Source organism: Dioscorea cayenensis, chromosome 4, assembly GCF_009730915.1.
Source record: "Dioscorea cayenensis subsp. rotundata cultivar TDr96_F1 chromosome 4, TDr96_F1_v2_PseudoChromosome.rev07_lg8_w22 25.fasta, whole genome shotgun sequence".
Lineage (NCBI taxonomy): Eukaryota > Viridiplantae > Streptophyta > Magnoliopsida > Dioscoreales > Dioscoreaceae > Dioscorea > Dioscorea cayenensis.
In genome coordinates this window covers 15,672,572-15,744,660 of record NC_052474.1, presented here as the reverse complement: position 1 = coordinate 15,744,660, position 72,089 = coordinate 15,672,572, and the positions used below count along the sequence as shown (strand labels likewise).

General features: G+C 43.1%; 3 non-coding genes across 3 annotated transcripts; 1 reads left to right on the top strand and 2 right to left on the bottom strand.

Annotated features, from left to right (window-relative positions):
• Nucleotides 1-14,253: 14,253 nt before the first annotated feature.
• On the bottom strand, nucleotides 14,254-14,360 carry LOC120259634. Its single transcript, XR_005536191.1, has one exon. It is a non-coding gene; the product is annotated as a small nucleolar RNA R71 (small nucleolar RNA).
• A 16,151-nt stretch (nucleotides 14,361-30,511) lies between these two features.
• On the bottom strand, nucleotides 30,512-30,618 carry LOC120259658. Its single transcript, XR_005536215.1, has one exon. It is a non-coding gene; the product is annotated as a small nucleolar RNA R71 (small nucleolar RNA).
• A 26,409-nt stretch (nucleotides 30,619-57,027) lies between these two features.
• On the top strand, nucleotides 57,028-57,134 carry LOC120259670. Its single transcript, XR_005536227.1, has one exon. It is a non-coding gene; the product is annotated as a small nucleolar RNA R71 (small nucleolar RNA).
• The last annotated feature ends 14,955 nt before the right edge of the window (nucleotides 57,135-72,089 follow it).

The following is a 72,089-nucleotide window of genomic DNA, read 5'->3' as shown; positions in this document are numbered from 1 at the left end:
ACCATTAAATTGAACTGAATTCTCAATCATGCCAATTGTGCTTGTTTTTATTTCAAAATTATTTGTGGCAATAGTTGGTGCTTGAACACTGAATTCTTCTCCCGTGAACTGTGGCCTTTCATATTCAGATAAGGTGTGTATTTCCTCGGCCATGATTATAGATTCTCTTTCCTTAATTTTAATGTTTCATTCACTTGAGCCTTCATCCACTTCTCTTAGTCTTCGATGCAAGGTCCTTTCGATTTCACTGTCCAATGCAATTAAGTTTGATGGATTTGCTCGTGTCATGCACATCACCTTTCAAAATCAAGAAAGATATAGAGAGTTAAGATCAAAAGAAATAAGAAAAAATAAAAGAGAAATAAAATAAAATAAAAATAGTTAGAGCAATAAGTTAGAAGTTTCCTAGAGTTCCTTAAGATCGCTAGCAACGGCGCCAAAAACTTGATTGCTTCCACGCAAGTGTACAGGATCACCAAGTAATACCTTGTGCAAGAACGCAAGGATCGTATTCCATGGGCTAAGGAGCTCCCATTACTCCATCACCTATTATCTAACCTCACAATCAAAGCATGGTGAATTACTCTAATTGATACAAGAAAGTAAACAAAATACAAGCATAAGACTTATAGAATATGATAAGTGATTTCAAGAGCAACAATGATATGCAAAGGTCTATGGATGTGAATCCCCTTAAAGGGTCATCATGATATATGGATGCACAATAAAGCATAGCAAGGGTGATTTAGGTCGAGGAATATCAAAGTTAGACAAATCCCAAATTCTCGATGATTGAGCCCTAATCCCATACAAATGTTGATAAGAATCTCTCTCTAACCAACATCCCTACGATTGCATTTAGAAAAAGAAGATGCAGAATAAGGACAAACTTAGACTAAGTTTATCTTTATCGTCGGAGGGCTCCCGACATCTAATTTCTCAGTATGTTGGTACAAGCAAACCCCTTTTAGCTCATTAATGATCTAATACATTGGAGTAGGTCACATCTACGTGTATAACTCAATAAAGAACTACGGATCTCTCCATTTAATAGTTCTAGGCATGAAGAATAATGAGCTAAACCATAAATCAACCCAAGCATCTCAATTAAATAAAAAGCATCCAAAGTACATGATGAACCCTCCAAGGTTCACCTACATCTGGTAGCCTTGGGGGTCTAGTGTGTCATCATACAAATAAGATCAACAAAATCAATAAAAGCAAAGAATGAGTTCATAAGTGACACTTCCTAGTTGTAATGATGAACAAGAAGAAGGAGGTTGGCTGAATAATTCTTCCTCTAGCCGAATGAAAGCCAAATGACCCTTGATCCTTCCTCCCTTGGTGGTGAACCTCTCCCCTTCATGGTCAAGCTCTTAATCTCTTCTCTAGCCTCAAGAATGTCTTCCTCAACAATGTCTTCATTCTCCTCTATCCTTTACCAAGTGATGGCTACCAAGAAGTCCATTTTGATGCCCTAAGAATGTGCTTTTATGCCTTCCTCGTATACGGGCCATATGGGGGGTCGTATAGAGGTCAAATTGGACACAAAAACCTCAAAGTTTGAGCCATCCCAGGGTCTATCTTGGGTCAATCCCAAGTCAATGAGGCCCTCATTGAGGCCGTATGATCTTGGCCAAATCCCTTGCTTCCATTACTACAGTGTCAATCCCAAGGTCAATACCGAGTTGTATTGAGGCCGTATGACCTAGATCAATTTCTGGCCCGAAAAGCATCCATGTGCTACAGTGTTGCTACATTGTATATGTTGAAGTACTCCAGATACAGTAATCTGCTATAGTAAATGCGCTACAGTACCGTAACCTGGTTTTCTTCTATTTTTCACCCAAATAATATCCTCATGTTCTCCATGGCTCCTCTATCCCTTGCGAAGAAAATGATACTTGATTAAGCATAAAATGGACATCAATTCTTATAAAAATACATGTTGGGTGTATAAAATACAAGTACTAAAATATTTATATTTAGACACTTATCATTGGTCACATAAATGAGTATCTCAAGATATTATAGGGATAACGTTCTTGGCTCATTTGATTTTGATTCATTTGAGACATGTGAATCTTGTCTCCATGGAAAAATGACTAAAAGACCCTTTAACAAATAAGGTGAAAGGGCAAGAGATTTATTGGGACTAATACATTTTGATGTATGTGGACCATTGAGCACATATGCAAGAGGTGGCTTTGCGTACTTTGTTACTTTCACGGATTACTTTAGTAGATATGGCTATGTTAATCTTATGAAGCACAAATCCGAGACTTTTGAAAGATTCAAAGAGTTTAAGAATAAAGTGCAAAGCCAACTTGGCAAAAGTATTAAAGCCATTGATTGGATCGAGGTGGTGAATACTTAAGTTGAGAGTTTGACCATTATTTAAAAGAGTGCAGAATAGTTTCACAACTCACTCCTCTTGGAACACTTCAGTGAAATGGTGTGTTGGAAAAAAGAATCAGACTTTATTAGATATGGTTCGATCAATGATGATTTAACCTGGTTTTCCAATGTCCTTTTGGGAATATGCCCTTGAGAATACTGCATTCTTGATAAAGAGAACTCCAACAAAGGTAATTGAAAAGACACCATATGAGATGAGGACTAGGCGAAAGCCTAATATGACTTTTCTAAAGATTTGGGGTTGTCAGTCACATTTTAAAAGGTTAACATCGCACAAGCTCGCATCCAAGACTGACAAGTGCCTATTTGTGGGGTATCGCAAGGAAACTAAGGGATACTATTTCTACAACCCTAATGAGATTAAAGTGTTTGTCGCTCGGAATGCTATTTTCTTGGAGAAGGATTTTTTTCTCAACAAGAAAAGTGGGAAGTGGATTACAATTTAAGGAGGTTCAAGTACCACAAATTCCTGTAGAGGATAGTTTAGAAATGGAAACAAATTCAAAAAGAGTTGTGGAACCTGAACCCATTACATAAGAACCAAGAAAGTTTGGTAGGATTCGTCACTAGGCTGAGAGATATAGTTTTCTCAATGCTGATGATCAAAGCTTAGAGCTAGAGGATCAAGATGAGCCCACCACCTATCGAGAGGAAATTGAGAGTTCTGATTTGGATAAATGGCTTGGTGCTTTGAAATCTGGAATGTAATCGATGTATGATAACCAAGTATGGACTTTGGTTTATACACTGGAAGGTGCTAAGATCATTGAGTGCAAATCGATTTTAAAATGTAAGGCTGATAACACCTTCAAAGGTAGACTAGTGGTGAAAGGATTCAGAAAGATTTATGGTATTGACTATGATGAAACCTTTTCACCGGTAGTCATACTCAAATCCATTAGGATTCTTCTCGCCATAGCAGCATATTATAACTATTAGATATGGAAAATGGATGTCAAAACATCTTTCCTTATTGGAAACTTCCTTGAGAATGTATACCTGACACATCCTGAGGGTTTTGTCCATCAGAAGAACCTAACATGGTATGCAAACTGCTGAGGTCTGTTTATACACTCAAGTAAGCATCCCAAAGTTAGTTCCTCCATTTTGAGGAGGTAGTTAAAGGGTTTGGCTTTCTTAAAAATGAGGATGAGCCTTGCGTGTACAAAAAGGATAGTGGGAGCATAGTCATTTTCCTTATGTTATATGTTGATGACATCTTGCTTGTTGGAAATGACATCTTGACATTATTAAATTTTAAGCAATGGTTGGGGAAGTGTTTCTCAATAAAGGACTTAGGTGAAGCGGAGATTATAAAGATCTATAGGGATAGATCACAACGACTTTTGGGACTAAGTCAAGAAAAATACATAGATACGATATTAAAATGGTTCAGTATGTCAAACTCCAAGAAAGGGTTTTTACCCATTTCTCAGGGAGTTGTTCTAATTAAAGGGGATTATCCTCACATTGAAGAACAAAGGGAACACATGAATAAGATCCCATACACATCTGTTATTGGATCTATCATGTATACCATGCTATGTACTAGGTCAGATGCCACATATATACTAAGCATGACTTGTAGATTACTTTTTAGTATAAGGTGGTGAGATTCTTAAGTACTTACAAAGGACTAAAGATTACTTTTTAGTATAAGGTGGTGAGAATGAGCTCCTTGAAATGGGTTACACTAATGTTGCATTTAAAACCAATGCTGATGTCAATAAATCACAATCTGGTTATGTGTTTTGCTTGAATGGAGGTGCAATAAGTTGGAAGAACTCAAAATAGGTCACCGTTACTGATTCTATCACAAAGTCTGAGTATATAGCTGCATTCGATGTTGCTAAGGAAGTTGTTTGGCTTAAGAGGTTCCTTATTGGGTTAGTGATAAGTGCTTGTGTACTAGTAATATGAAGTATTCTTTTCTTACATTGAGCATTACGTTTCTCAGATTTTATCACTCATATATGTGCATTTGTGTTCTTTTATGCATATAGGATTATAGAGACAATAGTGGAAGAAACGAGCAAAAAGTAGATCGTGGATGCACCTTGTTGATGAAATCTTGGAGTGAACAAACACAAAGACACAATTTGTGCACAATGACACATGAATGTGTGCCAACCCCCATTATGCTCAAACAAATACATGGTTTGGAGGGGCACAAAGTCAGTCACATTCATGTGTTCAGACTTGTGCAAGGCTAGCAAGATTTTTGTCAATGGGATTGTTATTGAAGACGCAACATGATCTACTGCATTGATGTGTGCCCATTCATGTGGCCTCGATGAAAAGTGTGGATCCGGAAGCATTTTGGTGAAGTACTGTAGCAATTTATTATAGCAAATCACTGTAGTAGCTTCTGTTCATAGATCGCTGAAAACGCTTTTCCTGGAGATTCACACAGGCATGTGAAAATTCCACACACCCATGTGGATGCTCAATTCCAACCCTATTTAAGTCACGATTTCAGCCATTTTGATGGATCTTTTGCGCATCTTTTCGCTATCTTTGGAGGTGCTCGCGGCTAGGGTTTAAAGTAGCTTTGGCAAGGTTTTAGGAGTGGTTTTACGGCCTTCAACATTGCGTTGCTTCAGAAGGTAGTTGTTGATGGGGCTTTCATTGGCATCAATTTGGAGAGGTGTGCCCTATGCTTGATGAGGGAACCTTTGGAGAAGATAAGGCTACTCTATGATAAGTGCTTGTGTGATAAGAATGCAAAGTGTTCTTTCCTTATTATGAGCATTACTTTTATCAGGTTTTAGCGCTAATATATGTGCATTTATATTACTTTCATGCATATAGGGTTATGAAGCCGAATATTAGAGAAAGAAGCCAATGTAGGTCGTGAATGCACCATTTGGAGAAAATCTTGAAAAGGATTAAACGCGAAGACATAAGTCGGGTTCAAGATGCGAGAATATGTGCCAACCTCCTCATATTCAAGTCAGCATAATGATTTGGAGGGACACAAAGACAGTCATATTCAAGTATTCCTGCTCGTGCATGTATAGCAAGATCTCCACCAATGTAGCCATTTATCAAAGAAGCAAGCGATCTACGACGTAAATGTGTGCCCATTTACATTACCTCAATGAGAACATAGATTCGGGAGTATTTTGGGCCAATACTATCATAGGGCACTGCAGCAAAACAATACAACAATCACTGTAGCAGTTACTGTTCACAGCCGGCCGAGAAAAGTGATTTCCAGAGAATCCACATAGGCGTATGGAAATTCCACACGCCCGTGCATTAATTCAATAGGCCCGTGTGGTGAATCCACAGGGGCGTGTGGATTCCCGATTCCAACCCTATTTAAGGCCGATTCCAGCCCCTATTTCAGCATTTTTTTCTCCATTTTTTCCCCAACTTGAGAGAAGGCGGCGGCTAGGGTTTTGAGATGTATTAGCTAGCGATTGGTAGAGGTTCTACGGCTCTAACATCATGCTCCATTTGGAAGAAGGTTAGTGGCAGAACTTTCATCAGCACCGATCCGGTGAGGTGTATCCTAGGCCTGACAAAGGGACCCTTGGATGAGTAGAGGCTTCTCCATAAGACCATCGTCATGACTATCGAGGGGGTTTTCTATGGATTACTTGTTTTTACATTCTATTTCATTGATTGTAACTAGCTCCATGGAGAGCTAAACCCCCTAGTGGCCACTTGGATTTGTGAACCCTAGGATGTATTTGTTTCATTAAACCTTGTTATTATACTTTCATTAGTTGATGTTTTATTTGAGTTCCAATCTTGAATGCTTGATTGATTGAATGCTTCTTTAGAGTGACACTAGGGTTGAGAGTTCACCTTGGTAACCCTTGGGAGTAAGTGACACACCATGAGAGTTAGACAAAGCTAGATTGGAGAGGGTTGAGAGGGTGAGTCGAGAGGGAGTGGAGCATCCCCTTTCCCCTTCAGTGTGATTTACCCTACCTCTATTTACTCGAGTTCTTTGCAGTCATAGTAGAGTGAATGGGATAAGGGATGACCTTCCGCTGGGGCTTAGTTACAGAGGCAACGGAGTGAAGCATTGAAGTGATTTTAGCATGTAGGGCTTAATTTTGACTAGGGACCTTCCACCTGGACCAAAGGGTTAGATCTACATTTAGGAAGAGAATTTATCTCTTGCAATCCCTAGAACTCATTGCGATTTTATACGAGTATGAGGTCGAGAGATTGTTCAATTTCTCCTTCAGGACATGTATAGAGTTAGGCATGATTGACCTTAGATTTGGTACCATGTATTAAAGGATCTTCACAACTCATTAATGCATTAGTTAGAAAGCATAATAGAGGGTTTTGCACTGGAAATGATTGTCCTGGGCGAAACAATATCCGGGTACCCTATTTATATCGATTGCCTTACCTCTCCTTTACTTGTGCTTTTTTTCTTGTCTCTTTTACTTTTGTTACATTACATCTTATCACACAACTATTATTCACTTTTCACTTAGTTAAGAAACAATTTAAGTTTTTTTATTCCCTACTCCCTGAAGATACAATACCTACTCATCTTGGATTTATTACTTCGACAAACCCGTGCACTTGCATACGCAAGGGGCGTTGTCACTCCATAAGCACATCGATACGGATTATAAGGGGGTTTTGTTTATGGATTGCATGTTTTTACATTTGATTTCATTATTGATTGTATCTTGTTCATTGGAGAGCTAAACCCCTAGTGCGTGCCTGGACTTGTAACCCTAGGATGATATTTTTTTATTGGCCTTTTATTATGTTCCTTTAAATGATGTTTTTAATTGAGTTCCAATTTTGAATGCTTGTTGAATTAATTTTCCCTTAGAGTGACACTAGGGTTGAGAATCTACATTGGTAATCTTTGTGAGCGAGTGACACACCGTGAGGATTAGACAAAGCAAGATTGGAGAGGATTGAGAGGGTGAGTCGAGAGGTAGAGGAAAGTCCCTTTTTCCTTCCGGTGTGATTTATCCTACCTCTGTGTTCCAAGAGTTCTTTGTAGTCACACTAGAGTGAAGTACTAAGAGAGAAACTCCGTTGTGGCTTAGTTGTGTAAGCAACATAGTAAAGCGTTGAAGTAATGACACGTCCGTATATGTGTGTAAACCGCAAGTGCACAGGTGTCGAAGTAATAATCCCAGATGAGTGAGTATCGTATCCACAAAGAGTAGGGAATAAAGACACTTAAGTTATTTCTTAACTAATGTGGAAGATGAATAGTGATAATTGTGACAAAATATGAAATAACGAAGATAAAAGCAGCAAGATAGAGAGCACAGGTAAAGGAGAAGGTAAGGCAATCAATAAATATGGGGCACCCGGATATTGATCCCCCTAGGACAATTGTTTCTAGTGCAAGAACCCTCTATTATACTTCCTAATTGATGCAACAATGAGTCATGGAAATCCTTAATTACATGATCCCAAATCTAAGGTCAACCATGCCTAACTGTTATAACCAGGGTTTACTATAGATTCTTTTAGCCCATTTCTATAGATTTTTCAGCTCAAAACCCAGTAGTGCACTGATCCTCGAGAGGGCATCGGGTTCTCAGAGCAACCTGCTCTCGTAGAAGCTCTGGTTTGGTAGAGGTCTGCTATCGTAGCAGCTCGCTATCGTAGCAGCCCGAAAAATTTTCCCTTAAAACATTTCTTCTTCTTCTTTTCTTCTTCTCTTCTTCTTTCCTTGTCTTGGCCGAACCTTCCCATTTTCTTATTTTTTTTTCCGGCGAAGTTTTCCGGCGAACCAAGCATCCTATCTCTTCCTCCTTCACCATTGAGCTTGGTAAGCATAGATTTATGGTTTTATACCGTATTTATTCTTGTATTTTCCTTGTTTTAGTTTTCTTTTTAAAACCTAGAAATTCTCCTTGGATTTGCATGTTTATAGGTTTAAATTGAAGCCTTTGACTTGATTGATCTTGTGTGAGAGTGCTTGTGATGAAATTTCTTGAATTGGTGTTGTAAATTTGGAGAAAATCTTAGTTTTAAGGTCGGGTTTACTGTAGCAATTCCGAGGTTACTGTAGCACCGGCAATCTTTAGTTGTTTCTTTGATTTCTTTGGATTAGATTGAAGCTAAAACCCCTAGAAACTCATTGGGAACCTTTAAACCTAGTTTTGAGCCAACCCTAGGATCGAATTAGGGTTGTTTGTTAGAAAACTTAGGGTTTTTCTTGTTTGTTTTGTTTTTGTTAAATTTTGTTGTATTTTGTTATGCTTTGGCAAGGAGAAGAAGGCTTGGATCGAGGCAAAGGCTTAGCCGAGGAGTAGCTTGCGAGGAAGACAAATTGCCGATCCTGTGAGTGGAATTATTTAGCATAGCTTTATTAGAAGAATGCCAATAGCTATATATATATATATATATATGCATTTCATGTTTTAAGTAAGTTTTATTGATTTATACTTGTTTGGTATTTTGGTGAATGATAATTGTTGTTGAGGCAAATCTTGGATGTCTCTTTTGGCTTTTGTTTTGTTATCGTGGAAATTGTGATTGATATATGTATCCATGAGTTTGTGAAATCTTTATTTTGTTTGAAACTTGAGTTTTGTTATGGAAATCTTTGATTTGGTGAAATCCTAGGCTTGAAACAAATTTTGGATTGTTGAAAGGAAAAGGATTTCCATGTTGTTGCTTGTGTTGGGACTTGCAAATTATTTTGTGTTAAAAGTTTGGGCTTTGCTTATGTGTTATCTTGTCCTCGTGCAAATGGCCGAGGTATTCTTGATTTATGATCATGGATGGATATTGTACTCCGAGTGGAGTTGTATTTTATTGTGGTGATTGTTTTGGTGATATCCTACTGCAGTAGGCGGTCTCCACGGCCAGCCTGTTGAGGTGGCGTGTTGACCGGCTGATTACTACGAGGGCCAGTTCAGGTGGGAGTGTAGAGCCCTGACTGGATATTCATCGGGTAGCCGGAGTCACCAACCGGTGAACTGATGGGTCAACGTCAAGGGCATGAGTACCTTGGCGGCTCGAACTCAGCCATGGCCACAGCGAAGGTTTAGAGAGTTTTCTAGACCATGTTATGTTGGGTGAGTGTTGGGTATTGTGTTTATTTATTTCAAACCCATGATATTTTGTTGTTTTACTTGTATTTAAAACCATGTTTTATGATTTTTGTGTTGTAAACCCTAGTTGGGGTAAAAAGGGTTTTCTTGGTATTGTTATGCTGTTTTACTCATTTTAAAGACTTCTATTATGCATGTTAAAGTTTCTAAACTAGTATTATTTTTGGTAAAGCATGTATTTTGATGATTTGTTATTATTCTTACTATTGGTGTATTTTTCTGCTAAAGTTGTGCTAATCTCCCCTCACTGAGTAACTTGAGTTACTCATCCCTCTTTCTTCCTCCCAGTCTGTTGCAGGTAGTAGGTGTGACTGTGTGGCAGCGTACTGGGCATTTACTACTATTCTATCATCTGTTGTATTTCCTTCAGTTCATGTATGTTGTTGTTGTCATGGAACATGTTATAAGACCTATGGATCCACTAGTGTGTAGAAAACTTGTTACATGGTTTAGTATTTAAATACTCTTAAACTTCTGTGTATTACCATTTCCTACTGTTGTTAGGGTTGTTTCCCTGTGTATCTTGTGAACCTATGTATTTTCTGTATCCTATTGTTGTTGTTATTGTTGTTGTTGTTGTTGTTAATGTCGTTGTGTAACATTGTTTCTTTCTGTTCTATATCTGCGATATGTATATTGTTGAATTCCAGGTGTGTTGATTAGCCTTGCGGCATCCTGAGGGTTGAGTGGCGGGGTATCCCTCCTCGGGATTGCTGTGGCGATTGTCGCGTCCTGTGGGCCCGCGGGTCGGGGCGTGACACTAACTCTATACATATCCCGGAGGAGAGATTGAATAACCTCTCAACCTCGCACTCGCATAGAATTGAAATGAGCTCTAGGGATTCCAAGTGATAAACCCTATTCCTATGTATAAACCTAACCTTTTGGTCCAGGTGGAAGATCCCTTGCCACAATTAAGCTCTCGGTGCTAAAATCACTTCAACGCTTCACTCCGTTGCACTCGCAACTAAGCCATAGCGGAAGGTCATCCCTTAGCCAATTCACTCTACTATGGCTGTAAAGAACTCTAGGAATGTGGAGGTAGGATAGATCATAACGGAGGGGAAAGGGGACGCTCCGCTACCTCTTGACTCACCCTCTCAACCCTCTCCAATCTAGCTTCGTCTAACTCTCATGGTGTGTCACTCACTCACAAGAGTTACCAACAAGAACTCTCAACCCTAGTGTCACTCTAGGGGAGTATTCATACAATCAAGTCTCCAATATTAGAACTCACAATAAATATCAATTAATTGAAAGCATAATAAAGAGATTCAATGAAACAAATACATCCTAGGGTTCACAAATACCGAAGTACCCACTAGGGGTTTAGCTCTCCATGGAGCTAGATATAATCAATGAAATCGAATATAAAAACAAAGCATCCATAGAAAACCCCTTCATTAGTCATGGCGATGGTCTTGTGGAGAGTCCTCTACTCGTCGTAAGGGTCCCTTTGTCAGGCCTAGGATACACTTCACCAGATCGGTGCCGACGAAAGCTATCCCACTAACCTTCTTCCAAACACCATGCAATGTCGGAGTTGTAGAATCTCTCAAAAGACCTAGCCAATACCTCTCAAAACCCTAGCCACAGCCCTCTCTCAAGTTGGGGAAAAGATGGAGAAAAGAATGCTTAAATCGGGGCTGAAATCGGCTTTTAAAGGGATGCTACAGTTTCTTTGCTACAGTGTTTTCAACACTACCCTGCTACAAGCACTTATCAAACTCCCCCACACTTAAGCTTTTGCTTGTCCTCAAGCAAAAATTAAAAAATTATGTGCATGGATGAAGGAAATATTGCAAGTGCTTGGCCTTATGTTCACCAAAGAATACAAAGAGGGCATTCTACAAGTAAGGGAAATTTCAATACTAAATATGAAAAATCAATGCTCTAGCTAAAAACTTGAATCAAAAATGACATGAAACCAGAAATTGTGTAAGTGTGTGAACTCACTCAAGTTAACCCAAAGTATACTCCTCAAAGTTCTACGTACAAGGGACTTATTTATCTACAAAAGGTAACAAAAATTCAAAATGGATAGTAGCTTCACACATCCTCTAAGGTAGCCCTTTCCAAAGCAGCCGCTAAGGTGGCTTTCACACTTTCGAGGTGGTAGCTCTTTCTATCGGGGTGGTAGCTTTCACACATCCCATGAGATAGCTCTTTCTCTCATTAGGACATAACTAGTATCTGACTTATGAGAGTAGCTTCATACATAATAGGTGGTAGCTCTTTCCACCTGATAAGTGCTTGTGCGATATGAATGCGAAACATTCTTTCCTAATGTTAATTATTACCTTTCTCGGGTTTTTACACTAACATGTGTGTTTTTATGTTACTTTTATGAAGGTAGGGTTGTGAGGTAGATTATGAAGGAAATAAGCCAATGTGGATCATAATGCACCGATTTTGGAGGAGATCTTGCTAAGGTTCAAACGCGAAGACATAGGTCGGGTGTGAGATGCTAGAGTGTGGGCCAACCTCCTCGTATTTGAGTTGGCACAACCATTTGGAGGGGCACAAGGGCAGTCCTACTCAAGCTTTCTGATTTATGCATATAGAACAAGATCTCTACCAACTTTTCCGTCATTGAAGAAGCAAAGCGATCCACGACGTGAACGTGTGCCCGTTTGTGTTACCTCGATGAAAGTATGGATTCGGGAAGTATTTCATGCCGGATACTATAAAAGAGCATTGTAGCAACACTATAGCAAAGTACTATAGAAGCACTGTTCACAACTGACCGAGAAAACTGCAGAACAGAGAATCCACACGGGCGTGTGGAATTTCCACATGCCCGTGTGAAAAATCCACAGGGGTGTCCATATGGGCGTGTGGATCCCCGATTCCAGCCTTATTTAAAGCCGATTCAGCCCCGATTTCAGTATTTTTTTCTCGATCTTTTCCCCAACTTGAAAGAGGGCTTCGGCTAGGGTTTTGGAGAGGTTCTATGGCTCTGACATCGCGCGTCATTTGGAAGAAGGTTATTGGGAGAGCTTTCGTCGGCACCGATCTGGCGAGGTATATCCTAGGCCGGACAAAGGACCCTTTGCGACGAGCAGAGGACTCTACACAATATCATCGACACGACTATCGAGGGGGTTTTCTATGGACTCATTGCTTTTACATTCTATTTCTTTGATTGTAATTAGCTCCATGGGGAGCTAACCCCCTAGTGGGTACTTGGGTATTTGTGAACCCTAGGATGTATTCGTTTCATTGAATCTCTTTATTATGCTTTCAATTAATTGATGTTTATTGTGAGTTCCGACCTTAAATGCTTGATTGTTTGAATAATACCGTAGAGTGACACTAGTGTTGAGAATTCTTGTTGGTAACCTTGTGAGTGAGTGACACACCACGAGTGTTAGACAAAGTTAGGTTGGAGAGGGTTGAGATGGAGAGTCGAGAGATACAGGAGCGTCCCCTTTCCCCTCCGATGTGTTAGATTCTACCTCCGTTCCTCGAGTTCTTTGCGGCCATAATAGAGTGAATGGTCTAAGGGAGTACCTTCTGCTGGGGCTTAGTTGCGAGTGCAATGGAGTGAAGCGTAGAAGTGATCTTAGTATCTAGGGCTTAATTGTGGTTAGGGATCTTCCACCTGGACCAAAGGGTTAGGTCTATAATTAGGAAGAGATTTATCACTTGGAATCCCTAGAGCTCATTGCAATTCTATGCAAGTGCGAGATTGAGAGGTTATCCAATCTCTCCTCTGGGACATGTATAGAGTTAGGCATGGTTGACCTTAGATTTAGGACTATGTAATTAAGGATTTGCATGACTCACTATTGCATTAATTAGGAAGCATAATAGAGGGTTCTTGCACTTGAAAAAATTGTCCTAGGTGGAGCAATATCCGGGTACCCCATCTTTATCGATTGTCTTACCTTCTCCTTTACTTGTGCTCTCATACTTGTTGTTTTTAGTTTTGAGAATTGAGTCATTGTCACATATATCACCATTCATTTTTCATATAGTTACGAAGCGAATTAAGTATTTTTATTCCCTACTCCCTGTGGATATGATACCCTCTCATCCGGGATTATTACTTCGATAAACCCGTGCACTTGCGGGATATAAGCAAAGGTATCTTGTCAAGTTTTTGGTGCCATTGACGGGAGTAGGCATTTAGAGATACTTTGCACCTTATTTTCTTAGCTATTTCACCATACATTCGATTTCATATGTTTTTATTCTATCATCATTCTGATTTCTTTTTCTTTCTTTTTGAGTGTAGCTCCAGGTTATGACCCGAGGGAACCCCTCAATATTGATTGAAGGAGATCCCGAGCTTGAATGTACACTTAGAAGAAATGGGAAAGAGCCTGTGCAAGAATAGTCTAATCTAGCTGATTTAGAAGTGGAAGAATCTGAAAACATGGCAAAACAGAATGAGCAACAGCGAACATTATCCGATTATGCCAGACCTTCATTGTTTGGGACAAAATCAAGTATTGTGCGTCCCCCGATTACAGCTCAGAACTTCGAGCTGAAGCTAGCATTCATTCACATGTTACAGCAATCCGCATAGTTCAATGGTTTTGCCGATGACGATCCAAACAGTCATATAGAGTGTTTTCTTGAGGTGTGTGATATGCTGAAGACAAACGGGGTGACGGATGATACCATCAAGTTGCGAGCCTTCCCATTTTCCCTAAAGGGGAGAGCGAAGTAGTGGCTACACTCATTACCAAAAGCATCAATTACCACATGGGAGGAGATGGTAGAAGCTTTTCTTGCCCGTTATTTCCCTACCAAAAAATCTGCGAAGCTTAGAAATGAGGTCTCATCCTTTGTTTAGTTGGAATTGGAGTCTCTATTTGAGACATGGGAAAGGTTCAAGGAGCTCCTGAGAAAGTGCCCGTAACACAGATTTCTAGAGTGGATAATTGTTCAGACCTTTTACAACTGTTTGAACCCGAGTACAAGGCAACTCTTGGATGCGGCAGCAGGAGGTACCTTAGGTAGCAAGACCCCCGATGAGGCCCATCAGTTAATTGAAGAAATGGGGTTAAACAACTACCAATGGATTACTAGGGAGGAGAAAAAGATGGCCGGTTGACAAGTTCCCCTTGCGTATATCCCGCAAGTGCACGGGTTTGTCGAAGTAATAATCCCGGGTGAGCGGGTATCGAATCCACAGGGAGTAGTGAATAAAAATACTTAATTCGATTCTTAGCTATGTGAAAGATCAATGATAATGATTCAATTCTCAACAATAAAAGCAACAAGAAAGAGAGCAAAAGTAAAGAAGGGGGGGTAAGGCAATCGATAGAGATGGGGTACCCGGATAATGCTTTGCCTAAGATAATTGTTTCAAGTACAAGAACCCTCTATTATGCCTCCTAATCAATGCAATGGTGAGTCGTGGAAATCCTTAATTACATAGTCCCAAATCTAAGGTCAACTATGCCTAACTATATACATGTCCCGGAGGAGAAATCGAACAATCTCAACACCTCGCACTCGCATAGAGTTGCAATGAGCTCTAGGGATTCCAAGTGATAAATCTCTTCCTAATTATAGACCTAACCCTTTGGTCTAGGTGAAAGGTCCCTAACTACAATTGAGCCCTAGATACTAAGATCACCTCAACGCTTCACTCCGTTGCACGCGCACCTAAGCCCCAGCGGAAGTTCATCCCTTAGACCATTCACTCTATTATGGCCGCAAAGAACTCGAGGAACGGAGGTAGAATCTATCACACCGGAGGGGAAAAGGGACGTTCCTGTACTTCTCGACTCACCCTCTCAACCCTCTCCAACCTAGCTTTGTCTAACGCTTGTGGTGTGTCACTCACTCACAAGGTTACCAACAAGAACTCTCAACCCTAGTGTCACTCTAGGGGAAATGTTCATACAATGAAGTATTCAAGGTTTGAACTCACAATAAACATCAATTTATTGAAAGCATAATAAAGAGGTTCAAAGAAACAAATACATCCTAGGGTTCACAATACCCGAGTACCCAATAGGGGTTTAGCTCTCCATGGAGCTAATTACAATTAAAGAAATAGAATGTAAAAGCAATGAATCCATAAAGAAACCCCCTTGATGGTCGTGTCGATGGTCTTGTGGAGAGTCCTCTACTCATCACATGGGATACTTTGTCCGGCCTAGGATACACCTCGCCGGATCGGTGCCGACGAAAGCTCTCCCAATAACCTTCTTCCAAATGACGCACGATGTCGGAGCCGTAGAACCTCTCCAAAAACCTAGCCAATACCCCTAGAAACCCTAGCCGAAGCCCTCTCGCAAGTCCACCTGTGAACAGTGCTGCTATAGTACATACTCCAATATTGCTACAGTGCTCTACTATAGTATTCGACCTGAATAGCTTCCCAATTCCATACTTTCATCAGGATAACGCAAACGGGCACACGTTCACGTCGTGGATCACTTGCTTCTTCAATGGTGTACACGTTGGTGAAACTCTTGTTCTATGTGCATAAGTCGGAATTATCTAGTGTGACTGCCTTTGTGACCCTCCAAATGGATGTGCCAACTCGAATACGAGGAGGTTGGCACGCACTCTAGCATCTCACATCGACCTATGTCTTCGCGTTTGAACCTTAGCAAGATTTTCTCAAAGATCGGTGCATTATGATCCACATTGGCCTATTTCCTTCATACTCGGCCTCACAACCCTACCTGCATAAAAGTAACATAAAAACACACATATTAGTGTAAAAACCCGAGAAAAGTAATGCTCAACATAAGGAAAGAATGCTTCGCATTCATATCACACAAGCACTTATCACCGGTCTCTATGAGATAGATGCTGTAACTTCATTGGCGGCCCAATTGGAAAATTTGAGTAAGAAGTTAGATCGTCTAACTTCAAATAGAGTAGCGGCCGTGACTAGTTGCACTAGGTGTGGCGGAGGAGATGCTCCCTCTGATTGCCCGATCTCTATTGGTGATGTATCTTCGGTAGAGAACGTAGATTTTGTAGGTAATGGCATGAGACATCAAGGAAACCCATATAGCAATACCTACAATCCGGGTTTGAAGAATCATCCCAATTTCTCATGGAGCAATCAGGGTCCACCAAAGGCCCGCATGTGGAAAACAGAGTCTCAGGTTTGGAAAGCCGAATGACTGAACTAGAGAAGCACTTGGCTAAATTTGTGCAATCTGTAAATACAAGGTTTGAATTAGTTGAGGCTACACTTCGCAACACCACCGCCTCTTTGCATAACCTTGAAAATCAGATCGGGCAAATTGCGAAGTCTCTCTCTGAAAGGCCACATGGAAGCTTGCCGAGCAATACAGAGACCAATCCTAGAGGGCACGTGAAGGCGATCACTTTGAGAAGTGGTCATGAGGTTGAAGGTAGGCTTCCGAGTGAGAAGTCAAAAGAACACGCACCTGAGGTTATAGAGGTAGAAGAGGGAACAAGCAAAGAGAAAGAGGTGGCACCCCCATCTTTCAAGCCAAGAATCCCTTATCCCTCTAGATTGAAAAATGACCAATGGGATGAACAGTACAAGAAGTTCCTGAGTTTGTTTAAGCAACTCCACATCAATATTATTGAGGCATTGGCCCAAATGCCTAAGTATGCGAAGTTCTTGAAAAACTTATTGACCAACAAGAGGAAGTTGGAGGAGAGTGCTTCGGTGAGCATTACTTTTCTCAGGTTTTTACATTAATATGTGTGTTTTTATGTTACTTTTACGCAGGTAGGGCTGTGAAGCCGAGTATGAAGGAAATAGGCCAATGTGGATCATAATGCACTTATTTTGGAGGAGATCTTGCTAAAGTTCAAACGCGAAGACATAGGACAGGTGTGAGATGATAGAGTGTGTGCCAACCTCCTCGCATTCGAGTGAGCACATCCATTTGGAGGGGCACAAAGGCAGTCACACTCGAGCATTCCATCTTATGCATACAAGATAGGAGCTCCACCAACATATATATCATTGAAGAAGCAAGTGATTTACGACGTGAATGTGTGCCCATTTGCGTTACCCCGATAAAAGTATGGAATTGGGAAGTTATTCAGATCGAGAACAGTAGCAGAGAAATGTAGCGACACTGTAGCAAGTATTGTAGCAGCACTGTTCACAGCCGGCCGAGAAACCAGAGAAACAGAGAATCCACATGGACGTGTGGAAATTATCCACGCCCTTGTGGAAATTCCGCACGGGAGCCTGTATCGTCCACGCCCGTGGAGTTGCCCGATTCCAGCCCTATTTAAAGCCGATTCAGCCCTGATTTTGGTATTCTTTTCTCCATCTTTTCCCCAACATGCGAGAGGGCTTCGGCTAGGGTTTCAAGGGGTATTGGGCAAGGTTTTGGAGAGGTTCTATGGCTCCAACATTGTGATTCCATTAGGAATAAGGTTGGTAGGGGAGCTTCGATCGAGGCGTATCCTATACCACACGAAGGAATCCTTGGACAACGAGTAGAGGACTTTCCATAAGACCATCGACACGACCATAGAGGGGGTTTCTTTATGGATTCATTGCTTTTACATTCTATTTCTTTGATTGTACTTAGCTCCATGGAGAGCTAAACCCCTAGTGGGTACTTAGGTGATTGTGAACCCTAGGATGTATTCGTTTCTTTGAACTTCTTTATTATGCTTTCAATAAATTGATATTTATTATGAGTTCCAACCTTGAATGCTTGATTGTATGAACATTTCCCCTAGAGTGACACTAGTGTTGAGAGTTCTTGTTGGTAACCTTGTGAGTGAGTGACACACCACGAGCGTTAGACAAAGCTAGGGTGGAGAGGGTTGAGAGGGGGAGTCGAGAGGTACAGGAGTGTCCCCTTTCCCCTCCGACGTGATAGATTCTATCACCGTTCCTCGAGTTCTTTGCGGCCATAATAGAGTGAATGGTCTAAGGGATGAACCTCCGCTGGGGCCTAGTTGCGCGTGCAATGGAGTGAAGCGTTGAGGTGATCTTAGTATCTAGGGCTTAATTGTGGCTAGGGACCTTCCGCCTGGACTAAAGTGTTAGGTCTAAATCTAGGAAGAGATTTATCACTTGGAATCCACAGAGGTCATTGCAACTCTATGCGAGTGCGAGGTGTTGAGATTGTTCGATTTCTCCTCCGGGACATGTATAGAGTTAGGCATAGTTTATCTTAGATTTGGGACTATGTATGTAAGGATTTCCACGACTCAGTATAGGATTGATTAGGAAGCATAATAGAGAGTTCTTGCACTTGAAACAATTATCCTAGGTGAAGCATCATCCGAGTATCCCATCTTTATCGATTGCCTTGCCTCCTCCTTACTTTTGCTCTCTTACTTGTTGCTTTTAATTTCTGAGAATTGAATCATTACCACACTTATCATTGTTGATACTCCACATAGCTAAGAATTGAATGACGTGTCTTTACTCCCTACTCCATGTGGATTTGACCCCGCTCATCCGAGATTATTACTTCTACAAACCCGTGCACTTGTGGGATATAAGCAAGGGAATCTTGTCAGACAGACTCAGGGGAAAGCATCAACGTCATGCCACACACCTTCTTTCAAAAGTTAGGCTTGGGTGAGCCTAGGCCCATTCGGATGACTTTGCAATTGGCAGACCGAACGGTGAGACATCTGATGGGTATCATCAAAGATGTACTTGTCAATGTGGACAAGTACATATTTCTTGTAGACTTTGTGGTGCTGGATGTAGATGAGGATGCGGATGTACCTTTGATACTTGGGAGGCCGTTCTTGCGGACTTCCAAGGCATTGATTGACATGGACGTTGGAGAGCTAACTTTGAGAGTTGGAGATGTCAAGCTCACATGCCGCCTTGCTGAAGCCATGCGGCATTCTCTTGATTTCGATGATGCTTTATACTTTCTAGACACTACTGATGAGATTGTTGATGAATACATGCAGGAAATGTTCAATCTGGACCTTTACGAGGGTTTGTTCGACCAAGAGGAGGATTGTGAAGGAGTAGTAATGCTTGGTTCGACGGAAGAAGTACCATCTACCTCGAGGATCTTGAAGAAGGTGCTCCGGAAAATGAAGAGGGCTAGGAGACGCCACCGGAAACGCTCCAAGGCTGTTGGAGACATACGTGAACCGAAGAAGTTGGATGACCCATTGCTAGGTGGCCCGAAGCTCGATAATACACCCTCTACCTTTAAAAGATTGTGCTCATCATGCTTCCAAGTCATTGGTAAGAGGGCAACATTCATCTATGAGCCCCCGTGAGGTAAGACAAGGTACGTGAAGCTTAGTGACGTTAAACAAGCTCTTCTTGGGAAGCAACCCAAGTGTTTCATGTTTTTCTTAGTCGAATAATGTAATATTTTGCATGAATAAATTGTTGAGTGTTGGTGTCTTGATTTTTAGATGATTGTGTTGCGATTTTATTTTAGGATTTGAGGATTCATCGTGTGTTTTCATTTGGATTTGGCGAAGTTGGGTCGTTTGAGTTTTATTTCATGTTTTTCACTGGTAAAACTTGCATAATAGGGCAGGCTGTGAGTGTGAAAACATGTTCAGAAATTTTCTGCAGAGCCTGTAGGTTTTTCTAAGGCATCCAGGGAAAACGCACGGGCGTGTGGTATTTTCGCACGCCCGTGGATTTACACTGCGAGCTCATCCTGAGAAGGCACAGGGGTGTGCGACTGTCCCTGTGAATGACCATGAGAATATCGCACGCCCGTGGGTAATTTCTGCACGGGTGTGTGATTTCCTGCAGACTTTGGCAGATTATCCCGAGAGCCCACAGGGGCGTGAACTCGTCCTTGTGGGCGACCTTGTGAACTTCGCACGGGTGTGGAGAATTTCCGCACGCCCGTGAGAATATCTGTAGAGGAGCTCTCTCCATCCCGAGAAGGCACAGGGGCGTGCACTTGTCCCTGTAAATTGGACCTGTAAATGTCCACGCCCGTACGGCATTTTCGCACAGGTGTGCGGAACACTTAGAATTTTCTCGGATATGTAGAGACGCCACAGGGGCGTGCAGCTGCCCCTGTGGGTCGGGCGCACGGGCGTGGGTATTTTCCACACGCCTGTGCGAGAATATTTAGAGTCAGTGGATGTTTTCCCCGAGAGCGCACAGGGGCATGCACCTGCCCCTGTGAGGCTTTTTTATGGAGGTGCACGGGCGTGGGTAATTTTCGCACGCCAGTGCGGATTTATAGAACACCAAAAGACGCGATGTCTTTTTAAAGAATAGCCATTTCTCTTCTTCTTCACATCCTCCACTCTTCTGAGAGAACTTGCACATCATTCTTTGACCTCTTATCGCCGATTTGGTAGGATTTTCACGAGGTTTTCTGGCCGAATCTAAATTCTCTCATCTCAACTCGTCGGTAAGCCTTATTCTTGATTCTCTTCATCAATTCATGATTTTCATCGATGAATCTAGTTAATAATGTTTCGTTTATTCAATTAGAATGATTATTTATGTTTAGAACATAGTTAGAGGTAATTGTACGTTGTATTTTTGGATTTTTTGAGACGCGGCCATGCGGGTTTCAACTTGTGGATTTCTGCAGAAATTCCGCACAACCGTGTGGATTTCTGCAGCATTAGTTAATCAACTTGTTTGGTCGATCTCCTTTCAAATTTTGCAGATTATGGCCCCTCGGTCGAAGAAGCAAGCTGATAAGCGGCCGTGTGAGTCACCGTCCTAGCCTGAGAGCGTGAGTTTTACTATTCCAGAGCACCAGGCTCGTTTTGAGCGTTTGTCGAGACTGTGGTTTGGTTAGACTCGATTCCTTGATACGAGTATATTGAGAGATCTATAGCAGGGAGATGAGATTACAGACGAGGTCGAGGATCTCGTATTAGTAGGTGGTTGGAGGCAGTTATCGACAACTAGAGAGCCAGCCATCCGAGAGCTTGCATTGGAGGTTCTGGCATCGTTCTAGTTCGAGAGATCTTACGTGAGTTTCAACAGCATCGATGCCATTCAGTTCAGGGCACTTGGACACCACCATAGTTTCAGCATCACTCAGTTTTCAGTTTTGCTTGACTTATATGAGGAGGCGTTCACACAAACTAAGGAGTATTCTCAGTGACCGACATATTATCCTGGAGCTTTGACCACGCAGAGAGCTTATCGAGCACTATGTGGTCAGGGCCAGTATGAGCCAGGAGTGTCCAAGGCCACGTGCCTTTTTCGACCTGTATACCGATATCTACATGCCCTCATGAGCAGGTCTATGAATGGCCTGGTGATAGCACGGATGTGCTGAGCCGGCAGGAGCTTCTGTACCTACACTCGATGGTGCAGCGTGTGCCGATTCACCAAGGACACATCATCACTGAGTATATTAGACACCAGGGGCACTACGCTAGATTGGTAGTGATCTTCTTGGGCCCCTACATTACGAGATTAGTGCTGGGTATGGGTCTATTGGACACAGTTCGTGGGGTCGAGAAGATGAGTATACCCGCTCCCTTAAGCCTAGAGACGATGAGATTGATGGGCATGATCCGTAGGGTTCGGAAAGGGGTTTATGCTTTGGTGCTACCACCTCCTGAGACAGCTGAGGATGAGGGAGATGATCCTGAGGCTTCTCAGCCTGCCCTCGAGGATCAACCACCACCGATGGAGACCAAGGCACCTCCAGTGGCAGAGGACGTACCCCCGTACATATGTTTTCACCATCTAGAGCCCATGATTACTTTGAGAGGCTCAAGAGTGCTTTGGGGGTGATACGGACAGAGTTAGCTGAGGCTCGTATAGGGATTGCTGAGATTAGGGCTGCGCAGGTTGCTCAGTACACAGAGTTCATGGCACGTTTCGATACACTACAACAGATCTTAGAGCGAGACATAGCCTCATCATTTATCTTGCGACCGAGGTCTCCTCAGGCCCTCTCAGCTCCTCCAGCATCTTCCTCATCACCTATACCAGCACAGGTGGACCCACCATATACTTCCTCACCACCAGCAGCAGAAGAGGACCCAAAGCACGACACCGACATTTGATTTTATTTCCATTTCCTTACTTTTATTCACTTTATTTGGACTTGTTCACTCAAGAAAGAACTCTCCTTCTGAGTTTATTTTCATTTTGCATCTCGAGTTGTATTCATTGTTCTATCTTTTATATACTTGAGTTATTTTGTTTTTATTGAGCTTCAGTGAACCCCCTCGTGTATGCATGCAGATGGTCTTGTCATCTTGGGAATTGAGACTTTGTCATGGGCACGGCCAAAGTGCTTTGGCACTTGGCCGTGTGAGCTTCACAACCCGTTGGAACACTACTCCCAAGGTTTTAGCTTCATCAAACGCAACACTAGGAGTCAGGGGAGTATTGTTTTGATTACTTCTCCCACAAATATTCCTGATTAATATACATCTTGAGTGAGCTTCCATGTGTTCATTGGGGACAATTTACAACTTAAGTGTGGGGGGGAGTTTCATAGTGCACACATCTTTTCTATTGTTCTTGATTGATATACATGCTCACATAGCCAATGGCGGTTCACCTGAGTAGCATTAATTGCATTCTTGAGTTTTGAAGAATTTTCAACATTGAATGTCTTCATGCTCTAGTTTTATTTGAATTTCTAGGAGTTTTTACCCGATTTACATTCGTTGCACTACTCACTCTTTAATCTCTTTTGAAAACTCATGTTCGATGTTAAAGGGACTAGTTATAGTTGTTTCTTGTGTTAAATTCTAAAAAAAAATGAATGAAAATGAAAAGAAGGAACAAAATAGTTTTCTTGTTTATTTTGCATTTTGGGTGGAAAGGGCTTCCACCTATAAAGTATGAAGCTACTCTCATAAGTCGGACACTAGTTATGCCCTAATGAGAGAAAGAGCTATCTCATAGGATGAGTGAAAGCTACCACTCCGGTAGAAAGAGCTACCACCTCGATAGTGTGAAAACCATCTTAGCGGCCGCTTGAGAAAGGGCTACCTTAGAGAATACGTGAAGCTACTACTGTCTTTGAAATTGGTGTTGCTTTCTTGTTGTAGATAAATAAGTCCCTTGTACTTAGAGCTTTGAGGAGTATACTTTTGGTTAACTTGAGTGAGTCCACACGCTTTCACGATTTTGTGTTTGTTGTCCTTTTTTATTCAAGTTTTTAGCTAGAGCTTCGATTTTTTATGTTTAGTGTTGAAATTTCCCTTACTAGTAGAATGCTCTCTTTATATACTTTTGTGAACCTAAGGCCAAGCACTTCCAATATTTCCTTCATCTATGCACAGAATGTTTAATTTTTGCTTGAGGACAAGCAAAAGCTTAAGTGTGGGGGAGTTTGATAAGTGCTTATGCGATATGAATGCGAAGCATTCTTTCCTTATGTTAAGTATTACCTTTCTCAGGTTTTTACACTAATATGTTTGTTTTTATGTTACTTTTTTGCAGGTAGGGTTGTGAGGCCGATTATGAAGGAAATAAGCCAATGTGCATCATAATGCACCGATTTTGGAGGAGATCTTGCTAAGGTTCAAACACGAAGACATAGGTTGGGTGTGAGATGCTAGAGTGTGTGCCAACCTCCTTGTATTTGAGTTAGCACAACCATTTGGAGGGGCACAAGGGCAGTCATACTCAAGCTTTCTGATTTGTGCATATAGAACAAGATCACCACCGAGTTTTCCATCATTGAAGAAGCAAAGCGATCCACAACGTGAACGTGTTCCTGTTTGCGTACCTCAATGAAAGTATGGATTCGAGAAGTATTTCGAGCTGGATATTATAGCAGAGCATTGTAGCAACAATGTAGTAAAGTACTATAGAAGCACTGTTCACATCCGGCCGAGAAAACTGCAGAATAGAGAATCCACAGGGGCGTGTGGAATTTCCACACGCCCGTGTAAAAAATCCGCAGGGGCGTCCACATGGGCGTGTGGATCCCCGATTCCAGCCCTATTTAAAGCCGATTCAGCCCCGATTTCAGTATTTTTTTCAAGATCTTTTCCCCAACTTGAGAGAGGTCTTTGGCTAGGGTTTAGAGAGGTATTGGCTAGGGTTTTGGAGAGGTTCTATGGCTTCGACATCGCGTGTTGTTTAGAAGAAGGTTATTGTTAGAGTTTTCTATGGATTCATTGCTTTTACGAGCAGAGGACTCTCCATAAGACCATCGACACTATCGAGGGGGTTTTCTATGGATTCATTGCTTTTACATTCTATTTCTTTGACTGTAATTAGCTCCATAGATAGCTAAACCCCTAGTGGGTACTTTCGTATTTGTGAACCCTGGGACGTATTAGTTTCATTGAATCTCTTTATTATGCTTTTAATTAAATGATGTTTATTGTGAGTTCCAACCTTGAATGCTTGATTGTTTGAATACTCCCCTAGAGTGACACTAGGGTTGAGAGTTCTTGTTGGTAACGTTGTGAGTGAGTGACACCCCACGAGTTTTAGACAAAGCTAGGTCGGAGAGGGTTGAGATGGTGAGTCGAGAGGTACCGGAGCGTCCCCTTTCCCCTCTGATGTGTTAGATTCTACCTCCGTTCCTCGAGTTCTTTGCAGCCATAATAGAGTGACTGGTCCAAGGGATGACCTTCCGCTTAGGCTTAGTTGCGGGTGCAATGGAGTGAAGCGTAGAAGTGATCTAAGTATCTAGGGCTTAATTGTGGTTAGGGACCTTCCACCTGGACCAAAGGGTTAGGTCTATAATTAGGAAGAGATTTATCACTTGGACCTAGAGCTCATTGCAATTCTATGTGAGTGCGAGTTTGAGAGGTTATCCAATCTCTCCTCTGGGACATGTATAGAGTTAGGCATGGTTGACCTTAGATTTGGGACTATGTAATTAAGGATTTCCATGACACACTATTGCATTAATTAGGAAGCATAATAGAGGGTTCTTGCACTTAAAACCATTGTCCTAGGTTGAGCAATATCTGGGTACAACATCTTTATCGATTGCCTTACCTTCTCCTTTACTTGTGCTCTCTTACTTGTTATTTTTACTTTTGAGAATTGAATCATTGTCACATATATCACTATTCACTTTTCACATAGTTAAGAAGCGAATTAAGTATTTTTATTCCCTACTCCATGTGGATACGATACCCACTCATAAGGGATTATTACTTCGACAAACCCGTGCACTTGCGGTATATAAGCTAGGGGACCTTGTCAGTACTACTCACTCTTTAAACTCTTTTGGAAACTCATATTCGATGTTAAAGGGACTAGTTATAGTTGTTTCTTGTGTTGAATTCTGAAAAAAAATGAATGAAAATTAAAAGAAGGAACAAAATAGTTTTCTTGTTTATTTTGCATTTTGGGTGGAAAGTGCTACCACCTATGAAGTATAAAGCTACTCTCATAAGTCGGATACTAGTTATGCCCTAATGATAGAAAGAGCTATCTCATAGGATGAGTGAAAGCTACCAGTCCGGTAGAAAGAGCTACCACCTCGAAAGTGTGAAAGCCACCTTAGCGGCTGCTTGGGAAAGGGCTACCTTAGAGAATGTGTGAAGCTACTACCGTCTTTGAAATTGGTGTTGCTTTCTTGTTGTAGATAAATAACTCCCTTATACTTAGAGCTTTGAGGAGTATACTTTGGGTTGACTTGAGTGAGTCCACACACTTTCAAGATTTAGGGTTTGTTGCCCTTTTTGATTCAAGTTCGTAGCTAGAGCTTCGATTTTTCATGTTTAGTGATAAAATTTCCCTTACTTGTAGAATGCTCTCTTTGTATACTTTTAAAATGCTAGAGTGTGTGCCAACCTCACCGTATTTGAGTTAGCACAATCATTTGGAGGGGCACAAGGGCAGTCACACTCAAGGAGTTACTGTTCACAACCGGCCGAAAATGACAGTTTCAGAGAATCCGCATGGGCGTGTGAAAATTACCCACGCCCCTGCGGAAATTCCATAGGGGCGCCCATAGGGGCGTGTGGATTCCCGATTCCAGCACTATTTGAAGCCGATTTAGCCCCGATTTCAGGATTCTTTTCTCCATCTTTTCCCCAACTTGAGAGAGATATTGGCTAGGGTTTTGGAGAGGTTCTTCGGCTCCAACACTGTTATTCCTTTGGAAGAAGGTTGGTAGGGGAGCTTCCATCGAGGCATATCCTATACCGGACAAGGGAATTCTTGGACGACGAGTAGAGGGCTTTTCACAAGACCATCGACACAACTATCGAGGTGGTTTCTCTATGGATTCATTGCTTTTACATTCTATTTCTTTGATTGTACTTAGCTCCATGGAGAGCTAAACCCCTAGTGGGTACTTGGGTATTTGTGAACCCTAGGATGTATTCGTTTCATTGAATCTCTTTATTATGCTTTCAATTAATTGATGTTTATTGTGAGTTCCAACCTTGAATCATTGATTGTATGAACATTTCCCCTAGAGTGGCACTAGGGTTGAGAGTTCTCGTCGGTAACCTGGTGAGTGAGTGACACACTACGAGCGTTAGACAAATCTAGGTTGGAGAGGATTAAGAGGGTGAGTCGAGAGGTACAGGAGTATCCCCATTCCCCTCTGACGTGATAGATTCTAAGGGATGAACTTCCGCTGGGGCTTAGTTGCGCGTACAACGGAGTGAAGCGTTAAGGTGATCTTAGTATCTAGGTCTTAATCGTGGTTAGGGACCTTCCACCTGGACCAAAGGGTTAGGTCTATAATTAGGAAGAGATTTATCACTTGGAATCCCTAGAGCTCATTGCAACTCTATGCGAGTGCGAGGTTGAGAGGTTATCTAATCTCTCCTCCGGGACATGTATAGAGTTAGGCATAGTTGACCTTAGATTTGGGACTATGTATTTAAGGATTTCCACGACTCACCATTACATTGATTAGGAAGCATAATAGAGGGTTCTTACACTTGAATCGATTGTCCTAGGCGGAAAATTATCCGAGTACCCCATCTTTATTGATTGCCTTACCTCCTCCTTTACTCGTGCTCTCTTACTTGTTGTTTTTTCTTTTGAGAATTGAATTATTGTCACACTTATCACTACTAATATTTCACATAGCTAAGAAGCGGACTAAGTGTTTTTATTCCCTACTCCCTGTGGATTCGATACCCGCTCATCCAGGATTATTACTTCGACAAACCCGTGCACTTGCAGGATATAGGCAAGAGGACCTTATCAGTTACTTTGATGTGAGAGAGGTCTCCATTAGAGTTAGAACTTCAATGTTAAAGAGGGTTGAGATGGTGAGTCATGAGATAGTGGAGTGTCCACCTTTCCCTTCCGATTGAGTGGTTCCTATCTCCGTATTCCCTAAACACTATACAACCATATTGGGTGTGAGGCATGAGATTGAGAGATTTCTCCACCGGGACCTTGTAGTGGGTTAGAGATCCTTCACCGGGAATTAGGGTTTGTTCTATCTTTAGGAATCGGTTTCACTCTTAGGTGTCCCTAGAGCGTATTGCGGTCATATGGTGTGTGAGGTGTTGAGATTGAGCGATTTCTCCGCCGGGACCTTGTAGGGGACTAGTACCGGTGGCTTGGAGGCAAGGGCCGGTTGTTCTTCGATTACCTCGACTCATTAGACTCGGTTTAGAAGCATTTAGTGAATCATGAGCTTCATGCTAGATCCTAGGGGGAGCATTGTCCGGGTACTTCATCTTTATTGATTTAGATCCTAGGGGGAGCATTGTCCGGGTGGTTGTGCGATATGAATGCGAAGCGTTCATTCCTTATGTTGAGCATTACTTTTCTCGGGTTTTTATACTAATATGTGTGTTTCTTTGTTACTTTCGTGCAGGTAGGGTTGTGAGGCCGAGTATGAAGGAAAGAAGCCAATGTGGAGCACAATGCACTGATTTTGGAGAAAATCTTGCTAAGGTTCAAACGCGAAGACAAAGGTCGGGTGTGAGATGCTACAGTGTGTGCCAACCTCCTCGTATTCTAGTTGGCACATCCATTTGGAGGGGCACAAAGGCAGTCACACTCGAGCATTCCGACTTATGCACATAGAACAAGAGCTCCACCAACTTGCCTATCATTGAAGAAGCAAGTGATCAATGACGTGAACGTGTGCCCATTTGCGTTACTCCGATGAAAGTATGGATTCGGGAAGCTATTCATGCCGGATACTATAGCAGGGCACTGCAGTAGCACGGTAGCAAGTACTGTAGCAGCACTGTTCATAGCCGGCCGAGAAAACAGAAGTTCAGAGAATCCTTATGGCGTGTGGAAATTATCAACGCCCTTGTGGAAATTCTGCACGGGCGCGTGAAGCATCCACGCCCGTGTAGTCGCCCGATTCCAGCCCTATTTAAAGCTGAATGAACCCCGATTTTAGTATTCTTTTCTCCATCTTTTCCCAACTAGAGAGAGGGCTTTGGCTAGGGTTTTGAGGGGTATTGTCCAAGGTTTTGGAGAGGTTCTATGGCTCTGACAACGTCATTCCTTAGCAAGAAAGTTGGTAGGGGAGCTTCCGTCGAGGCGTATCTTATACCGGACGAGGGAATCCTTGGACGACGAGTAGAGGACTTTCCACAAGACCATCGACATGACTATCGAGGGGGTTTCTTTATGGATTCATTGCTGTTACATTCTATTTCTTTGATTGTACTTAGCTCCATGGAGAGCTAAACCCCTAGTGGGTACTTGGGTATTTGTGAACCCTAGGGTATATTCGTTTCATTGAATCTCTTTATTATGCTTTCAATAAATTGATGTTTATTGTGAGTTCCAACCTTGAATCATTGATTGTATGAACATTTCCCCAAGAGTGACACTAGGGTTGAGAGTTCTCATTGGTAACCTTGTGAGTGAGTGACACACTACGAGCATTAGATAAAGCTAGGTTGGAGAGGGTTGAGAGGGTGAGTCGAGAGGTACAGGAGTGTCCCCTTTCCCCTCCGACGTGATAGATTCTATCTCCGTTCCTCGAGTTCTTTGCGGCCATAATAGAGTTAATGGTCTAAGGGATGAACTTCTGCTTGGGCTTAGTTGAACGTTCAACGGAGTGAAGCGTTAAGGTGATCTTAGTATCTAGGTCTTAATCGTGGTTAGGGACCTTCCACCTGGACCAAAGGGTTAGGTTTATAATTAGGAAGAGATTTATCACTTGGAATCCCTAGAGCTCATTGTAACTCTATGCGAGTGCGAGGTTGAGAGGTTATCTAATCTCTCCTCCGGGACATGTATAGAGTTAGGCATAGTTGACCTTGGATTTGGGACTATGTAATTAAGGATTTCCACGACTCACCGTTGCATTGATTAGGAAGCATAATAGAGGGTTCTTGCACTTGAAACAATTATCCTAGGTGGAGCATTATCCGGGTAGCCCATCTTTATCGATTGCCTTACCCCCTTCTCTACTTTTGCTCTCTTACTTGTTGTTTTCATTGTTGAGAATCGAATCATTGTCACACTTATCATCATTGATCTTTCACATAGCTAAGAATAGAATTAAGTATTTTTATTCCCTATTCCTTGTGGATTCAATACCCGCTCATCCGGGATATACGCAAGGGCAACATGTCAAGTTTTTGGCGCCGTTGCCGGGGAATAGCCGTTTAGAGATACTTTGCACTTTGTTTTCTTAGCTATTTCACCATACATTCTATTTCCTATTTTCTTATTCTATCATTGTTCTGATTTCTTTTTCCTTCTTTTTTGGGTGCAGCTTCAGGTTATGACCTGAGGGAATCCCTCAACATTGATTGAAGGAGATCCTGAGCTTGAACGTACACTTAGAAGAAAAGGGAAAGAGCCTGTACAAATGCAGTCTAATCCAGCTGATTTGGAAGGAGAAGAATCTGAAAACATGGCAGAACAAAATGAGCAACAGCGAATATTATCCGATTATGCCAGACCTTCAGTGTTGGGGACACAATCGAGTATTGTGCGTCCCCCGATTACAGCTCAGAACTTTAAGTTGAAGCCGGCATTCATCCACATGTTGCAGCAATCCGCACAATTCAATGGTTTGGCCGATGAGGATCCAAACAGTCACATAGAGAGCTTTCTCGAGGTGTGTGATATGCGGAAGATAAATGGGATGACGGATGATGCCATGAAATTGAGAGCCTTCCCATTTTCCCTAAAGGGGAGAGCGAAGCAGTGTCTACACTCGTTAGCTAGAGCGTCAATTACCACGTGGGAGGAGATGGTGGAAGCTTTTCTAGCTCGTTATTTTCTGCCTGGAAAATCAGCAAAGCATAGGAACAAGATCTCATCCTTTGTTCAGTTGGAATTAGAGTCTCTATTCGAGACATGGGAAAGGTTCAAGGAGCTCCTGAGAAAGTGCCCGCAACACGGATTCCTGGAGTGGATGATTGTTCAAACCTTTTACAATGGTTTGAACCCGAGTACAAGGCAACTCTTGGATGCGGCAGCAGGAAGTACCTTAGGTATCAAGACCCCCGATGAGGCCCATCTGTTGATTGAAGAAATGGGGTTAAACAGCTACCAATGGAATGCTAGGGAGAAGAAAAAGGTGGCCGGTCTCCATGAGATAGATGCGGTAACTTCATTGGCGGCCCAAGTGGAAAATTTCAGTAAGAAGTTAGATCTTCTAACTTCAAATAGAGTGGCGGCCGTGACTAATTACACCGGGTGTGGTGGAGGACATTCTCCCTCCAATTGCTCGATCTCTATTGGTGATGTTTCTTCGGTGGAGAATGTTGATTTTGTAGGTAATGGCAGAGACCTCAAGGAAACCCATATAGCAATACCTACAATCTGTGTTTGAAGAATCGTCTCAGTTTCTCATGGAGTAATCAAGGTCCACAAAAGGCCATGGGGCCACCGGGTTTCCAACCACAACAACAAGCCCCTCAGGTGGAAAACAAAGTCTCAGGTTTGGAAACCCGAATGACTGACCTAGAGAAGCACTTGGCTAGATTTGTGCAATCTGCAAATACAAATTTTGAATCAGTCGAGGCTACACTTCGCAACCACACCGCCTTTTTGTATAACCTTGAAAATCAGGTGGGGCAAATTATGAAGTCTCTCTCGGAAAGGCCACATGGAAGCTTGCCGAGCAATACAGAGACCAATCCTAGAGAGCACGTGAAGGTGATTACTTTGAGAAGTAGTCGTGAGGTTGAAGGTGGGCTTCTGAGTGAGAAGTCAAAAGAATACGCACCCGAGGTTATAGAGGTAGAAGAGGGAACAAGCAAAGAGAAAGAGGTGGCACCCCCACCTTTCAAGCCAAGAATCCCTTATCCCTCTAGATTGAAAAATGACCAAGGGGATGAACAGTACAAGAAGTTCCTGAGTTTGTTCAAGCAACTCCACATCAATATTCCTTTTGTTGAGGCATTGGCCCAAATGCCTAAGTATGCGAAGTTCTTGAAAGACTTGTTAACTAACAAGAGGAAGTTGGAGGAAAGTGCTTCAGTGATTTTAGATGGTTCGTGCTCGGCGGTATTGCAAAAGAACACGCCGAACAAGAAGAAAGACCCAGGAAGCTTCATCATTCTGTGTAATATTGGCAATCTAAGTGAAGAAATGGCATTGCCGAACTAAGGGGCAAGTATCAATGTAATGTCATACACCTTCTTTCAAAATCTGGCTTGGGCGAGCCTAGGCCTACTCGGATGATTTTGCAACTAGCGGACCAAATAGTGCGACATCCGAGAGGCATCATTGAAGACGTGCTTGTCAAGGTGGACAAGTACATTTTTCCGGTTGACTTTGTAGTGCTAGATGTCGATGAGGATGCGGATGTACCCTTGATACTTGGGAGACCATTCTTGCGGGCTTCCAAAGCATTGATTGACATGGACGGCGGAGAGCTCACATTGAGAGTTGGAGATGACAAGCTCACATACCGCCTTGCTGAAGCCATGCGGCATTCTATTGACTTCGATGATACTTTATACTTTCTAGACACTACTGATGAGATTATTGATGATTACATGGAGGAAATGTTCAATCCGGATCCATATGAAGGTTTGTTTGACCAAGAGGAGGGCAATGAAAAAGTAATGATGCTTGGATCGACGGAAGAAGTACCATCTACCCCGGGGATCTTGAAGAAGGTGCTCCGGAAAATGAAGAGGGCTAGGAGACGCCACCGGAAACACTCCAAGGCTGTTGGAGACATCCGTGAACCAAAGAAGTTGGGTGAACCATTACTAGGCGGTCCCAAGCCCGATAATACACCCTCTGCCCTCAAGAGACTCTACACATCATGCTTTCAAGCCATGGGTAAGAGGGTAACCTTCATCTATGAATCCCTGTGAGGTAAGACAAGGTACGTCAAGCTTAGTGACGTAAAACAAGCGCTTCTTGGGAGGCAACCCAAATGTTTACTATTTTCTTATTTTTAGATAGGTTATTTGTATGAATAAATTGTTAAGTGTTGGTTTCTTGATTTTTATGATGCTTGTGCTGCGATTTTATTGTGGGTTTTTAAAGTCATTGTGTGTTTTCAAGTGGAATTAGCGAAGTATGGTCGTTTGAGCTCTATTTCATGTTTTTCACTGGTAAAATTTGAATAATAGAGTAGGCTCTGAGTGTGTACACATGTTCAGAAATTTTCTGCAGAGCTTGCAGATTTTTCCTATGTCATCCAGAGAAAATACACGAGCGTGTGGAATTTTCGCATGCCCGTGGAGCTGCACTGCGAGCTCAGCCAGAGAAGGCACAGGGGCGTGCGGCTGCCCCTGTGAACGACCATGCGACTGTCACACGCCCGTTGGTAATTTCAGCATGGGCGTGTGAACTCCTGCAGGGTTCGGCGGATTATCCCGAGAGCACACAGGGGCGTGGACTCGCCCCTGTGGGTGACCTTGTGAAACACGCATGGGCATGGGTAATTTCCACACGCCCGTGCAAAACTTTGCATAGGAGTTCTCCCCATCCTGAGAAGACACAGGGGCTGCCCCTGTAAGTTGGGCATGCGAAGGTCCACGCCCGTGCGGAATTTCAACACCGGCATGTGGAACACTTGGTATTTTCCTTGGATGTCCAAAGAAGCCACAGCAGCGTGTGGCTGCCCTGTGGATTGGACGTACGGGCGTGGGTATTTTTCGCACGCCCGTGTGAGATCGTTCAAAGTTAGTGAATGTTTTTCCCAAGAGCGCCCAGGGGAGTGCACCTGCCCCTATGAAGCTCTCCTATGGGGCGCACGGGCGTGGGTAATTACCGCACGCCCGTGTGGATGCACAGAACATCAAGGGTCGCGAGTTCTTTTTAAAGAAGATTAGTTTCTCTCCCTCTTCACGACCTCTATTCATCTGGAAACACTATCACATCATTCTCCGATTTCATAGCGCTAATTTGGTAGAATTTCTGCAAGGTTTTCAGCCGGTTCTTCATTTTCTCATCCCATCTCGTCAATGAGCCCTATTCATCATTTTCTTCGCCAATTTATGGTTTCCATCGATTAAGCTATATTTTTGGATTTTTGAAGCGCGGCCATGCGGTTTTCACACCCCGTGGATCCACACAGGCGTGTGGAAATTCCACACGACCGTGTGGATTTCTGCAACATTATTTTATTAACTTGTTTGATCGATTTCGTTTCAAATTTTACAGATTATGACACCTTGATTGATGAAGAAAGCTGATAAGAGACCACGTGAGTCATCACCTTAGACTGAGGGCATGAGGTTTGCGATTCTAGAGCATCAGGTTCGCTATGAGCGCTTGCCGAAACTCCGTGTCGGGCAGACTCGATTCCTGGACACGACTATACTGCGAGATCTACAGCAGGGAGATGAGCTCGCTGATGAGGTAGAGGATCTCATTTCAGCAGGTGGTTTGTGGTAGTTATTGATGATTAGATAGCCAGCCATCCGAGAGTTTGCACTGGAGGTGCTTTCATCATTCGAATTTGAAAGATCGTACGGGAGCTTCGGAAGTTTGAACTACATTCAATTCAAAGTATTTAGACACCACCATAGCTTGAGCGTTACTCAATTTTCAGTACTACTTGGCTTGTATGTGGAGGCATTCACAGATACGGAGAAGTACGCTCAGTTACCGACTGATTATCCTGGAACCTTGACCCTGTAGAGAGCTTACAGAGTACTATATGGTCAGGGTCAGTACGAGCCGCGGGTGTCCAAGGCCAAGTGCCTTTCCCGACCTGCATACAAATATTTACATGCCATTATGAGTAGGTCAATGAATGGTTGTGGTGATAGCACTGGTGTTCTGAGCCGTCAGGAACTACTGTACTTATACTCGATGATGCAGCGTGTACCGATTCACTTAGGGCACATCATGGCAGACTACATCAGACATCAGGGACACTATGCTAGACTCTGAGCGATCTTCTTGGGCCCCTACATTACAAGATTAGTGCTGGGCATGGGTCTCTTAGATTCGATTCGTGGGGCTGAGAAGATGAGTATACCTGCCCCTTTGAGTCTAGAGACAATGAGATTGATGGGTATGATCCGCAGGATTCGAACAGGAGTTTTTGCTTTAGTGCTACCAACTCCAGAGATAGCCGAGGATGGGGGTGATGAAGCCGGGGCATCTCAGCCCGCTCCCGAGCCTCAACCAGCACCGAGAGCGAATTGGGGGTGGTACCGATTGAGGTAGCGGAGGCTCGAGCCGAGATTGCAGAGATTAGGGCTACACAGGCCACTCAGTACACAGAGTTCATGGCACGTTTTGACGTATTACAACAGATCTTAGAGCGAGATGTCGCCTCATTATTTGTCATGCGGCCGAGGACTCCTCAAGCCCCCTCAGTTCCTCCGGCACCCTCATCCCCTACCCCGGCACTGGTGGACCCACCATGTGCATCTTCACCAACAGCAGCAGCAGCACCTGAGCTCGAGGGTGACACTGACATTTTATTTTAAGTTCTTTTTCTTTAATGCATTTTATTTTAGACTTGTTCACTCAGAAAGGATTCTCCTTCTGAGTTTATTTTCATTTTGCATCTCGAGGTGTATTCATTGTCTATCTTTTATATATACTCGAGATATTTTGTTTTTATTGAGCTTCACTAAACCCCCTCATGTATGCGTGCAGATAGTCTTGTCTTCTTTGGAATTGAGACTTAGTCATGGGCACGGCCAATGTGCTTAGGCACTTAACCGTGTGAGCTTCAGAACCCTTCGGAACACTACCCCCATGGAATTAGCTTCATCAAACGCAACACAAGGAGTCAGGGGAGTATTGTTTTGATTGCTTCTCCCACATTTGCTTTTGAACGATATATATTTTGAGTGAGCTTGCATGTCTACATTGGGGACAATGTACAACTTAGGTGTGGGGGGGGGGGGAGTTTCATAGTGCACACATTCTTTTCTATTGTTCTTGATTGTTATATGCTCACATAGCCAATGGCGGTTCACCTTAGTTGCAAGGATGGTATTCTTGAGTTTAGGAGAATTTTTAACAGTAAATGTTTTCATGCTCTAGTTCTTGCTTGAATTTCTAGGAATTTTTGCCCGATTTACACTTAGTGCACTACTCACTCTTTAAACTCTTTTCAAAACTCAAGTTTGATGTTAAAGGGAATAGTTATAGTTGTTTTTTGTGTTAAATTCTGAAAAAAAAAGTTTTATTGTGTTCTTGTGCTTGTTGGGTGGAAAGAGCTACCACCTATGAAGTATGAAGCTACTCTCATAAGTCGGATACTAGTTATGCCCTAATGAGAGAAAGAGCTATCTCATAGGATAAGTGAAAGCTACCACTCTAGTAGAAAGAGCTACCACCTCGAAAGTGTGAAAGCCACCTTAGCGGCCGCTTTGGAAAGGGCTACCTCAGAGGATGTGTGAAGCTACTACCATCTTTGAAATTGTTGTCACTTTTGTAGATCAATAAGTCCCTTGTACTTAGAACTTTGAGGAGTATACTTTTGGTTGACTTGAGTGAGTTCACACATGTACACGATTTCAGGTTTGTCTTCCTTTTTGATTCAAGTTTTTAGCTAGAGCATTGATTTTTGTATTTAATGTTGAAATTTCCCTTAGTTGTAGAATGCTCTCTTTGTATACTTTGGTGAACCTAAGGCAAAGCACTTTCAATATTTTCTTTATTGATGCACAGAATGTTTAATTTTTTGCTTGAGGACAAGCAAAATCTTAAGTGTGGGGGAGTTTGATAAGTGCTTGTGCGATATGAATGCGAAGCGTTCATTCCTTATGTTGAGCATTACTTTTCTTGGGTTTTTACACTAATATATGTGTTTTCATGTTACTTTCATGCAGTTAGGGTTGTGAGGCCGAGTATGAAGGAAAGAAGCCAATGTGGAGCACAATGCACTGATTTTGGAGAAAATCTTGCTAAGGTTCAAACGCGAAGACAAAGGTCGGGTGTGAGATGCTACAGTGTGTGCCAACCTCCTCGTATTCTAGTTGGCACATCCATTTGGAGGGGCACAAAGGCAGTCACACTCGAGCATTCCGACTTATGCACATAGAACAAGAGCTCCACCAACTTGCCTATCATTGAAGAAGCAAGTGATCAATGACGTGAAAACAGAAGTTTAGAGAATCCACACCCGTAGCAACACGGTAGCAAGTACTGTAGCAGCTGTTCACAGCCGGCCGAGAAAACAGAAGTTTAGAGAATCCACACCCGTGTAGTCGCCCAATTCCAGCCCTATTTAAAGCCGAATCAGCCACGATTTTAGTATTCTTTTCTCCATCTTTTCCCCAACTTGAGAGAGGGCTTCGGGTAGGGTTTTTAGGGGCATTGGCCAAGGTTTTGGAGAGGTTCTACGGCTCCAACATCGTCATTCCTTAGGAAGAAGGTTGGTAGGGGAGCTTTCGTCGAGGTGTATCCTATACCGGACGAGGGAATCCTTGGACGACGAGTAGAGGACTTTCCACAAGACCATCGACACGACTATCGAGGGGGTTTCTTTATGGATTCATTGCTGTTACATTCTATTTCTTTGATTGTACTTAGCTCCATGGAGAGCTAAACCCCTAGTGGGTACTTAGGTATTTGTGAACCCTCGGATGTATTTGTTTCATTGAATCTCTTTATTATGCTTTCAATTAATTGATGTTTATTGTGAGTTCCAACCTTGAATGCTTGATTGTATAAACATTTCGCCTAGAGTGACATTAGGGTTGAGAGTTCTCGTTGTTAACCTTGTGAGTGAGTGACACAACACGCGCGTTATACAAAGCTAGGTTGGAGAGGGTTGAGAGGGTGAGTCGAGAGGTACAGGAGTGTCCCCTTTCCCCTCCGACGTGATAGATTCTACGTCCGTTCCTCGAGTTCTTTGCGTCCATAATAGAGTCAATGGTCTAAGGGATGAACTTCCGCTGGGGCTTAGTTGTGCATGCAACGGAGTGAAAAGTTGAGGTGATCTTAGTATCTAGGGCTTAATTGTGGTTAGGGACCTTCGACCTTGACCAAAGGGTTAGGTCTATAATTAGGAAGAGATTTATCACTTGGAATCCCTAGAGCTTCTTGCAACTCTATGCGAGTGCGAGGTTGAGAGGTTATCTAATTTCTCCTCCGGGACATGTATAGAGTTAGGCATAGTTGACCTTAGATTTGGGACTATGTAATTAAAGATTTCCACGACTCACCATTGCATTGATTAGGAAGCATAATAGAGGGTTCTTGCAATTGAAACAATTATCCTAGGCAGAGCATTATCTGGGTACCCCATCTTTATCGATTGCCTTACCCTCTTCTTTACTTTTGCTCTCTTACTTGTTGTTTTTATTGTTGAGAATTGAATCATTGTAACACTTATCATCATTGATCTTTCACATAGCTAAGAAGCGAATTAAGTATTTTTATTCCCTATTCCCTGTGGATTCGATACCCGCTCATCCGGGATTATTACTTTGACAAACCCGTGCACTTGCGGGACATACGCAAGGGGATCTTGTCAATCTCCTTTACTTGTTTTCTTGCTTGTTTGATTGCTTATTAATTCTCTTGCAATTAGTTCATTTCATCACGTCCATTAATTTGGACTAGATAACTAAGAAGTGGTTAATACTAATACTTCCGTTCCCTGTGGATTCAACTACCCACTCACCGGGGTAATTATTACTTCGACATTCGTGCACTTGCGGTTTACATGCATATTTAGATGTGTCAGCATCTCATCTCTCCTTTAAATGTTACCAACACTTTAACACTTATCGCAATGTTGAACAAATTTCTGTGCATCTTGAAGCATATAGGGCCAATAGAATCTTGCATCCAGAATTTTCCTGGTTGTCTGATGGGCATTGTAATGCCCCCAATGGGACCAGCATGACAATGCTCCAAAATAGAATACCCTTCCAAAAGAGATATGCACCTCCTCACCACCTTATCAACGCAAGTTCTTAACAAATAGGGATCCTCCCAAAAGTAATATTTCAAACCAGAGTAGAACTTCTTCCTTTATTAATAAGTTAACCTGTTAAGACGTGTCCATGTAGTAAGATAGTTTGCAAAATCAGTGAACCACTGAGTTTCGTCTTCTCTCAACACCCGAATGCTATACAACTATTTAACAGGAAAGCCATCATTTAAATACTTCCTATCTACGGTGTTCTCTAATGTGTTCACAAGGCATGATAGGTGGTCTGCGGCTAGGCTCTCGGTCCCTCATTTGTCTTTTATTTCAAAGTCAAACTACTAAAGCAAAAGTACCCACTCGATCAGACGAGGTTTTACATCTTGTTTCCTCAAAAGATATTTGAGAGCGGAATGGTCGGTAAACACGATCACCTTCGACAACACCAGATATGAATGAAACTTATCAAATCAAAACCTACAGTAAGAATTTCTTTCTCGGTAGTGGTATAGTTTTCCTGGATACCGTTTAGTGTTTTGCTTGCATCACATGAATGGAACTTATCAAATGCAAAAACTACAGCAAGTATATAGGGTGAAAATGGTCCCCTCGACATTACCCAAGAACTGCCCCCACTACGAAATCGCTAGCATCACACATGAGTTCAAAAGGTAAATTCCAATGGGGGACATGATAATCGGAGCTTTAATGAGTTTTTTCTTGAGGGTTAGGAAAGAAGTCATGCACTCATCACTAAACTCAAATGGTGTGCCCTTCTCTAGAAGTTTTGTCATCAGTCAGCCGATTAATGAAAAATCCTTGATAAATCTTCTGTAGAAACCTGCATGCCCCAAAAAACACCTAATGGCCTTCACTAATGTTTGGGGAGACAGCTGTTCGATCATGGAAACCTTGGCTTTATCCACCTCAATTCCTTGTTGCGATATCTAATGGCCAAGCACGATGCCTTCCCAGACCATAAAATGACACTTTTCCCAGCTGAGAACCAAGTTGATTTCCTCACATTTGGCTAAGACCCATGTAGTGATTGATGCTCTAGGTAATGAGTGTAGCCACTGCTTTGCTCTCCCCTTTAAAGAAAATGGGAAGGCTCTCAATTTGATGGCATCATCCGTCACACCATTTATCTTCAGCATGTCGCACACCTCGAGGAAGCTCTCTATGTAATCGCTTTGTATCCTCATCGGCCAAACCGCTGAATTGTGTGGATCTGCCGCAAAGATATGGATGAATGCCGGCTTTTAGCTCAAGTTCTGAGTAGTAATTGGGGGACGCACAATGCTCGATTGTGTCCCCAACATCGAAAGGTCCGCATAATCGGATAGTGTTCGTTGTTGCTCATTTTGTTCTCGCCATGTTTTCGGATCCTTCTACTTCCAAATCAATCGGATTATGCTCGTTCTTGCACGTGTTCTTTCCCTTTTCTTCTAAGTGTACGCTCAAGCTCGTGGTCTCCTTCAATCAATATTGATGGATTCCTCGAGTCATAACCCCGGAGGTGCACCAAAAAGAAAGAAAAGACAATCGTAATGATGATAGAATAAGAAGATATGAATTAGAATGTGTGGTGAAATAGCTAAGAAAACAAAGTGCAAAGTATCTCTAAACGCCTAGCTCCCCGCAACGGGCGCCTAAAAAACTTGACAAGATCCCTATGCGTATATCCCCTGAAAGTGCACGGGTTTGTCAAGTAATAATCCCGGTGAGCTGGGTATCGAATCCATAGGAAGTAGGGAGTAAAAGACACTTAATTCGATTCTTAGCTATGTGGAATATCAACAATGATAAGTGTGACAATGATTCAATTCTCAACAATTAAAAGCAACAAGTAAGAGAGCAAAAGTAAGGAGGAGGTAAGGCAATCGATAAAGATGGGGTACTCGAATGATGCTTCACCTAGGATAATCACTTCAAGTGTAAGAACTCTCTATTATGCTTCCTAATCAATGCAATGGTGAGTCGTGGAAATCCTTACATACATAGTCCCAAATCTAAGGTCAACTATGCCTAACTCTATTCATGTCCCGGAGGAGAGATTAAATAATCTTTCAACCTCGCACTCGAATAAAGTTGCAATGAGCTCTAGGGATTCCAGGTGATAAATCTCTTCTAATTATAGACCTAACCCTTCGGTCCAAGCGGAAGGTCCGTAACCACAATTAAGCTGTAGATACTAAGACCCCCTCAATGCTTCACTCCGTTGCACGCGCAACTAAGCCCCAGCGGAGATTCATCCCTTAGACCATTCACTCTATTATGGCCGCAAAGAACTCGAGGAACGGAGGTAGAATCTATCACGTCGGAGGGGAAAGGGGACGCTCCTATACCTCTCGAATCACCCTCTCAACCCTCTCCAACCTAGCTTTGTCTAACGCTCGTGGTGTGTCACTCACTCACAAGGTTACCAACAAGAACTCTCAACCCTAGTGTCACTCTTGGGGAAATGTTCATACAATCAAGCATTCAGGGTTAGAACTCACAATAAACATCAAATTATTGAAAACATAATAAAGAAGTTCAAAGAAACGAATACATCCTAGGGTTCACAATCACCCAAGTACCCACTAGCGGTTTAGCTCTCCATGGAGCTAAGTACAATCAAAGAAATCGAATGTAAAAGCAATGAATCCATAAAGAAACCCCCTCAATGGTTGTGTCGATGGTCTTGTGGAGAGTCCTCTACTCGTCGCAAGGGATTCTTTGTCCGGCCTAGGATACACCTCGCCGGATCGATGCCGACGAAAGCTCTCCCAATAACCGTCTTCCAAACGATGCGCGATGTCGGAGCCGTATAACCTCTCCAAAGCCCTAGCCAATACCCCTCAAAACCCTAGCCGAAGCCCTCTCTCAATTTGGGGAAAAGATGGAGAAAAAGAATACCAAAATCGGGGCTGAATCGGCTTTAAATATGGCTGGATTCAGGCGACTCCACGGGCGTGGACGGTACACGCGCCCGTGCGGAATTTCCACATGGCCGTGGATAATTTCCACACGCTCGTGTGGATTCTTTGTTTCTCTGATTTCTCGGCAGGCTGTGAACAGTGCTTCTACAGTGCTCTGGTACAGCCTTCGACCTGAATAACTTCCAAATTCCATATTTTCATCGGGGTAACGGAAATGGGAACACGTTTACGTCATAAATCACTTGCTTCTTCAATGAAATGCATGTTGGTGGAGCTCTCGTTCTTATGTGCATAAATTAGAATGCTCGAGTGTGACTGCCTTTGTGCCCCTCCAAATGGATGTGCTCACTCGAATGCTAGGAGGTTGGCACACACTCTAGCATCTTACACCTGACCTATGTCTTCGCGTTTGAACCTTAGCGAGATTTCCTCCAAAATAGGTGCATTATGATCCACATTGACCTATTTCCTTCATACTCGGCCTCACAACCCTACCTGCATAAAAGTAATATAAAAACACACATATTAGTGTAAAAACCTGAGAAAAGTAATGCTCAACATAAGGAATGAACACTTCGTATTCATAGCGCACAAGCACTTATCAGTAAGGGGAAATGATCTTTCCTGCTGGCATCATTAAGTTTTCTATAGTCTATGCACACCCGCCAACTGGTGGCCATTTTGTTGGGGACTAATTCATTTTTTTCGTTAGTGACCACCGTCATTCCTGCTTTTTTGAGCACTACCTGCACTGGGCTCACCCACTCAATGTTAGAGATAGGGTAGATGATGCCTACATCAAGAAGTTTGATCACTTCACTGTGCACTACTTCCTTCATATTAGGGTTGAGCCATCTCTGGGGTATGGCTGTTGGCCTATGTTTATCTTCCATGAGAATCTTGTGTGTACAGAAGGAAGGGCTAATCCCTTTAATGTTAGAAATCTTCCATGCAATTGCTTTTTATACTTCTTCAACACACTCACAAGGTCAATTTTTTGCTTAGGTGTTAGGTCTCAGGTAATGATGATAGGAAGTTTGGACCCCTCTACCTGAAATACATACGCCATGTGTTTAGGCAATGGCTTCAATTCTAGTTCTGGTGGTCGACAAATGATGATTTTAGACTCCCATACTTCCCGAGATCAATATCCTCGAACCCTCCACTATCTTCTTCCATGGAGCTACCACTATCCATGCATTCTTCCATAGCGTGAATCTCATATCTGGATGACCCTGAGTCACTTCCTTCAATAGGATCTATTTCCTCTTTATTTTGCTGAACTAGCCTGATAGAGTTATCAGACTTGCTCATCTCTTCCTCATAAGTTACGATGAAGGAGTCGTTAGGTGGAATAAGCTCAACCATTGGCACAATACTATTAGACATCATAAACTGTATGAATAGGTCATGCACATCTTTGACAATGCCCCTTGTATATGTCCCGCAAGTGCACAGGTTTGTCGAAGTAATAAATCCCAGATGAGTGGGCATTGTATCCACAGAGAGTATGGAGTAAAAACACTTAAATTGTTACTTAACTAAGCGAAAAGTGAATAATAGTTATGTGACAAGATGTAATGTAACAAAAGTAAAAGAGACAAGAAAGAGAGCACAAGTAAAGGGGAGGTAAGGCAATCGATATAAATGGGGTACCCAGATATTGTTTCGCCCAGGACAATCATTTCAAGTGCAAAACCCTCTATTATGCTTTATAACTAATACATTAATAAGTTGTGGAGATCCTTCAATACATGGTCCCAAATCTAAGGTCAACCATGCGTAACTCTATACATGTCCCGGAGGAGAAATTGAATAATCTCTCAACCTCTTGCTCATATAGAATTGCAATGAGTTCTAGGGATTCCAAGTGATAAATCCTGTTCCTATATGTAGACCTAACTTTTTGGTGCAGGCGGAATGTACCTAGTCATAATTAAGACCTAGGTGCTAAAATCACATCAACTCTTCACTCCGTCGCCTCTACAACTAAGCCCCAGCGGAAGGTCATCCCTTAGCCCATTTACTCTACTATGACTGCAAAGAACTCAAGGAAATGGAGATAGGATAAATCACACTGGAGGGGAAAGGGGACGCTCCGCTACCTCTCGACTCAGCCACTCAACCCTCTCCAATCTAGCTTTGTCTAAATCTCGTGGTGTGTCACTCACTCACAAGGGTTACCAAGGTGAACTCTCAACCCTAGTGTCACTCTAAGGGAGCATTCAATCAATCAAGCAATCAAGATTAAAACTCAAACAAAACATCAATTAATGAAAGCATAATAACAAGGTTTAATGAAACAAATACATCCTAGGGTTCACAAATCCAAGTACCCACTAGGGGGTTTAGCTCTCTATGGAGCTAGTTACAATCAATGAAATCGAATGTAAAAGCAAGTAATCTATAGAAAACCCCCTCGATAGTAATGACGATGGTCTTATGGAGAAGCCTCTACTCGTCCAAGGCATCCTTTGCCCGGCCTAGGATACACCTCGCCAAATCGGTGCCGATGAAAGATCTCCCACTAACATTCTTCCAAACGGAGCGCGATGTCAGAGCCATAGAGTTGGGGAAAAGATACCTCTCTAAACCCTAGTCACCGTCCTTTCTCAAGTTGAGGTAAAGATGGAGAAAAGAATGCTGAAATCGGGGCTGAAATCGGGCTGGAGTCTTGCATCCACACGCCCGTGTGGATTTTCCACACAACCCGTGTGAAATTTCTACACAGGCATGTATAATATCCACACGCTCTGCAGATTCTCTAGAATTCTCTTTTTCGGCCTGCTAAGAACAGTACCTGCTCAAGTAGATTGCTACAGTGTTTGATCATCATGCTAACTTGAATACGAGGAGGGTGGCACACATTCTCACATCTTGAACCCGCTTATGTCTTCGCGTTTGATCCTTCACAAGATTTCCTCCAAATGGTGCATTCCTGATCTACATTGGCTTCTTTCTCTAATATTCGGCTTCACAACCCTATATGCATGAAAGTAACATAAATGCACATATATTAGTACTAACACCTGATAAAAGTAATGCTCATCATAAGGAAAGAACATTTCGCATTCTTATCACACAAGCACTTATGAAACTCTCTTACACTTAAGCTTTTGCTTGCCCTCAAGCAAAAATTAAAACATTAAGGCATAAATGAAGGAAATATTGGAAGTGCTTGGCCTTAGGTTCACCAAAGCATACAAAGAAAGCATTCTACAAGTAAGGGAAGTTTCAACATTAAATACGAAAAATCAATGCTCTCGCTAAAAATTTGATTAAAAAAGGATAGCAAATCCGAAATCGTGTAAGTGTGTGTAAACTCACTCAAGTTAGCCCAAGGTATACTCCTAAAAGTTCTAAGTAAAAGGGACTTATTTATCTAAAAAAAGTAATGAAAATTTGAAAAGATGGTAGTAGCTTCACACATCCTCGAAGGTAGCCCTTTCCAAAGTGGCCTCTAAGGTGGCTTTGACACTTTCGAGGTGGTAGCTCCTTCTACCGAGGTGGTAGCTTTCACTCATCCCATGAGATAGCTCTTTCTCTCATTAGGGCATAATTAGTATCTGACTTATGAGAGTAGCTTCATACTTCATAGGTGGTAGCTCTTTCCACCGAACAAGCACACCTAAACAATGAAACTATTTTTGTTTTGTTTTTTTTAAATTAACAAAAGAAACAACTATAACTAGTCCCTTTAACATCAAACTTGAGTTTCCAAAAGAGTTTGAAGAGGAAGTAGTGTAACAAGTGTTAATCAGGCAAAAATTCGTAGAAATTCATGTAAAAACTAGAGCATGAGAACATTCAATGTTAAAAACTCTCCTAAACTCAAGAATACAATCATTACAACTAAGGTGAACTGCAATTGGTTATGTGAGTATGTATAACAATCAAACTAATATAAAAGATATGTGCACTATGGAAACTCTCACCCACACTTAAGTTCTACATTGTCCCTAATGTACCATACAAGCACAATAGAAAATAAAGCAATCAAGCATAGATGTGAGAGTGGCAATTGAAACAATACTCCTCTAATTCTAAGTGTTGCGTTTGATGGAGATAAATCTTTGGGAGTAAAGTTCCAACGGGTTGTGAGGCACACACGACCCACATTGGCCGTGTCAATGACTAGTTCTCAATTCCAATACTGTCAAGACTATCTGCACACATACATGAGGGGGTCCTGTAAAGCTCAATAAAACTAAAACAAATCGAGTATATATATAAGATAAGGCAATGAATACAACTTGAGACAGAAAAATGAAAATAAAATCAGAGGGAAAGTCCTTTCTGAGTATACAAGTCCAAAATAAAATGCAGAAGTAAAGAAATGAAAAAGAAAGTCAAGTATCGGTGTCATCATGTCTCTGCTCTACTGTTGATTCTGGTGCTAGATCAAAGAGTGACGGTGGAGATGGTGATGGTGATGCTGGCGGAGCATGAGGAGTTCGTGGTTGCTAACAAGATCCCTTGCGTATATCCCGCAAGTGCACGGGTTTGTGGAAGTAATAATCCCAGGGGAATCGAATCCACAGGGAATAGGTACTTAATTCAATTCTTAGCTATGTGAAAGATCAATGATGATAAGTGTGACAATGATTCAATTCTCAACAATAAAAACAATAAGTAAGAGAGCAAAAGTAAAGAAAGGGGTAAGGCAATCGATAAAGATGGGGTACTCGGATAATGCTCCGCCTAGGATAATTGTTTCAAGTGCAAGAACCCTCTATTTTGCTTCCTAATCAATGCAATGGTGAGTCGTGGAAATCTTTAATTACATAGTCCCAAATCTAAGGTCCACTATGCCTAACTCTATACATGTCCGGGAGGAGAGATTAGATAACCTCTCAACCTCGCACTTGTATAGAGTTGCAATTAGCTCTAGAGATTCCAAGTGATAAATCTCTTCCTAATTATAGACCTAACCCTTTGGTTCAAGTGGAAGGTCCCTAACCACGATTAAGCCCTAGATACTTAGATTACCTCAACGCTTCACTCCGTTGCACGCGCAACTAAGCCCCTACGGAAGTTCATCCCTTAGACCATTCACTTTATTATGGCCACAAAGAACTCGAGGAACGGAGGTAGAATCTATCATGTCGGAGGGGAAAGGGGGCTCTCCTGTACCTCTCGACTCATGATAAGTGCTTGAGTGAACATGTTTTTATGCATGTTTTACATACATTGAGCATCATATTTTATGCGGTTTATGTCTCATTTCGTGTATTGGGTGTTCTTTTATGCATATAGGTTGTGAAGGCATTGGGATTTCAAACGGGAGCGAAGATAGGCTATCATGGCATAATATTGGGAGTTCTTGTACAAATCAAGTTGGAAGACACAAGAGGAGTTCGTGTATGAGGAGATGTGTGCCAACTTCCATAGTTTTTTTGCAAGCCAAGTTATTAATGGAAGGGCACAAAAGGCAGCCATGTCTCCACATTCCTCCTCTTTGTAAAAGATCTCAAGACCTTTCAAGATGCATTGATGAAGGAAAAAGCCAGTATAGCCTACCATATGATCGTGATGCCCGATCGTGTGGCCTTAAGAGGAGAATGTTTATCATCGTGTAGCAGAAATTCATGTAGCGAAATTCTTTGTTCACGCGCCCTGCGTGAAATTCCAGCGACGGCGTCGAAATTCCTGCGACCCAGCGTGCGCGTGGGGGCACGTGACAGACGCGTTGTGAGGCTATAAATACACCTTTTGGCCGATTCTAAAGGGACTTTTTGCGGAGCTTTGAGCATAGACATTGAGAGAAAGGCGGCTAGGGTTTGAGGAGAAGGTCTTCGCCGATTGATAGGGAGTTCTTCACCAACTTTGATAGATTCCTTCGACGTCATAGCATTTTGGGGAGCCATTGGCAACCTAGCTTCGGAGAGGAATCCTTCAAGGCGTAGAACTACCAATCAAGGCCAATCCAGCAATTCGAGGGGGTTTTTCTCTATGGGTTTTATTGCTTTCTCATTGTATTCATTATTGTTTTTGTAACTAGGCCCATGGAGGGCTAAACCCTAGTGGGTATTTGGGCATGTGAACCCTAAGATTTATATTTTTTTGGATTGATTCTCTTAATGTTTCTAGTTAATCCGAGTTGTCTTGAGTTTTTAATCTTGTGATTTAATTGCTTGCTAGTGTTGTTAATCCTTGTGGTTGATTTACATTGCATGATTTAATACTTTAATGTGAGAGATCTCCATTTGAGTTAGATTTCCAAGATTAAAGAGGGTTGAGAGGGTGAGCCTTGAGATGGAGGAGTGTCCCCTTTCCATTTCGATTGAGTGTTTCCCTATCTCCGTATTCCATATTCTCTTTGCAACCATATTTGGTGTGAGGCGTGAGATTGCTCGATTTCTCCGCTGGGACCTTGTAGGGGGTTAGGATCCTTCGCCGGGAATTAGGGTTGGATCTACATTTAGGAATCGGTTTCACTCTTAGGTTTTCTTAGAGCATATTGCGGTCATATGGGGTGTGAAGTGTTGAGATTGGTCGATTTCTCCACGGGACCTTGTAGGGGACTAGTGCCTTTTTGCTTGGAGACAAGGATTGGTTATCGTTGGACTACCTCGACTCATTAGACTCGATTCTAGAGCATTTAGTGAATCTTGAGCTTTAAAGAAGATCTTAGGGGGATCATTGCCCGAATACCTCATCCTTAGTGATTGAGACATCTTCTACTTTATTTCTTGCATACTTGTTTGCTTTGCTTGCATTTAGTTCACTTCATTATATTCATTGATTCCGACTAGATAATTGAGAAGTGGTTATTACTAGTACTTCCGTTCCCTGTGGATTCGACTACCCGACTCACCGGGTACTTATTACTTCGACACCCGTGCACTTGCGGTTTACGCACGCATATTTGGACGTGTCAACTCACCCTCTCAACCCTCTCCAACCTAGTTGTGTCTAACGCTCGTGGTGTGTCACTCACTCACAAGGTTACCAACGAGAACTCTCAACCCTAGTGTCACTCTAGGGGAAATGTTCATACAAACAAGCATTCAAGGTTGAAACTCACAATCAACATCAATTTATTGAAAGCATAATAAAGAGATTCAAAGAAACGAATACATCCTAGGGTTCGCATATACCCAAGTGCCCACTAGGGGTTTAGCTCTCCATGGAGCTAAGTACAATCAAAGAAATAGAATGTAAAAGCAATGAATCCATAAAGAAGCCCCCTCGATAGTCATGTCGATGGTCTTGTGGAAAGTCCTCTACTCATTGTCCAAGGATTCCCTCGTCCGGTATAGCATACGCCTCGACGGAAGCTCCCCTGCTAACCTTCTTCCTCAGAAATGACGATGTCGGAGCCATAGAACCTCTGTAAAACCTTGGCCAATACCCCTCAAAACCATAGCTGAAGCCCTCTCTCAAGTTGGGGAAAAGATGGAGAAAAGAATACTAAAATCGGGGCTGATTCAGCTTTAAATAGGACTGGAGTCGGGCGACTACACGAGCGTGGATGCTTCACGCGCCCGTGCGGAATTTCCACACGGGCATGGATAATTTCCACACGCCCGTGTGGATTCTCTAAACTTCTGTTTTGTCGGCCGGCTATGAACAGTGTTGCTACAGTACTCACTACGATTGCCACGCTTTACTGATCCAGTCTCGAATAGCTTCCCGAATCCATACTTTTATCGGAGTAATGCAAACGGGCACACGTTCACGTCGTGGATCACTTTCTTCTTCTATGATAGGCACGTTGGTGGAGCTATTGTTCTATGTGCATAAGTCGGAATGCTAGAGTGTGACTGCCTTTGTGCCCCTCCAAATAGATGTGCCAAACTCGAATACGAGGAGGTTGGCACACACTCTAGTATCTCACATCGACCTATGTCATCGCGTTTGAACCTTAGCAAGATTTCCTCCAAAATCGGTGCATTGTAATCCACATTGGATTCTTTCCTTCATACTTGGCCTCACAACCCTACCTGCACGAAAGTAACATAAAAACACACATATTAGTGTAAAAACCTGAGAAAATTAATGCTCCACATAAGGAACGAACGCTTCTCATTCATATCGCACAAGCACTTATCAAACTCCCCCACACTTAAACTTTTGCTTGTCCTCAAGGAAAAATTAAAATGTTATGTGCATCAATGAAGAAAATATTGAAAGTGCTTTGCCTTAGGTTCACCAAAATATACAAAGAGAGCATTCTACAAATTAGGGGAATTTCAACACTAAATACGAAAAATCAATGCTCTAGCTAAAAACTTGAATAAAAAAGGAAACAAAACCCGAAATCGTGTACGTGTGTGAACTCACTCAAGTCAACCCAAAGTATACTCCTCAAAGTTCTAAGTACAAGGTACTTATTTATCTACAATGGTGACAGCAATTTCAAAGATGGTAGTAGCTTCACACATCCTCTAAGGTAGCCCTCTCCGAAGCGGCCGCTAAGGTAGCTTTCACACTTTCGAAGTGGTAGCTCGTTCAACCGGAGTGGTAGCTTTCACTCATCCTATGAGATAGCTCTTTCTCTCATTAGGGCATAGCTAGTATCCGACTTATGAGAGTAGCATCATACTTCATAGGTGGTAGCTCTTTCCACCCAACAAGCACAAATAAACAATAAAACTTTTTTTTATATTTTTTTTAGAATTTAACACAAGAAACAACTATAACTAGTCCCTTTAACATCAAACTTGACTTTCCAAAAGAGTTTAAAGAGTGAGTAGTGCACTAATTGTAAATCGGGCAAAAATTCCTAGAAATTCAAGCAAGAACTAGAGCATGAAAACATTCAATGTTAGAAATTCTCTTAAACTCAAGAATACAATCCTTGCAACTAAGGTGAACCGCCATTGGCTATGTGACCATATAACAATCAAGAACAAAAAGAATGTGTGCACTATGAAACTCCCCCCCCACACTTAAGTTGTACATTGTCCCCAATGTACACATGCAAGCTCATTCAAAATATATATCGTTCAAAAGCAAATGTGGGAGAAGCAATCAAAACAATACTCCCCTAACTCCTAGTGTTGCATTTGATGAAGCTAATTCCATGGGGGTAGTGTTCCGACGGGTTGTGAAGCTCACACGGCTAAGTGCCTAAGCACCTTAGCCGTGCCCATGACTAAGTCTCAATTCCCAAGAAGACAAAACCATCTACACGCATACACGAGGGGGTTCAGTGAAGCTCAATAAAAACAAAATATCTCGAGTATATATAAAAGATAGACAATGAATACAACCCGAGATGCAAAATGAAAATAAACTCGGAAGGAGAATCCTTTACGAGTGAACAAATCTAAAAATAAAAAATGCATAAAAGAAAAACTAAAAAAATCAAATGTCGATTGTCGCCCTCGGGGCTCGGGTCTTCTAGCATTGTTTGGTGAAGATGCACATGGTGGGTCCACGGTGCCGGGGAGTGAGGGGATGAGGGGTCTTGGGAGGAACTAAGGGCCTAGATCTCAATAGATCTCGTAGAAAGTCGAACCGTGCCATAAGATCTGTATACTGAGCTAACTATATAGTGCGGAGCTCCACCATCTCGATCTGAATCTCTCTCACAACGCTCTCAAGCCTCTCAATACGGTCATAAGCTCGAGGACCCTGTGCTGCGGGAGGTCTGGGAATCTGCGGGGAACCCTCCGCAGTAACTGCTTCGCTCCTGGCGGTCTCTAGGGTAGCTATAGCAAGAATATAGACCCCTGGCCCATATCTCTGTACCAACCCCATCATCCTGATCGTATTAAATGCAAGAGGGGTAGGCGCAACTATCCTCTCAGCACCACGTAAAGCATCCCCCAAACCCATTCCCAAAATGAGCCTGGTAATATAGGGGCCAGCAAATAATAAACCCACTCTCACAGACTGACCCTGGTACCTCAAAATATATGCTAATATGCACCCTAAGTGAATCGGCACATTGCGGGCCATGGAGTATAAAAAGAAAAAATCCTGCTTGGTTAGAACAGATGTGTTATCAGCTCGACCTGACACAGACCTGCTGATAACTGCGTGTAAATACCTATAGCCCGACCAGGATAGGCTAGTGGCCTTCGACAACCCCGGTTCGTACTCCCCATGTCCACACAGAATCCTATACGCATGATGTGCAGTCACTGATACCGGAAAATCCGCCAGTAATCATCCATACTCCACTGTACCTATATAAGCGATATTCTATAGGCCCGTCCGAATTGAAAACTCAGTGACACTCATGGAAAACGGATGTCCGAATGCCTGAAACTGCATAGCATCCGTAGTGTCAAATCTCCGATGCATCAACCGAAACTCAAAAGACGCTAAAACCTCAAGCGTCAATGTGCGGTAAGCTGGCTCACTGATCGTCAGTAGCCTCCTCCAGCTTCCTACTGCTAGCATCTCATCAATTTCATTAGCCAGCTCATTACCCCGCTGAATATCTCTCAGCACTTGCAAATCCATGAAACAAGTCTGACCAAAACCGAGTGCAAAAAATCTCTCAAATCGAGTCTGATGCTAGGGATTTGAGAAATCCAAGTGCAGTGGCTCGGGTGGGGTGACTCTGAGATGCTTAACTTCGTTCTTCTTCACGCGAGGTGCCATATCTGTCGTACAAAAGAAGAAAATGATCAAAGAAGCTCAAAAGCAGTATACTGTAGAATTCCACACGGGCTTGTGGAAATTACCCATGCCCGTGTTAATCTGCAGGGCATGAAAGTCCAGCACGGGTGCACAACAACTCTCAAAAATTCAACTTAGAACCGCGTCCAGATGCTTTCTAAACATAGACCATGCATTGTAAAAATGAAAATTCACAATGAAAGATATTTAGTGTATGAAGAACAATAATTGGCGAAGGAAAGAGGATAAAAGGTTACCGATGAAATAAATGCGAAAATTCTGAGAATAGGCAGAGGTGGTTTACAGGCGACTGGAGATGAGGGATGAGACAATTCAAAAGGTTTTTAAAGAAAAAATCGCGTCTCTTGGAATTCTGTGCATCAACACGGGCGTGTGGAAATTACCCACGCCTGTGCGCCCCACAGGCGAGCTTCACAGGGGCAGGTGCACGCCCCTGGGCGCTCTCGGGAAAAACTCTCAATGACTCTGAACGATCTCCCACGGGCGTGCGGAAAAAACCCACGCCCATGCGCTCGACCCACAGGAGCAGCTGCACGCCCCTGTGGCTTCTCTGGACATCCGAGAAAAATACCAAGTGTTATACACGCCCATGCAGAAATTCCGCACGGGCGCGGACATTCACATGCCCAACTCACAGGGGTAGCCACACGCCCCTGTGTCTTCTCAGGATGGAGAGAACTCCTTTGCAAAATTTTGCACGGGCGTGTGGAAATTGCCCACTCCCGTGTGTGGTTCACAAGGTTGCCCACAGGGGCGAGTCCACGCCCTTGTGTGCTCTCGGGAAAATTTGCCAAACTATGCAGGAATTCACACGCCCGTGCGGAAATTATCGACGGGCGTGTGGCAGTCGCATGGTCATTCACAGGGGCAACCACACGCCCCTGTGCCTTCTCTGGATGAGCTCGTAGTACAACTCCATGGGCGTATGGAAATTCCACACGGCCGTGTGTTTTCTCTGGATGACTTAGAAAAATCTGTAGGCTCTGCAGAAAATTTCTGAACATTTTTACACACTCAGAGCCTGCTCCATTATGGAAAATTTACCAAGGAGAAACATGAAATAGCGCTCAAACGACCATACTTCGCCAATTCCAGATGAAAACACACAATGAAAACTCAAAGCCCAAAAGAAAATCGCAGCACAAGCATCTAAAAATCAAGACACCAACACTTAACAAGTTATTCATGCAAACAACCTAACTAAAAGATAAGAAAACAGTAAACACTTGGGTTGCCTCCCAAGAAGCGCTTGTTTTACATCACTAAGCTTGACGTACCTTGTCTTACGTCACGGGGGTTCAAGAATGAAAGTTGCCCTCTGACCCATGGCTTGAAAGCATGATGTGCAAAGTCTCTTGAGAGTAGAGGGTGTATTATCGGGCTTCGGACCAACTAACAATGATACGTCCAACTTCTTTGGTTCATGTACGTCTCCAACAGCCTTGAAGTGTTTCCGTTGGCATCTACTAGCCCTCTTCATTTTCCGGAGCACTTTCTTCAAGTTCACCAGGGTAGATGGTACTTCTTCCGTCGATCCAAGCATCATTACTTCTTCATTTCCCTCCTCTTGGTCGAATAAACCTTCATATGGATCCGGATTGAACATTTCCTGCATGTATTAATCAATAATCTCATCACTAGTGTGTAAAAAATATAAAGTATCATTGAAATCGAGAGAATGCCGCATGGCCTCAGCAAGGCGGTATGTGAGCTTGTCATCTCCAACTCTCAATGTGAGCTCTCCGCTATCCATGTTAATCAATGCTTTGGAAGTCAGCAAGAACGGTCTCCCAAGTATCAAGGATACATCCGCATCCTCATCAACATCTAGCACTACAAAGTCAACCGGAAAAATGTACTTGTCCGCCATGACAAGCACGTCTTCAATGATGCCTCTCGGATATCGCACTGTTCGGTCCGCTAGTTGCAAAGTCATCCGAGTAGGCCTAGGCTCGCCCAAGCCTAGCTTTTGAAAGAAGGTGTATGGCATGACGTTGATACTTGCCCCTGAGTCCGCCAATGTCATTTCTTCATCTAGATTGCCAATATTACACAGAATGATAAAGCTTCCCGGGTATTTCTTCTTGTTCGGCATGTTCATTTACAATACCGCCCGAGCATGAAGCATCTAAAATCACTGAAGCACTCTCCTCCAACTTCCTTTTGCTGGTCAACAAGTCTTTCAAGAACTTCGCATACTTAGGCATTTGGGCTAATGCCTGATAAGTGCTTATGCGATAAGAATGCGAAGCGTTCATTCCTTATGTTGGGCATTACTTTTCTCGGGTTTTTACACTAATATGTGTGTTTTTATGTTACTTTTATGCAGGTAGGGTTGTGAGGCCGAGTATGAAGGAAATAGGCCAATGTGGATCATAATGCACCAACTTTGGAGGAAATCTTGCTAAGGTTCAAACGTGAAGACATAGGTCAGGTGTGAGATGGTAGAGTGTGTGGCAACCTCCTCGTATTCGAGTGGGCACATCCATTCGGAGGGGCACAAAGGCAGTTACATTCGAGCATTCCGACTTATGCACATAGAACAAGAGCTCCACCAACGTGTACACCATTGAAGAAGCAAGTGATCCATGGCGTGAACGTATGCCCGTTTGCGTTACCCCGATGAAAGTATGGAACTGGGAAATTATCCACGCCCGTGTGGAAATTCCGCACGGGCGCGTGGAGCATCCACGCCCATGTAGTCGCCCGATTCCAGCCCTATTTAAAGCCGATTTAGCCCCGATTTTGGTATTTGTTTCTCCATCTTTTCCGCAACTTGAGAGAGGGCTTCGGCTAGGGTTTCGAGGGGTATTGGCCAAGGTTTGGGAGAGGTTCTACAGCTCTGACATCGTCATTCCTTAGGAAGAAGGTTGGTAGGGGAGCTTCCGTCGAGGCGTATCCTATACCGGACGAGGGAATCCTTGGACGATGAGTAGAAGACTTTCCACAATACCATCGACACGACTATCGAGGGGGTTTCTTTATGGATTCATTGCTTTTACATTCTATTTCTTTGATTATACTTAGCTCTATGGAGAGCTAAACCCCTAGTGGGTACTTGGGTGATTGTGAACCCTAGGATGTACTCGTTTCATTGAACTTCTTTATTATGCTTTCAATAAATTGATGTTTATCATGAGTTCCAACCTTGAATGCTTGATTGTATGAACATTTCCCCTAGAGTGACACTAGGGATGAGAGTTCTTGTTGGTAACCTTGTGAGTTAGTGACACACCACGAGCGTTAGACAAAGCTAGGTTGGAGAGGGTTGAGAGGGTGAGTCGAGAGGTACAGGAGCGTCCCTTTTCCCCTCCGACGTGATAGATTCTACCTCCGTTGCTCGAGTTCTTTGCGGCCATAATAGAGTGAATGGACTAAGGGATGAACTTCCGTTGGGGCTTAATTGCCCGTGCAACCGAGTGAAGCGTTGAGGTGATCTTAGTATCTACGGCTCAATTGTGGTTAGGGACCTTCCACCTAGACCAAAGGGTTAGGTCTATAATTAGAAAGAGATTTATCACTTGGGATCCCTAGAGCTCATTGCAACTCTATGCGAGTGCGAGGTGTTGAGATTCTTCGATTTCTCCTCCGGGACATGTATAGAGTTAGGCATAGTTGACCTTAGATTTGGGACTATGTAATTAAGGATTTCCACGACTCACCATTTTATTGATTAGGAAGCATAATAGAGGGTTCTTGCACTTGAAACAATTATCCTAGATGGAGCATTATCAGGGTACCCCATCTTTATCGATTGCCTTACCCCCTTCTTTACTTTTGCTCTCTTACTTGTTGCTTTTACTGTTGAGAATTGAATCATTGTCACACTCATCATCATTGATCTTTTACATAGCTAAGAATCGAATTAAGTATTTTTATTCCCTACTCCCTGTGGATTCGATACCCGCTCACCCGGGATTATTACTTTGACAAACCCGTGCACTTGCGGGATATACGCAAGGGGACCTTGTCAATGCCTCAACAAAAGGAATATTAATGTGGAGTTGCTTGAACAAACTCAGGAACTTCTTGTACTGTTCAACCCCTTGTTCATTTTTCAATCTAGAGGGATAAGGGATTCTTGGCTTGAAAGGTGTGGGTACCACCTCTTTCTCTTCGCTTGTTCCCTCTTCTACCTCTATAACCTCGGGTGTGTGTTCTTTTGACTTCTCACTCGGAAGCCTACCTTCAACCTCACGACCACTTCTCAAAGTGATCGCCTTCACGTGCTCTCTAGGATTGGTCTCTGTATTGCTCGGCAAGCTTCCATGTGGCCTTTCAGAGAGAGACTTCGCAATTTGCCCCACTTGATTTTCAAGATTATGCAAAAAGGCAATGTGGATGCGAAGTGTAGCCTCAACTGATTCAAACCTAGTATTTGCAGATTGCGCAAATCTAGCCAAGTGTTTCTTTAGGTCAGTCATTCGGGTTTCCAAACCTGAGAATCTGTTTTCCACTTGAGGGGCTTGTTGTTGTTGTTGGAAACCCGGTGGCCCCATGGCCTTTTGTGGACCTTGATTACTCCATGAGAAATTGGGATGATTCTTCCATCCCTGAATGTAGATATTACTATATGGGCTTCCTTGAGGTCTCATCCCATTACCTACAAAATCAACATTCTCCACCGAAGAAACATCACCAATAGAGATTGGGCAATCGGAGGGAGCATGTCCTCCACCACACCCAGTGCAATTAGTCGCGGCCGCCACTCTATTTGAAGTTAGAAGATCTAACTTCTTACTCAAATTTTCCACTTGGGCCGCCAATGAATTTACCGCATCTATCTCATGGAGACCGGCCACCTTTTTCTTCTCCCTAACATTCCATTGGTAGCTGTTTAACCCCATTTCTTCAATCAACTGACGGGCCTTATCGGGGGTCTTGCTACCTAAGGTACCTCCTGCTGTCGCATCCAAGAGTTGCCTTGTACTCGGGTTCAAACCATTATAAAAAGTTTGAACAATCATCCACTCCGGGAATCCGTGTTGCGGGCACTTCCTCAGGAGTTCCTTGAACCTTGCCCATGTCTCGAATAGAGACTCCAATTCCAACTGAACAAAGGATGAGATCTCGTTCCTAAGCTTTGCTGATTTTCCGGGAGGGAAATACCGAGCTAGAAAAGCTTCCACCATCTCCTCCCACGTGGTGATTGATGCTCTAGGTAACGAGTGTAGCCACTGCTTCGCTCTCCCATTTAGGGAAAATGGGAAGGCTCTCAATTTGATGGCATCATCCGTCACCCCATTTATCTTCAGCATATCACACACCTCGAGAAAGCTCTCTATGTGACTATTTGGATCCTCATCGGCCAAATTATTGAATTGTGCAGACTACTGCAACATGTGGATGAATGCCGACATCAACTCAAAGTTCTGAGCTGTAATCGGGGGACGCACAATACTCGATTGTCTCCAAACACTGAAGGTCTGGCATAATTGGATAATGTTCATCATTGCTCATTCTATTCGGCCATGTTTTCAGATTCTTCTGCATCCAAATGAGCTAGATTAGACTGTTCTTGCACAGGCTCTTTCACTTTTCTTCTAAGTGTACGTTCAAGCTCGGGATCCCCTTCAATCAATATTGAGTGATTCCCTCGGGTCATAACCTATAGCTGCAACAAAAAAGAAAGAAAAAGAAATCAGAACGATGATAGAATAAGAAGATATGAAATAGAATGTATAGTGAAATAGCTAAGAAAACAAAGTGCAAAGTATCTCTAAACGCCTATTCCCCGGCTACTGCGCCAAAAACTTGACAAGATCCCCTTGCGTATATCCCGCAAGTGCACGGGTTTGTCGACGTAATAATCCCGGGTGAGCAGGTATCAAATCCACAGGGAATAGGGAATAAAACTACTTAATTCGATTCTAAGCTATGTGAAAGATCTATGATGATAAGCGTGACAATGATTCAATTCTCAACAATAAAAATAACAAGTAAGAGAGCAAAAGTAAAGAAAGGGGGTAAGGCAATCGATAAAGATGGGGTACTCGGATAATGCTCCGCCTAGGATAATTGTTTCAAGTGCAAGAACCCTCTATTATGCTTCCTAATCAATGCAATGGTGAGTCGTGGAAATCCTTAATTACATAGTCCCAAATCTAAGGTCAACTATGCCTAACTCTATACATGTCCGAGAGGAGAGATTAGATAACCTATCAACCTCATACTCGTATAGAGTTGCAATGAGCTCTAGGGATTCCAAGTGATAAATCTCTTCCTAATTATAGACATAACCCTTTGGTCCAGGTGGAAGGTCCCTAACCATGATTAAGCCCTAGATACTAAGATCACCTCAATGCTTCACTCCGTTGCATACGCAACTAAGCCCCGGCGGAAGTTCATCCCTTAGACCATTCACTCTATTATGGCCGCAAAGAACTCGAGCAACGGAGGTAGAATCTATCACGACGGAGGAGAAAGGGGACACTCCTGTACCTCTCGACTAACCCTCTCAATCCTCTCCAACCTAGCTGTGTCTAACGCTCATGGTGTGTCACTCACTCACAAGGTTACCAACGAGAACTCTCAACCCTAGTGTCACTCTCGGGGAAATGTTCATACAAACAAGCATTCAAGGTTGGAACTCACAATCAACATCAATTTATTGAAAGCATAATAAAGAGATTCAAAGAAACAAATACATCCTAGGGTTCACATATACCCAAGTACCCACTAGGGGTTTAGCTCTCCATGGAGCTAAGTACAATCAAAGAAATCCAATGTAAAAGCAATGAATCCATAAAGAAACCCCCTCGATAGTCGTGTCGATGGTCTTGTGGAAAGTCCTCTACTGCATAGCACTCCATAGCAATGAATCCATAAAGAAACCCCCTCGATAGTCATGTCGACTGGTCCTGACTGCATAGCACTCCATACGCCCTCTGAGGGGTCAAGGCGCCCGAATAATCTATCGGTAACTTAGCATGCTCCTCAGTGTCCATAAATGCCACCTAGTATAACCCAGTCTAATAAAAAACTGTGTTACACTCATGCTATAGTGATCCCCTAGTGCTCTGAAGTGTATAACATCATCGCTATCAAATCTATCATAAGAACGGTCGAACTCGAATGAGGATAACACCTCGATTATAAGTGTACGGATAGGAGGCTCTCTGATCTCCAATAACCGTCTCCATCCTTCAACCGACACCAAGTCATCTACCTCATCCGCTAACTCTCTTACCTGTTGTATGTCTCGCAATATGCTCATGTCTAGGAATTGAGTCCGTCTGAACTAAAGTCTTGACAGACGCTCAAAACGAGCCTGACGATCAGGAAGAGCGAACTCAGTTTGTTCTATCTCTGGGACTGCTCCCTGGGACGTTTACCAGCCGTGATCTTATATATACAAGAATTACAAAATAAATCATCCAAATTGGCTCAAAGGAATAATGCTGCAGAAATCCACAATGTCGTGTGTAATTGCCACACGCCCGTGTGGATCCACAGGGCGTGAAAACCGCACAGCCGCTCTTCAAAAATCCAAGAAGACACCATTTAATTGTTTCTTACTTTGTTCAAAGCATGAAATCCTCTTTGAATTGTAGAAATGAAGCAACATTAACCAATTTCATCGATTAAAATCAAGAATTGACGAAGAAAAACAAGAATTTAGGGCTTACCGATGAGTTAAACTTGAAAACTTTGATTCGGCTAGAAAACCAAGTGAAAATCACTCCAAAAGGGTAGCACGAAGTCGGGAAAGAATGCAGGTGTGCTCTCAGATGAATGAGGAGTGTGAAAATGAAGAAAAATAGCAAGACTTTAAAAAGAACTCGCGCTTCTTGACGTTCTTCTCATCTGCACAGGCATGTGGAAATTACCCACGCCCGTGCGCCTCTAAGGGAGAGAGCCACAAGGAAAGATACATGCCCCTATGCGCACTTGGGAAAACACTTCTTTGTCTCCGAATAGAACCGCACGGGCGTGCAGAAAATGCCCACGCTCATGCACCCAACCCACAGGGGTAGATGTATGTCCCTGTGACTTCTCTGTCCAATCGAGAAAATTACTAAGTGTTTCGCAAGCCCGTGAAAAAATTCCACACGGGTGTGAACATTCACAGGTCCAACTCAAAAGGGCGATCGCACGCCGCTGTGTCTTCTCAGGATGGAGTAGAGTTCTGCTGCAGAGATTGACAAGATCCCCTTGCGTATATCCCGCAAGTGCACGGGTTTGTCGAAGTAATAATCCCGGGTGAGCGGGTATCGAATCCACAGGGAGTAGGGAGTAAAGACACTTAATTCGATTCTTAGCTATGTGGAATATCAACAATGATAAGTGTGATAATGATTCAATTCTCAATAATTAAAAGCAACAAGTAAGAGAGCAAAAGTAAGGAGGAGGTAAGGCAATCGATAAAGATGGGGTACTCGAATGATGCTTCACCTAGGATAATCGCTTCAAGTGCTAGAACTCTCTATTATGCTTCCTAATCAATGCAATGGCGAGTCATGGAAATCCTTACATACATAGTCCCAAATCTAAGGTCAACTATGACTAACTCTATTCATGTCCCGGAGGACAGATTAGATAACCTCTCAACGTCGCACTCGTATAGAGTTGCAATGAGCTCTAGGGATTCCAGGTGATAAATCTCTTCCTAATTATAGACCTAACCCTTTGGTCCAGGCGGAAGGTCCCTAACCACAATTAAGCCCTAGATACTAAGATCCCCTTAAAGCTTCACTCCGTTGCATGCGCAACTAAGCCCCAGCGGAAGTTCATCCCTTAGACCATTCACTCTATTATGGCCGCAAAGAACTCGAGCAACGGAGGTAGAATCTATCACGTCGGAGGGGAAATGGGACACTCTTGGACCTCTCGACTCACCCTCTCAATCCTCTCCAACCTAGTTGTATCTAACGCTCGTGGTGTGTCACTCACTCACAAGGTTACCAACAAGAACTCTCAAACCTAGTGTCACTCTAGGGGAAATGTTCATACAAACAAGCATTCAAGGTTGGAACTCACAATCAAGATCAATTTATTGAAAGCATAATAAAGAGATTCAAAGAAACAAATACATCCTAGGGTTCACATGTACCCAAGTACCCACTAGGGGTTTAGCTCTCCATGGAGTTAAGTACAATCAAAGAAATCGAATGTAAAAGCAATGAATCCATAAAGAAACCCCCTCGATGGTCGTGTCGATGGTCTTGTGGAGAGTCCTCTACTCGTCGCAAGGGATCCTTTGTCCGGCCTAGGATACACCTCGCCGGATCGATGCCGACGAAAGCTCTCCCAATAACCTTCTTCCAAACGACGCGCGATGTCGGAGCCGTAGAACCTCTCCAAAGCCCTAGCCAATACCCCTCAAAACCCTAGCCAAAGCCCTCTCTCAAGTTAGGGAAAAGATGGAGAAAAAGAATACCAAAATCGGGGCTGAATCGGCTTTAAATAGGGCTGGAATCGGGCGACTCCACCGGCATGGACGGTACAGGCGCCCGTGCGGAATTTCCACACGGCCGTGGATAATTTCCACACGCCCGTGTGGATTCTCTGTTTCTCTGATTTCTCTGCCGGCTGTGAACTTTGCTTCTACAGTGCTCTGGTACAAACTTCGACCTGAATAACTTCCCAATTCCATATTTTAATCGGGGTAACGCAAACGGGCACACGTTTACGTCGTGAATCACTTGCTTCTTCAATGATATGCATGTTGGTGGAGCTCTCGTTCTTATGTGCATAAATCGGAATGCTCGAGTGTGACTGCCTTTGTGCCCCTCCAAATGGATGTGCTCACTCGAATGCTAGGAGGTTGGCACACACTCTAGCATCTCACACCTGACCTATGTCTTCGCGTTTGAACCTTAGTGAGATTTCCTCCAAAATAGGTGCATTATGATCCACATTGGCCTATTTCCTTCATACTCGGTCTCACAACCCTACCTGCATAAAAGTAACATAAAAACACACATATTAGTGTAAAAACCTGAGAAAAGTAATACTCAACATAAGGAATGAACACTTCGCATTCATATCGCACAAGCACTTATCAAACTCGCCCACACTTAAGCTTTTGCTTGTACTCAAGCAAACATTAAAACATTCTATGCATCAATGAAGAAAATATTGAAAGTGATTCGCCTTAGGTTCACCGAGGCATACAAGGAAAGTATTCTACAAGTAAGGAAAATTTCAACACTATATATGAAAAATCAATGCTCTAGCTAAAAACTTGAATAAAAAAGAACAACAAACCCGAATTTCGTGTATGTGTGTGAACTCACTCAAAACAACCCAAAGTATAATCCTCAAAGTTCTAAGTACAAAGGACTTATTTATCTACAAAAGTGACAAAAAATTTTAAAAGATGGTAGTAGCTTCACACATCCTCTAAGGTAGCTCTTTCCAAAGCGGCCGCTAAGTTGCCTTTCACACTTTCGAGGTGGTAGCTCTTTCTACCCGAGTGGTAGCTTTCACTCATTCTATGAGATAGCTCTTTCTCTCATTAGGGCATAACTAGTATCCGACTTGTGAGAGTAGCTTCATACTTCATAGGTGGTAGCTCTTTCCACCCAACAAATACAAATAAACAATAAAACTATTTTATTCCTTCTTTTCAATTTTTTTTTTGAATTTAGCAAAAGAAGTAAACCTAACTAGTCCCTTTAACATCGAACATGAGTTTCCAATAGAGTTCAAAGAGTGAGTAGTGCACTAAGTGTAAATCGGGCAAAAATTCCTAAAAATTCAAGCAAGAACTAGAGCATGAAAACATTAAATGTTAACAATTCTCCTAGACTTAAGAATACAATCATTGCAATTAAGGTGAACCGCCATTGGCTATGTGAGCATATATCAATCAAGAACAATAGAAAAGATGTGCGCATTATGAAACTCCCCCCCCTCCCCACACTTAAGTTGTACATTGTCCTTTATGTACACATGCAAGCTCACTCAAAATATATCATTCAATAATAGATGTGGGAGAAGCAATCAAAACAATACTCCCCTGACTCCTAGTGTTGCGTTTGATGAAGCTAATTCATTGGGAGTAGTGTTCCAACGGGTTGTGAAGCTCACACGGCCAAGTGCCGAAGCACCTTGGCCGTGCCCATGACTAAGTCTCAATTCCCAAGATGACAAGACCATCTGCACGCATACACGAGGGGGTTCAGTGAAGCTCAAGAAAAACAAAAATAACTCGAGTCTATAAAAGATGAAGCAATGAATACAACTCGGTAAATGCAATATAACATAAACTCAGAAGGAAAAATCCTTTCTGAGTGAACAAGTCTAAAAACAAGAAAATAGAATAAAGTAAAATGCACGAAAGTAAAAGAAAAGTCAAGTGTCGGAGTCACTCTCGGGCTCCTGCGCTTCTGCTGCTGCTGTTGAGGTGGCATATAGTCGGTCCTCCGGTGCTGGGGTCGAGGATTGAGGTGCTAGAGGAACTGAGGATCTGGGTCTCAGGAGATCTCGAAGGAAATCGAATCGGGCCATAAGATCTATGTACTGAGCGGACTGCATATCCCGGAGCTCCGCTATCTCAGTCTGAATCTCTCTAACATCGGTATCCAGCCTCTCAATACGGTCATAGGCTCGAGTACCCGGTGCTACAGAAGATGGAGGAGTCTGTTTGACACCCCCCGCAGTATCTCCTTCGCTCCTGGTGGTCTCAGCGGTAGCTGTAGTGAGAATATAAACCCCTGGCCCAAACCTCCGTACCAAACCCATCATCCTAATCGTATCGAACACAAGAGGAGTGGGCACAACTGTCCTCTCAGCACCACGTAGAGCGTCACCCAAACCCATTCCCAGAATGAGTCTGGTGATATAAGGGCCATCAAATAGTAGACCTACTCTCGTCGAATGGCCCTGGTACTGGAAAACATCTGTTAGAATGCACCCTAAGTGAAGTGGTACATTGCGGGCCATGGAGTATAAGAAAAGCAGTTCCAGCCTTGTCAAAGCGGCTGTGTTATCTGCTCGACTTGTTACGGACCTGCTGATGACTGCGGGTACATATCTGTAACTGAACCGGGACAAACTAGAGGCCTTCGACAATCCCGGTTTATACTCCCCACGTCAACACAAAATCCTGTATGCATGGTATGGAGTGAATGACACTGAAAAGTCTACTGGTAGTCGGCCATACTCCACGGTACCTGTATAAGCCACATCGTACAGGCCCGTCCTAATCGAAAACTCAGTGACGCTCATGGAGAATGGATGTCTGAATACCCGAAACTGTATCGCCTCTGTAGTGTCAACTCTCCCATGCAACAATCGAAACTCAAAGGACGCTAAAACCTCTAGCGTCAGTGCGTGGTAAGCTGGCTCACTAATCGTCAGCAGCCTCCTCCAGCTTCTCACTGCCAGCATCTCATCAATCTCATTAATTACCTCATCACCCTGCTGAATATCTCGAAGCACTTGTACATCCGTGAAGCAAGTCTGACCAAACCCAAGTGCTGAAAGTCTCTCGAAGCGAGCCTGATGCTCGGGGTTCGAGAATTCCACATGTATAGGCTCCGGTCAGGTAAGTCTGAGGCGCTTCACTTTGTTCTTCTTCGCGCGAGGTGCCATATCTGTAGTGCAAAAGAAGAAAACAATCAAAAATCTCAGAAGCAATATACTGCAGAATTCCACACGGGCCTGTGGAAATTACCCACGCCCGTGTGGATCTGCAGAGCGTGAAACTCCCGCACGGGTGCACAACAAATCTTAACAATTCAATTTAAAACCACTTCTAAATGCTTACTACACATCCATCATGCATGAAAATTCGCATTTAAAAGTATTCAATCTGTGAAAAACCATAATTGGCGAAGAAAAGAGGATAAAAAGGTTACCGAAGAGATGAATATGAAAACTTCTGAAATTCTGTAAGATTTGCGAAGAAAATTCCTCCAAACAGCGATGAATGGTCGGAAAGATGATCAGGAACCATTTTTCGGTGACTGGAGATGAAGAATGAGACGGATCACAAGGTTTTTAAGAAGAAAATCACGTCTCTTGGAATTCTGTGTATCCCCATGGGCATGTGGAAATTACCCACACCCGTGCACCTCACTTCGAGAGCGCCACAGGGGCGTACACACGTCCATGTGCTTTCTCGGGAAAACGCTCCTTTGTCTCTGATTGCTCTCACACGGGCATGCGGAAATTACCCACGCCCGTGCGCCCGACCCACAGGGGTAGATGCACACCCCTGTGGCTTTCCTGGACATCCGACAAAAATATCAAGTCTTACACATGTCCGTGCGGAAATTCTCCACGGTCGTGGACATTTACATGCTCAACTCACAGGGGCAGCAGCACGCCCCTGTGTTTTCTGTGGATGGAGGGAACACCCAACAGAGATTCGCACCGACGTGCGAAAATTACCCATGCCCGTGTGTGGTTCACAATGTCACCCAAAGGGGCGAGTCCACGCCCCTGTGTGCTCTCGGGAAAATCTGCCAAACTCTGCAGGAGTTTACACGCCCGTGCAGAAATTACCCACGGGCGTGCGCCAGTTGCATGGTTATTCACAGGGGCAGCCGCACGCCCCTGTGCCTTCTCTGGATAAGCTCGCAGTATACACCAACGGGCTCGTGGAAATTCCACACGCCCGTGTGTTTTCTCTGGATGACTTAGAAAAACATGCATGCTCTGGAGAACTATTATGAACATGTTTACACACTCAAAGCCTGCTATATTATGCCAAATTTACCAGATAAAAACATGAAATAGAACTCAAACAACCAAACTTCGCCAACTCTCAACAAAACACACAATGAGTTCTTTTAAAAACCCACAACAAAATCTCAGCACAAGCACTTAAAAATTGAAACACCAACACTTAACAGTTTATTCATGAAAACAAACTAAACTAAAAGGTGCAAGAACAATAAACACTTGGGTTGCCTCCCAAGAAGCACTTGTTTAACGTCACTAAGCTTGACGTATCTTTCTTACCTCACGGGGGTTCATAAATGAAGGTTGCCCTCTTACCCATGGCTTGAAAGCATGATGAGCAAAGTCTCTTGAGGGTAGAGGGTGTACTCTCGGGCTTCGGACCACCTAGCAATGGTTCGTCCAACTTCCTTGGCTCATGTACGTCTGATAAGTGCTTGTGCGATATGAATGCGAAGCATTATTTCCTTATGTTGAGCATTATTTTCCTCGGGTTTTACACTAATATGTGTGTTTTTATGTTATTTTTATGCAGGTAGGGTTGTGAGGCCGAGTATGAAGGAAATAGGCCAATGTGGATCATAATGCACCAATTTTGGAGGAAATCTTGCTAAGGTTCAAACGCGAAGACATAGGTCAGGTGTGAGATGCTAGAGTGTGTGCCAACCTCCTCGTATTCGAGTGGGCACATCCATTTGGAGGGGCACAAAGGCAGTCACATTCGAGCATTCCGACTTATGCACAAAGAACAAGAGCTCCACCAACCATTGAAGATGAAGGTGATCCATGACGTGAACGTGTGCCCGTTTGAGTTACCCGATGAAAGTATGGAATTCGGGAGTATTTCTGACAGAGTGCTGTAGCAGGTTACTGTAGCAAATCATCACAGCCGGCCAAAAATTGCAGAAACAGAGAGTCCAAATGGGCGTGTGGAAATTATCCATGGCCGTGTGGAAATTCCACACGGGCGCGTGTACCGTCCACGCCCATGTAGTCGCCCAATTCCAGCCCTATTTAAAGCCGATTCAGCCCCGATTTTGGCATTCTTTTCTCCACCTTTACCCCAATTGGTGAGAGGATTTCGGCTAGGGTTTCGAGGGGCATTGGCCAAGGTTTCGGAGAGGTTCTATGACTCTGACATCGTGATTCCATTAGGAAGAAGATTGGTAGGGGAGCTTCGATCGAGGCGTATCCTATACCGGACGAAGGAATCCTTGGACGACGAGTAGAGGACTTTCCATAAGCCCATCGACACGACCATCGAGGGGGTTTCTTTATGGATTCATTGCTTTTACATTCAATTTCTTTGATTGTACTTAGCTCCATGGAGAGCTAAACCCCTAGTGGGTACTTGGGTGATTGTGAACCCTAGGATGTACTCGTTTCATTGAACTTCTTTATTATGCTTTCAATAAATTGATGTTTATTGTGAGTTCCAACCTTGAATGCTTGATTGTATGAACATTTCCCCTAGAGTAACACTAGGGTTGAGAGTTCTTGTTGGTAACCTTGTGAGTGAGTGACACACCACGAGCGTTAGACAAAAAGCTAGGTTGGAGAGGGTTGAGAGGGTGAGTCGAGAGATGCAGGGGGCGTCCCTTTTTCCCTTCCGGCGTGATAGATTCTACCTCCGTTCCTTGAGTTCTTTGCGGCCATAATAGAGTGAATGGTCAAAGGGATGAACCTCCGCTGGGGCCTAGTTGCGCGTGCAATGGGTGAAGCATTGAGGGGATCTTAGTATCTAGGGGCTTAATTGTGTCTAGGGACCTTCCGCTCTGGATCAAAGGGTTAGGGTCGATAATTAAGAAAGCGATTTATCACTTGGAATCCCTAGAGCCCATTGCAACTTTATTCGAGTCGCGAGGTTGAGAGGTTATTTAATCTCTCCTCTGGGACATGAGTAGAGTTAGGCATAGTTGAGCTTAGATTTGGGACTATTTATGTAAGGATTTCCATGACTCACCATTGCATTGATTAGGAAGCATAATAGAGAGAGTTCTTGCACTTGAAACGATTTTCTTAGGGTGAAGCATCATCCAGTACCCCATCTTTATCGATGCTTTTATCGATTGCCTTACCCTTCTTCTTTATTCTTGCTCTCTCACTTGTTTCTTTTTATTATTGAGAATTTGAATCAATTTCACACCAATCACTATTGATCTTTTCACATAGCTAAGAATCGAAATTAAGTATTTTTTTATTCCCTACTCCCTGTGGATTCGATACCCGCTCACCCGGGATTATTACTTTGACAAACCTGTGCAATTGCGGGATATAAGCAAGGGGTACTTGTCAACGTCTCCAACAATCTTGGAGCATTTTCGGTGGCGTCTCCGAGCCCTCTTCATTTTCCGGAGCACCGTCTTCAAGATCCCCGGGGTAGATGTTTCTTCTCCAGTCGACCCAAGCATCATTACTTCTTCATTGCTTTCCTCTTGGTCGAACAAACTTCATATGGATCCGGGTTGAACATTTCCTGCACATATTCATCAACAAGCTCATCAGTAGTGTCTAGAAAGTATAAAGTGTCATCAAAATCAAGAGAATGGCGCATGGCTTCAGCAAGGCGGTATGTGAGCTTGTCATCTCCAACTTTCACTGTGAGCTCTCCGCCGTCCATGTCAATCAATGATTTGAAAGTCCGCAAGAACGGACTGCCAAGTATCAAGGGTACATCCGCATCCTCATCGACATCTAGCACTACAAAGTCAGCCGGAAAAATGTACTTGTCCACCCTGACAAGCACGTCTTCAATGATGCCTCTCGGATGTCGTACCGTTCGGTCCGCCAATTGTAAAGTCATCCAAGTAGGCCTAGGCTCTCCTAAGCCTAGCTTTTGGAAGAAAGTATATGGCATGACATTGATACTTTCCCCTGAATCCGCCAATACCATTTCCTCACCTAAGTTGCCGATGTTACACGGAATGATGAAGCTTCCCGAGTCTTTCTTCTTGTTTGGCATGTTCTTTTGCAACACCGCCGAGCATGAAGCATCTAGCACCACTGAAGCACTCTCCTCCAATTTCCTCTTGTTGGTCAATAGGTCTTTTAGGAACTTCGCGTACTTAGGCATTTGAGCCAATGCCTCTACAAAAGAAATATTGATGTGGAGTTGCTCGAACAGACTCAGGAACTTCTTATACTGTTCATCCCCTTGGTTATTCTTCAATCTAGAGGGGTAAGGGATTCTTGGCTTGAATGGTGGGGGTGCCACCTCTTTCTCTTTGTTTACTGCCTCCTCAACCTCTACAACCTCGGGTGCGTGTTCTTTCGGCTTTTCACTCGGAAGCCTCCCTTCAACCTCACGACCACTTCTCAAAGTGATAGCCTTCACATGTTCTCTAGGATTGGTTTCCGTGTTGCTTGGTAAACTTCCATGTGGCATTTCGGAGAGAGACTTCGCAATTTGCCTCACCTGATTTTCAAGGTTGTGCAAGGAGGCGGTGTAATTGCGAAGTGTAGCCTCGACTGATTCAAACCTTATATTTGCTGATTGAACAAATCTAGCCAAGTGCTTCTCCAAATCCGTTATTCGGGTTTCCAAGCCTGAAATTCTGTTTTCCACTTGAGGGGCTTGTTGTTGTTGTTGGAAACCCGATGGCCCCATGGTCTTCTGTGGTCCTTGATTACTCCATGAAAAAAATTGGGATGATTCTTCCAAACTGAATTTTAGGTGTTCGTTTGTATGGATTCCCTTGAGGGTCTCATGCCATTACCTACAAAGTCAGCATTCTCAACTGAAGAAACATCACCAATGATGATTGGGCAATCGGAGGGATCATGTCCTCCACCACAACCGGTGCAATTTGTCACGGCCGCCAATGAAGTTACCGCATCAATTTCATGGAGATTGGCCACCTTTTTTTTCTCCCTAGCGTTCCGCTGGTAGGTATTTAACCCCATTTCCTCAATCAATTGAAGAGCCTCATCGGGGGTCTTACTACCTAAGGAACCTCCTGCCACCGCATCCAAGATTTACCTTGTACTCGGGTTCAAACCATTGTAGAAGGTTTGAACAATCATCCATCCAGTAATCCAGGTGTTTGCGGACACTTTCGCGAGGAGTTCCTTGAACATTTCCCATGTCTCAAATAGAGACTCCAATTCCAACTTGCACAAAATGATGAGATCTCATTCCTAAGCTTTGGCTGATTTTTTTCGAGAGGGAAATAACGGGCTAGAAAAGCTTCTACCATCTCCTCCCATGTAGTGATTGATGCTCTAGGTAATGAGTGTATCCACTGCTTTGCTCTCCCTTTAAGGAAAAATGGGAAGGCTCTCAATTTGATGGCATCATCCGTCACACCATTTATCTTTAGCATGTCACACACCTCGAGGAAGCTCTCTATGTGACTGTTTGGATCCTCATCGGCCAAACCATTGAATTGTGCGATGCCTTTCGAAAGATATGGATGAATGCCGCTTTAGCTCGAGTTATCGAGCTATAATTGGGGGATGCACAATCTTGATTGTGTTCCCATACTCTGAAGGTCCGCATAATCGGATAGTGTTCGTTGTTGCTCATTTTGTTCTGCCATGTTTTCAGATCCTTCTACTTCCAAATCAGTCTGGATTATCTTTGTTCTTGCACGATGTTCTTTCCCTTTTCTTCTAAAGTGTAGCGTTGAAGCTCGTGGTCTCCTTCAATCAATATTGATGGATTTCCTCGGGTCATAACCTCGAACCGCACTCAAAAAGAAAGAAAAAGACAATCGAAACGATGATAGATAAGAGATGTGAAATAGAATGTGTGGTTAAATAGCTAAGAAAAAAAGTGCAAAGTATCTCTAAACGCCTAGCTCCCCGGCAATGGCGCCAAAAACTTGACAAGATCCTACATGAGTATCCGAAGCAAGTGCACGGGTTTGTCTGAAGTAATAATCCCAGGTGAGCGGGTATCGAATCCACAGGGAGTAGGGAGTAAAGACACTTAATTTGATTCTTAGCTATGTGGAATTTCAACAATGATAAGTGTGATAATGATTCAATTCTCAACAATTAAAAGCAACAAGTAAGAGAGCAAAAGTAAGGAGGAGGTAAGGCAATCGATAAAGATGGGGTACTCGGATGATGCTTCACCTAGGATAATACCTTCAAGTGCAAGAACTCTCTATTATGCTTCCTAATCAATGCAATGGTGAGTCATGGAAATCCTTACATACATAGTCCGAAATCTAAGGTCAACTATGCCTAACTCTATTCATGTTCCGGAGGACAGATTAAATAACCTCTCAACCTCGCACTCGAATAAAGTTGCAATGAGCTCTAGGGATTCCAGGTGATAAATCTCTTCCTAATTATAGACCTAACCCTTTGACACAGGCGGAAGGTCCCTAACCACAATTAAGCACTAGATACTAAGATCCCCTCAACTCTTCACTCCGTTGCACGCGCAACTAAGCCCCAGCGGAAGTTCAACCCTTAGACCATTCACTCTATTATGGCCGCAAAGAACTCGAGCAACAGAGGTAGAATCTATCATGTTGGAGGGGAAAAGGGATGCTCCTGTACCTCTCGACTCACCCTCTCAACCCCCTCCAACCTAGCTTTGTCTAACCCTCGTGGTGTGTCACTCACTCACAAGGTGCCCAACAAGAACTCTTAACCCTAGTGTCACTCTAGGAGAAATGTTTATACAATCAAGCATTCAAGGTTGGAACTCATAATAAACATCAATTTATTGAAAGCATAATAAAGAAGTTCAATGAAACGAATACATCCTAGGGTTCACAATCACCCAAGTATCGACTAGGGTTTTAGCTCTCCATGGAGCTAAGTACAATCAAAGAAATCGAATGTAAAAGCAATGAATCCACAAAGAAACCCCCTCGATGGTCGTGTCGATGGTCTTGTGGAGAGTCCTCTACTCGTCACAAGGGATCCTTTATCCAGCCTAGGATACACCTCGCCGGATCAATGCCGACGAAAGCTCTCCCAATAACCTTCTTCCAAATGATGCGCGATGTCAGAGCCGTAGAACCTCTCCAAAACCCTAGCCAATACCCCTCAAAACCCTAGCCAAAGCCCTCTCTCAAGTTGGGGAAAAGATGGAGAAAAGAATACCAAAATCGGGGCTGAATCGGCTTTAAATAGGGTTGGAATCGGGCGACTCCACGGGCGTGGACGGTACACGTGCCCGTGCGGAATTTCCACACGGCCGTGGATAATTTCCGCACGTCCGTGTGGATTCTCTGTTTCTTTGATTTCTCGGCCGGCTGTGAACAGTGCTTCTACAGTGCTCTGGTACAGCCTTCAACCTGAATAACTTCCCAATTCCATATTTTCATCGGGGTAATGGAAACGGGCACACGTTTACATCGTGAATCACTTGCTTCTTCAATGATATGCATGTTGGTGGAGCTCTCCTTCTTATGTGCATAAATCGGAATGCTCGAGTGTGACTGCCT